The sequence below is a fragment of the Rutidosis leptorrhynchoides genome, chromosome 11, assembly GCF_046630445.1.
Source record: "Rutidosis leptorrhynchoides isolate AG116_Rl617_1_P2 chromosome 11, CSIRO_AGI_Rlap_v1, whole genome shotgun sequence".
NCBI lineage: Eukaryota > Viridiplantae > Streptophyta > Magnoliopsida > Asterales > Asteraceae > Rutidosis > Rutidosis leptorrhynchoides.
Genome location: NC_092343.1, coordinates 366664426 through 366736514, shown reverse-complemented (window position 1 = coordinate 366736514; position 72089 = coordinate 366664426). Strand labels below are relative to the sequence as shown.

The 72089-nt window shown below is 34.5% G+C and overlaps 1 protein-coding gene and 2 long non-coding RNA genes across 3 annotated transcripts; 1 reads left to right on the top strand and 2 right to left on the bottom strand.

Moving 5' to 3' along the window:
- Positions 1–25170: 25170 nt before the first annotated feature.
- On the bottom strand, positions 25171–29075 carry LOC139877780 (uncharacterized). The gene is made up of 4 exons (XR_011768773.1): positions 28784–29075; positions 28204–28277; positions 27732–27869; positions 25171–25239 (listed from the first exon to the last, which is right to left on the bottom strand). It is a non-coding gene; the product is annotated as an uncharacterized lncRNA (long non-coding RNA).
- A 7670-nt stretch (positions 29076–36745) lies between these two features.
- On the bottom strand, positions 36746–38045 carry LOC139877782 (E3 ubiquitin-protein ligase PUB23-like). Its single transcript, XM_071865204.1, has one exon. The coding sequence runs from the start codon at positions 38040–38042 to the stop codon at positions 36795–36797; it is 1248 nt and encodes a 415-aa protein (XP_071721305.1). The 5' UTR covers positions 38043–38045; the 3' UTR covers positions 36746–36794.
- Positions 38046–58679: 20634 nt separating this feature from the next.
- LOC139876799 (uncharacterized) lies at positions 58680–59640 on the top strand. Its single transcript, XR_011768301.1, has 3 exons — positions 58680–58773; positions 59246–59393; positions 59510–59640. It is a non-coding gene; the product is annotated as an uncharacterized lncRNA (long non-coding RNA).
- The last annotated feature ends 12449 nt before the right edge of the window (positions 59641–72089 follow it).

Sequence of the window (72089 nt, the reverse complement as noted above, 5' to 3'; positions counted from 1 at the left end):
TATATATATATATATAAAAAACCGTCGGCAGAGAAACTCCAAGGGTGTGAGCTGTAATTTCTATCTCCGCGACTCGCGGAGTTTGAAGGGGTTTTTGCCGCGAGTCGCGGAGCCCCAATTTTCAACTCTGGCTATAAAGCAAACCGAATTCTGATCAAATTTCATATCTTATTTCATCTCTCTCTCAATATATACGTAATATATATATATAATTTATATTTTAATTTTAATTTTAATTTTAAATCCTAATAATAAGGGTATGTTAGCGAATGTTGTAAGGGTGTAAGTCGAAATTCTGTCCGTGTAACGCTACGCTATTTTTAATCATTGTAAGTTATGTTCAACCTTTTTACATTAATGTCTCGTAGCTAAGTTATTATTATGCTTATTTAAAACGAAGTAATCATGATGTTGGGCTAATTACTAAAATTGGGTAATTGGGCTTTGTACCATAATTGGGGTTTGGACAAAAGAACGACACTTGTGGAAATTAGACTATGGGCTATTAATGGGCTTTATATTTGTTTAACTAAATGAAAGTTTGTTAATGTTAATATAAAGATTTACAATTGGGCGTCCCTATAAATTACCATATACACTCGATCGGACACGATGGGCGGGGTATTTATATGTACGAATAATCGTTCATTTAACCGGACACGGGAATGGATTAATAGCCACTAGAATAATTAAAACAGGGGTGAAATTACATTCAAGGGTAATTGGTGTAATTGTTAACAAAGTAGTAAAACCTTGGTTTACACGCAGTCGATAACCTGGTGTATTCATTAAACAAAGTATTAAAACCTTGTTACAATTCGAATCCCCAATTAGTTGGAATATTTAACTTCGGGTATAATAATAATTTGATGAGGACACTCGCAATTTATATTTATGACTGATGGACTGTTATGGACAAAAACCAGACGGACATATTGAATAATCCAGGACAAAGGACAATTAACCCATGGGCATAAAACTAAAATCAACACGTCAAACATCATGATTACGGAAGTTTAAATAAGCATAATTCTTTCATTTCGTATTTAATTTCCTTTATTTTATATTTAATTGCACTTCTAATTATCGCACTTTTATTTATTTTATTTTATCGCACTTTTAATTATCGTACTTTTTAATTATCGCAATTTTATTTTATCGCATTTTTATTATTCGCAAATTCATTATCGTTATTTACTTTACGCTTTAATTTAAGTCTTGTATTTATTTTATATTTTACATTAGGTTTTAACTGCGACTAAAGTTTTAAAATCGACAAACCGGTCATTAAACGGTAAAAACCCCCCTTTATAATAATAATATTACTTATATATATATTTGTATTTTTATAAAAGTAAACTAATATAGCGTTGAGCTTTGTTTAAAGATTTCCCTGTGGAACGAACCGGACTTACTAAAAACTACACTACTGTACGATTAGGTACACTGCCTATAAGTGTTGTAGCAAGGTTTAAGTATATCCATTCTATAAATAAATAAATATCTTGTGTAAAATTGTATCGTATTTAATAGTATTTCCTGCTAAAATTTAATAGTATTTTATACCCCTCTGCTTTGACATCAGTTCCTATTGGAATTACTCTATGGTGGCATTTTGATTGGCGAACGAAGGGCGTAAGACTTGGTGCAACCAAGCATTCCTTAGTGTTGGGAAATATTTCTACCAAGCCATGGGTATGGGCTTTGGTGTTCAGTTGTTAGCACGTGTTTGCTTCCGTGTTGAAGTAGTGGAACCATGAGGTTCAACGGGCGGATAAAACCCTTAAAGGTCGAGTGTTTGATCTCGATATATGTTGGTAATGGAGTCTACGCGACGCTGTGTTAGGTGCCTCTTTCATACCTACTAGCATGGTATTTGACTCCGATGGTAGTGCGGTTACTTTGTGTTTAGGGTACCGGTAAGAAACCCTTAGGTACATGAGTGACTAGGTGGAAATTGGATAAGCCATAGCAATTGGAAGATTGCGAGAGGAAAGTTGTGCAACTTGTAGTGACTTCTGTTAGAAGTGTTTAAGGATTGGTTAAAATCCTTGCATGCTCAAGGTTGGAGCAAGATGTGGTGATGGGTCGTGTGAACCCAATTGTGGTAAAGTCTACCTTTGGTAGCATGGTACGGTTGTACAAAAGGCGGTTATGAAACGTAGTTCCGAGTGGGGGAGTTACACTCCCACACAAAGAAGTTTTAATGTAAGGTTTCGGATTTGAATTATCACCGAGGTGGTAATGTGGTGAATCTCGATGAGAGATAATGGGCGTATTTGGCGAGCAAGGTGAAATCCCTCGGTTAAGGGATGTGTGTGTCGAATTCTCTTCTAGAGAATTATTGTTTGTGCCTATATGCGATATTGGTGGTTCTTGCTCGATTGTGATAGCGATGTTCGCGTATGCGTGTACGTTTCGTTTGTGTTGAATGACTAGTGTGATCCGTTAGGGTTCACTATAGTGTAGCAGTGTGCGATGTTGCATTACTCGTTGTATGAGGCCAAAAGTGCGTAAGTGATTGGTGGGTTATTGCTATGGTTCGGTCCGCTAACTTCATCATGGGTTTAGTGTTATATCGGTATGGTATAACGTTATCGGGAAATTCGAGTACCGATGGGGAATGGGAGTACCATTCTTGCATGTGGTTGGGACGTGAATATCGGGTTGTTCGTATTCACAATATTTCGGGTGGTACGATTGTCCTTGTTGGTTGGACTCATAGTTTAAGGTAGTGAATGTCAGGTAGTTCGGATTCACTAAGGCACGGGTTGTACGGCCATCCTCGGTTACACTATGGGGTGGAAGTAGTGAATATCGGTTTTGCGCGTATTCACGATGACTCGGGTTGTGCGGTCATTTCGTTGTGGGAAATATGGATTGGGTTGGTGAATTTCGGGTTGTTGCGAATTCACTAAGGTTCGGGTTGTTTCGACCATCCTCCATATGTGTTTAGGCTCGGGTTGTTTCGGCCATGTTGTGTTGTGATCTATTGGTTGTTTTATACACCAATGGTGGGGCCGTAAGGCCATGTTGTGTTGTGATCTATTGGTTGTTTTATACACCAATGGTGGGGTCGTAAGGACCATGTTGTGTTGTGAACTATTGGTTGTTTATACACCAATGGTGGGGTCGCGAGGACCATGTTGTGCGATTAGTGATACGATAGCCGTGTTTCGCTCACATGTTGTTACGGGTGTGACGACAGCCAATTTTATATACCTTGGGTTTAGCGTTGCCATATTCGTTTGGGACGCTAGCGGTTTATGATGTTACGATAGTTGCGTATTGGTCGTATTGCGCACTACAAGGGAGGTTAAGTGGTAAGTGTTATCCGTAAGGATTCGCCCTGATTCGGTCTTCATCGGTTTGGTTGTTGACCTTAGGTTGGGACTTGGTTGTCTTAGCATTGTACTTGGTAAGGATACGCTAAGGGATTGATATTTCGGTACGAGATTGGTTGAGTTCTCTCAATGTGAGGAATTAAGTAAGTTTTGGTGCTCGGACTTGTGGATTTGATAAACCGCGGTTGACGGTATTGTGTTTAATGTGATTCGTTGGGGAGAATTATCTAGAGGAAATGGATGAAATGCATGATGTTTCCGTGTATGCTAAACGCTAGTAGTAGTTTTCGGATGTTGTGTGCATTGCATGTCTCGAAATGCGTGCACGTGTGTAATTGGTAAATGGTTTAATCTTAGAGTTCATGATAATTGTGGTAGAAGTCGGTTTGGAACGTATGTTTGAGGACCGTAGAGTGTGGGTTCGTTTGGTTTCGTGACGAGGATCACGAGGACGTTATCGATTCTAAGTGGGGGAGAGTTGTAAGACACAAATATTTATGGTACATAGCTTAAGAATGGTGTACGTATAGTGGGTGGGGCGTGGTGTAAAATTAAAAGCTCAGAATCTGCCCAGACATGTGTGCGCGCCGCGCACACTTAAGGGAGCGCGCCGCGCACGTGGCCTGTGACAGAATTCCTGTCTTTTCTATTTTTGAGTTTAATGAGGGGCTTTTTGGTCTTTTCACTTGAGGCCGAATTTGAGGCCTTATCAGCTGGATTAGATCCAACTTTGGATCATTTTGACATCCAGCAAACACTCTCAACTATCTAGAGAGAGAGGGAGAGTTCTAGTGAGAGAATTGGGGTTTTGGAGAAGAAGAAGCTTGGTTTGATCAAAAGCTCAAGTGTTAAAGTTGTTCACCTCGTTCCTAGCTACGTTTTGGTTATTGTGGTAAGTTCTAACTCCGAATTTCATTGTTTGATTTTGATATTCAAAGTTAGGGTTTGAACCTAAATTGTAGAGAAACCCATTTAAACTCTTGAGGTGAGTTCTTTGATACTAGTAATCGGGTTTATTGTTGTTGTTGGTGGGTTTTGGGTTGGAAACCGACTTAGCCATGATTTAGGACTTGTATTTGGGTTTAATCACTAGGTTTAGTGATTATGGAAGTGTTGAAACCCATTTTAGTGTATTTGAAAGACTAATTTTGAATTGAGTCAAAATTAGGGTTTATGGGTGATTTTGAGGATGATAAGTGTTTAACACTTGCGTTTGGGTTTAATTTGTGTATTAGGACCATTTTCACTCGTGTTAGTGATTATTGGTTAGTTTGGTCGCGGTTTGTGCTTGGAAGTGCAATTGGTTGAAAATACACTAAGTGTCGTTTTGAGTTGGTTTGTAAATCCACTCTAAGTGTGTTACTTGTATTGTGATATTGGAATAGGTACTTTCCATCGGCGAGTTGCGAATTATCCGATTGCATTCATCAAAAAGACAAGGTGAGTGTTAATATCCTATATGCATATGTATGTGTAGGATGGGTGCGGGTCGGGTGAAGTGGTTCTCGGTTATAGAGCTCACTTCGCATATAGATGGATTTTTATGGACTTGTGTAATAGGTCCAATTGGCACGGTTGTGCGTTTTGGTTGACCACCGTTGGCGAGTTGCACACTTGTGTGTACGCTATCACATGGATTGTGATTTGGAGTTATAACCCCTACGGCGTGGGTTGTGGTGTGGGAAATGAATATCGGTTTGCACGTATTCATAATATTTTGGGTAGTGAATCTCGGGTAGCGCGGATTCATGATGACTCGGGTTGTTCGGTCATCTTGTTGATGATGTAGTGAATCTCGGGTTGTGCGAATTCACTAAGGCTCGGGTAGTTCGGCCAACCTCGGTTGTTGAATTGGTGAAGAAGTGAATATCGGGTTGTGCGAATTCACTAAGGCTCGGGTTATTCGGCCAACTTTCGTATGTTTGAGGATAAGGGGTTAACCTTGTAGTTTTGGCTACCATATTTATATGCTTATGTACTATTATTGTTGTAACTAATCTTGTGGTTTGGCTTGGTGGTACGTTAGGTATAACATTGCTTAGTTATGCTTGAATTGCGGTATGTGATTACTATTTGTGTGTTGGCGATGCGCATTTATTTTATGCATATATATGTATGTAGTAGTATATTCTCACTCACTAAGCATTAGCTTACCCTCTCGTTTGTGAAGACCCGTTCTAATCCATCCGGACGAAGTCCATATCGATAATAAATGATTCCCAACAGTTGATTACATCGCGAGGTACTTGACCTCTATATGATACATTTTACAAACATTGCATTCGTTTTGAAAAGACAATCTTTCCTTACATATGAAGTTGACAGACATGCATACCATTTCATAATATATCCAACTATAATTGACTTAATAATGATCTTGATGAACTCAACGACTCGAATGCAACGTCTTTTGAAATATGTCATGAATGACTCCAAGTAATATCTTTAAAATGATCAAATGCATAGCGGAAGATTTCTTTCGTACCTGAGAATAAACATGCTTTCAAGTGTCAACCAAAAGGTTGGTGAGTTCATTAGTTTATCATAAATAACCATTTCATCATTTTAATAGACCACAAGATTTCATATTTTCATTTCTCATAAATATACGTCCCATGCATAGAGACAAAAATATCATTCATACGGATTGAACACCTGGTAACCGACATTCACAATATGCATATTAGAATATCCCCATCATTCCGGGATCCTCCTTCGGACATGATATAAATTTCGAAGTACTAAAGCATCCGGTACTTTGCATGGGGCTTGTTGGGCCCGATAGATCTATCTTTAGAGTTCGCGTCAATTAGGGTGTCTGTTCCCTAATTCTTAGATTACCAGACTTAATAAAAAGGGGCATATTCGACTTCGATAATTCAACCATAGAATGTAGTTTTGATTACTTGTGTCTATATCGTAAAACATTTAAAAAGCAGCGCATGTATTCTCAGTCCCAAAAATATATATAAAAAGGGAATAATGAAAACTCACCAAATGTATTTTGTAGTAAAAATACATAGAACGACATTGAACAAGTATAGGGTTGGCCTCGGATTCACGAACCTATATCATTTGTATATATATTAAAATGTATAATCGTATTCGAACAAGTTTATATATCATATCTTAATTCATACATTATATATTTACTTTGTGTATATATTCAAAATGATTTATATTATTATAGTTATATATAGGTATACCTGTTTAGTGTTATAGTAAAAATGCCTAAATTGTTATATATGATTATTCTTAAAATAATTTGTTAATATAGTTAATATATACTTATAATAATATTTTTTAAAACTTTTATTTTTATCTTCATAATACTTTTAATAATAAGAATGATAATAACAATAATAGTAATAGTAGTACTAACTATGATATCTATAAAAAAATACTTTTACTAATAATGATATTAATAATAATAATCATAATAATAATAATGATACTTGAGTTATATACATATATTTTTATTTTTATCTTTGTCACTTATAACTTAATTAAAAATTTTAGTCATTTTTAATATAATAGTCGTTTTCATAAAACTTATCTTTTGTTATACTTATTTTTATTTCATACAATAGATTTTGTCATACTTTTGTTATATTTACTTTCATATAGTCAAAAAGATAAATTCCAAATGCTTCAATAATTAATTCATAATCATAATCATAGTCAAAATAATAATGTTTAAGGATAATACTAGTAATGATAATAATATTAGTGATAATATTAGTTATATTTTTAATCTTAGTATATCATATCAATCATAATTTATAATAACAATAACAATATCAATATCAACAACAACAACAACAACAACAACAACAACAACAACAACAACAACAACAACAACAATAATAATAATAATAATAATAATAATAATAATAATAATAATAATAATAATAATAATAATAATAATAATAATAAGGCTACCTTTAATGATAAGCTTTCCAAAAAGAAGATACCCCAAGCAGACTCGAACCCATGACCTCTAATTCACCCGCCAATCACTCAAACCAGTTGAACTAACATGCTTCTGTTTTAATTCGTATCTTATATGTATTTATCCTACACTGGTCCGTTTCTTTTTCTTCTTCCATAATAAATTGACCTCAACCTTTACAGTTCAATCGAAGGAGTCCTAGGCCTAACAGACAAACGGATCTCAGCCCATCAGAGACTAAATGATTTTTGGCCCAATAACTAACTCAAATCCCACGGCCCAAGTAATAACGTAACAGCCCAACCAGCTTTTGTAAAAAAAAATATATATATACATTCGACCAGTTTCGAACCTGCGACCTCTCTTTACACCAACACAACCCTTAGCCGTTACTCCATCAGTTTCTTTCTGTTTTCATCAGGGAAAATAAGATATATAACCTAGATCTTAACTGTTTCTTCTTCTTCATTGATTCATCATCATCATTCGATCAGGCATCATCATCATTAACTATCATCTTCAACATAACATAAACATCATCGTTATCATCATCATTCTTAACTTCATCACAGCTCATCGTCATAACCTAATTACCCTTAATTTCGTTATTTTCATCATCATCAACATTATAACACGGTTATCTTCATCATCTTTATCATAACCGTAACCATCCTCATCATCATACATCGCCACCATCATGATTATCATTATACATCACGTTATCTAAATATCATTCTTCATTACCACGAATTTATCATCTTCATTCTCGTTAAACATTTCCCTCGTTTGTTGAGTCACGAAAAAGTACAGCAGCAGCAGCCATTGTTGCGGTATTATTCGAGCAGCAACAAAAAAAATTAATAAAGTAACTGATGGTTCACGATGGTTTGGTTTTAATGATGGAGGTGTCGGTTAATCGTAACACATAAAAAGAAAGGTGATGTTTACATGGTTGTAGTGAGGGAAAATAAGATATAGTGAGAGAGAGAGAAAGAATAGTAACAGTTTAGTGTTGCTTTGATCTTCTTCATGTGATAAATCAAATAAAAAAAAACATAAATTACATGGTTTCGATGGTTGGCATTCGGTTATGACCAAAATAGAATAAAAAAATGAGAGAAAGAAAAGAGTGGAAGAAATACTTAGAGGTGATGATGGTGGTACGGTGGTGGAAGGTGGCGGTTGTGTGGTGATAGAAAGTGATGCAAGGTGGTGGTTGTAACACGGTTTCACGAAGGAGAAGTCAAGAAAGAATGAAGTGGGTTTCCATGGTTGAAGATGGTCTAGCAGTGTTTATCACCTAACTAAAGTATGTGTATGACTATAAATTTCATATCCTAACTAATATCTAAATGTTGTGAATATAATAGCTGTAAAGTAAACACAGTACTTATTAATTATTTCTACGGATATGTTCCATCAATAGAATTTTATAATAATATTAATAATCAATTGAAAGATGTTAAAGAACTTTTTAAGACACACTAGTATGATTGATATCTCAAGTTCACGGATCAAATTATTATCACTCTCCCAACAGTTTTTCCCGGACTGTGTATCGTGCGAAATCAGTGGCGAATAAAAGTGTTCAGAAAAAAAATCCTATATTTTTAAATTAACTATATTTATTTATTTTGGTCATTATGGTATAAAATTCAATCCTTAATTTGTTAGATAAAAATTACATCAAATGTCTCTCTCATTTATGGGTAAAATATAAAAAAATGTTAAAATTCAATAATTAGATCCTAAATATACTTTTAATAATCCTATAACTTATATAACTCATTTTTGGATCACCTTTTATTTTAAAATTACATAAGTTCGAATTTAACTTGTTTAATATCAATCGAAACATCAAACGAGTATTACAAGCATTTAATATTTATTTTTAATATACTTTATTTATATATAGAGATATATTTTAAATAATAATTATTATAATATCCTATTTTTTTATTTTATTAATTTTTAATAACAACAACATATAATACTTCAAATTATATTTTGAATTATTATTTATATATACATACACGCATATCTATTTACAATTTATTGTTCGTGAATCGTCGGGAATGGACAAAGGTCAAATGAATCAATGTAAATAGTTTAAAAATTTTAAGACTCAATATTACAGATTTTTGCTTATCGTGTCGAGTTCATATTAAAGATTAAGTTTAAATTTGTTCGGAAATTTCCGGGTTGTCACAGTACTTACCCGTTAAAGAAATTTCGTCCCGAAATTTGAGTGTGGTGGTCATGGTTAACAATAAGAATGTCTTTATGACGAATATGAATTGAAAATTTGAATTTTATCACCATTGAATAATAAGGATAAAATAATTCGAATATTCGAAGAGTATGAGTGAAGCTATTACAAAAGATTGAAATGAGAAAGACAAGTTTCATCATAACTTTTGACTAGTCATGGTTGAATTTAGAAGATAAGATGTATCTTAACTTTTGACATGGAGGGTTGAATTCCGGAATTGAAGGAATTTAAAGAAAATCTTCGAAATTTAAAAGATTTGATTCTTCGGCGAAAAAGGAAATGAAGATCTCTACAAATAATTACGGTGATCTGCCTCGATTACTCTGTCCGATATTTCCATTATAAATTAAGCTCTTCCGTTCCATTATTATCACCATTCTTATACTTTCTTTCTTAGTTCATACATCCAAAAGATTTTGAAAATGCTTAATCCAGTTCTAATCCTTGATATTTTTTTTTTTATCATTTCTGTCATTCTTCTTTTCAATCTTCCACCAGAAGAATCTGTTTACTTCTACTATTGCCTTGGGGTGATACTATTCTTAATTATACCGTGTCTTTATATTGCTATTCGTATTAATATCCACGGTTTGTAGCCTCCGTGTTGTTATTGGGCTTTATATTTTCTCTTATATATTGGAGCTCTTTGCCTTTTTATTATCTTCTCGATCTTTTGTAAAGCGAGTAACGGTCCAGAATTCTTAAGTATGGAACTTCGAATGAACTTAATGTTCTAAACAAGAAAGAATGAAATGGCACGATTTGATTTGTCAAATTACCAGAATCACTGAGAATAGAACTATCAAGAATATATTTTCTTGATATGTTCAGAAGTTAAGCAGAATGAAAGAGTTATGTAACATGGCACATGATGACGGTATGGTCAGTGAATCATCATGTTCCATTTAGAAACTCAGCATGACTTACTTTAATATAATCACGTTGATCAAGTGTCATTATATTATACTAACTCATGCATCAATTTCCAACATTACTTCAATAACATTCATATTTTAAGCTCGACAGTTTACAGAATATAGAAACTAACAGTTTCTATATGATGTAATACTGATAGCACGAAGAGATTAATGATTTCAGATAAGAATAGTTATAAAAATATCTCCAGAAATATGGAGGATATTTATAAAGAAAGATACGATAATATCTCGGAATATCTAAGATCAGAGGATGATAGAAACTATTGTCTGCAAAGGTTGAGAGTAAGGAGCAAGATATTCACTAAAGACCTTAGCAGACATTGAATCATTTGGATTCTTTGAAGTCAAACTTATTCTTTGTGATTTGTCCACGGCTTTCTTCATAGTTTCGCATAATCTGCTTTTCGGTACTAAATTTTCTATTGAATGTTTCCAATATAGTGATACACAGGAAGCACGAAGAGGTATATAATTTTGGACGAGAATATTTATGAAAATATCCTCAGAAATATCGAAGATATTGATGATGATATTTTGGAATTTCTAAGTTCGATGGTTGATGGAGAAAGATTTTTCGCAAGATTTTAACATGACTTCGGAGCAAGATATTCTCTAAAGATTTCAACGGATCCAGAATTATCTGGATTCTTTGAATATAGGGTATGGTCCTTGTATTTATCCTTGGTCTCCTTCGTGGTTAGCTCAATCCGTTTTCCAGTTCCAACTTTTCTGAGCTTTTCCAACATTCTATTCTTCATCATCAAACTTCCGATGATTAGGGTCGTTTACAGTTTTTGTTGCTTCATTCAACTTTTCAAAATTCAGAGTATTGGTTCACAGACTGGGTGCTTTTTAGAATTTCAGAATGGAAGATCATTATTCTAAGAGATAAATGTTATACATATAACTGTTGATGTAGATATACTGTGAGTTTTCAAAGTACTGCTTGCCGATTCTTCTACATTTACTGCTACCACATCTGAATCATTGGTTATCGATCTGAGGTGATTTCAAGAGAATTGTGTTTTTAGATGATTAAACGCTGACGGTAATATGGTGGAATATAAAAGGTTCCCCGGTAACAATAAAAGAGCATACATATAAATCAAGGTGATAATAAGGTTGTTTCGAACGAAAAGTCGAAGTTGATTTGCTGGAGCTGTGGCAAAATTTTCTACTTTGAAAGGAATTACCAAGTTGTTTTGGGTAATAATAACATTAAAGGAATTAGCACAACTATGTGTTAAACGTTTACTCAGTTTCCGAGAATCTTTCAGATGCATAACTAAATGTATCAATCTTTTCCCCCGTAGATGAAGTGCGGTTGATTCATCCTATCGATTGAGGTGTTTTCAAGAATCATGAAACGTTTGAACGCAGATTGTAATTATGATGATACGAATGAGGTTTAAAATGAAATCAAGTGGCAAACTTGAAGAATTGTTTAGTTTCATATGTTATAATCAATATTTTAATTCATTTTAATTGTCCAGTGTTGGTAGTCCACAGTTGATAGTCCACAGTAACAGTCCAGTAATTCATATATAGTTTAATATATAATATTCGAATTAATTAATAAATATCGTGACCCGTGTACATGTCTCAGACTCGATCACAACTCAAAGTATATATATTATTTAAGAATCAACCTCAACCCTGTATAGAGAACTCGATCATTACTGCATATAGAGTGTCTATGGTGATTCCAAATAATATATATAGATGCGTCGATATGATATGTCAAAACCTTGTATACGTGTCCCGATATTTAAAGTGCGTAAAATAAATAACAGAAATTAAATGACGATAAATAAAATGCGAGAATGTAAATTGCGATAATTGAATTGCGATAAATAAAGTGTAATCAGTTAACTGGGAACAATTAGCTAGGAACAGTTAGCGTGAATTCTTAACAAAATTTCTCATAGTTAATTTGTTTGTTTCTAACAAATTTTATTTTCTCCAATGTTTTCTTCATTATGCCACTTGTTGGATTCTGATAGGTCAAAATTCAAGTTTAAAATTGAATGAAAATGGTTATTCCGCGGTGAACGGATACGGATACCGGTGGATGTAAGTAGGATAGTGAATAACTGTTGAATTAGATTCGAAGAATATACAGTGTAACTTATTAATGTGAAATCTAAATATTCCTCGGGTATTACCTACCCGTTAAAATATTTTCACCATTAACAATTTGTACAAAAGAATTTTTAATTACAATCTTTATGAAAACATACTTAAATATATATTTTCTTCAGATTGTAATTATAGATTTAATGAGTTAATATAGTATTAATCTCATTTGACTTACCGTTAGAACTAAGATACATAATCTATAAAACATTAGAGATTACATAATTGCCATGTTGAACGAAGATAAAATAGATAGAACGATACGTAGAACGATGATTATGCTCGTGGTACAGAATGTGATATTGAGGCAAAGATTGTTGATGATACAGATGATGTTACTGATGGTACTGTTAGTGTCGGTGATGTTGCTGGAGCTGGTAAGTTTTGCACCTTGTTCTCCATTTTGATTACTAGAGCGCGAAGTTCGTTGACTTCTTATATTATTCCAGGATGATTGTCGGTCGAAACGAGCGGATGAATAAGGTTTAGAATCTGAGTTATGATATAGTCGTGGCGAGATATTCGGGAAATGAGGGTGAAAATGGTGTTACGAACAAGTTCGCCGGTAAGTGCTTCAGGTTCTTCGCAAAAAGGTGATTTCAGTTAGTGGAAGGGATCGCCTTCTGCGCGTCTCCATTGATTAAGTCGACTACGAATCCATCAGTTGCATTGGGGATGGAAGATTGGTTGATTCATTCTGGTGACGTTGCTTCTGGAGCTTAGATGACTATCCATTCGGAATAACTGTCGGGATAACTATCGGAATAGTTTTCGAAATCCGAGGGACTCGAACTAGTTGAGGGATTCATCTCGTACGATCAGATGAAGGATTTTTGATAAGAAATAGATTATAGGATATAGATTAGTATCCTGCAATACATGATTTACATATGCATATTTAATACTAAAATCCCATAAGTTACGGAGGAATCTACGGAAGCTGTCAGGCAAAGGTAATTATAACAGATACGCTATGATATGAATTTTGTCTATACACTATTCATGCAGTCAATGCAATAAGATGTGTCTAGACTAAGAGTAATAAGCATGTAATTTACTAAGGATGATAAGCAAATGATTTCCGACAAAAATGATAAGCAAAACTTTTGACATGCAGACACGGTCGAAGTCCAGACTCACTAATGTATCCTAACGACTTATCAGTTAGACACACTAATGCAGACCCAGTTCACTAAGACCACCGCTCTATACCAACTGAAAGGACCCGTCCTAATCCATCCGGACGAAGTCCATATCAATTATAAATGATTTCCAACAGTTGATTACATCGCGAGGTACTTGACCTCTATATGATACATTTTACAAACATTGCATTCGTTTTAAAAAGACAATCTTTCCTTACATATGAAGTTGACAGACATGCATACCATTTCATAATATATCCAACTATAATTGACTTAATAATGATCTTGATGAACTCAACGACTCGAATGCAACGTCTTTTGAAATATGTCATGAATGACTCCAAGTAATATCTTTAAAATGATCAAATGCACAGCGGAAGATTTCTTTCGTACCTGAGAATAAACATGCTTTCAAGTGTCAACCAAAAGGTTGGTGAGTTCATTAGTTTATCATAAATAACCATTTCATCATTTTAATAGACCACAAGATTTCATATTTTCATTTCTCATAAATATACGTCCCATGCATAGAGACAAAAATATCATTCATACGGATTGAACACCTGGTAACCGACATTCACAATATGCATATTAGAATATCCACATCATTCCGGGATCCTCCTTCGGACATGATATAAATTTCGAAGTACTAAAGCATCCGGTACTTTGGATGGGGCTTGTTGGGCCCGATAGATCTATCTTTAGAGTTCGCGTCAATTAGGGTGTCTGTTCCCTAATTCTTAGATTACCAGACTTAATAAAAAGGGGCATATTCGACTTCGATAATTCAACCATAGAATGTAGTTTTGATTACTTGTGTCTATATCGTAAAACATTTATAAAAGCAGCGCATGTATTCTCAGTCCCAAAAATATATATAAAAAGGGAGTAATGAAAACTCACCAAATGTATTTTGTAGTAAAAATACATAGAACGACATTGAACAAGTATAGGGTTGGCCTCGGATTCACGAACCTATATCATTTGTATATATATTAAAATGTATAATCGTATTCGAACAAGTTTATATATCATATCTTAATTCATACATTATATATTTACTTTGTGTATATATTCAAAATGATTTATATTATTATAGTTATATATAGGTATACCTGTTTAGTGTTATAGTAAAAATGCCTAAATTGTTATATATGATTATTCTTAAAATATTTTGTTAATATAGTTAATATATACTTATAATAATATTTTTAAAACTTTTATTTTTATCTTCATAATACTTTTAATAATAAGAATGATAATAACAATAATAGTAATAGTAGTACTAACTATGATATCTATAAAAAAATACTTTTACTAATAATGATATTAATAATAATAATCATAATAATAATAATGATACTTGAGTTATATACATATATTTTTATTTTTATCTTTGTCACTTATAACTTAATTAAAATTTTTAGTCATTTTTAATATAATAGTCGTTTTCATAAAACTTATCTTTTGTTATACTTATTTTTATTTCATACAATAGATTTTGTCATACTTTTGTTATATTTACTTTCATATAGTCAAAAAGATAAATTCCAAATGCTTCAATAATTAATTCATAATCATAATCATAGTCAAAATAATAATGTTTAAGGATAATACTAGTAATGATAATAATATTAGTGATAATATTAGTTATATTTTTAATCTTAGTATATCATATCAATCATAATTTATAATAACAATAACAATATCAATATCAACAACAACAACAACAACAACAACAACAACAACAACAACAACAACAACAACAACAACAACAACAACAATAATAATAATAATAATAATAATAATAATAATAATAATAATAATAATAATAATAATAATAATAATAATAATAATAATAATAATAATAATAATAATAATAATAATAATAAGGCTACCTTTAATGATAAGCTTTCCAAAAAGAAGATACCCCAAGCAAGACTCGAACCCATGACCTCTAATTCACCCGCCAATCACTCAAACCAGTTGAACTAACATGCTTCTGTTTTAATTCGTATCTTATATGTATTTATCCTACACGGGTCCGTTTCTTTTTCTTCTTCCACAATAAACTGACCTCAACCTTTACAGTTCAATCGAAGGAGTCCTAGGCCTAACAGACAAACGGATCTCAGCCCATCAGAGACTAAACGATTTGTGGCCCAATAACTAACTCAAATCCCACGGCCTAAGTAATAACGTAACAGCCCAACCAGCTTTTGTAAAAAAAAATATATATATATACATTCGACCAGTTTCGAACCTGCGACCTCTCTTTACACCAACACAACCCTTAGCTGTTACTCCATCAGTTTCTTTCTGTTTTCATCAGGGAAAATAAGATATATAACCTAGATCTTAACTGTTTCTTCTTCTTCATTGATTCATCATCATCATTCGATCAGGCATCATCATCATTAACTATCATCTTCAACATAACATAAACATCATCGTTATCATCATCATTCTTAACTTCATCACAGCTCATCATCATAACCTAATTACCCTTAATTTCGTTATTTTCATCATCATCAACATTATAACACGATTATCTTCATCATCTTTATCATAACCGTAACCATCCTCATCATCATACATCGCCACCATCATGATTATCATTATACATCACGTTATCTAAATATCATTCTTCATTACCACGAATTTATCATCTTCATTCTCGTTAAACATTTCCCTCGTTTGTTGAGTCACGAAAAAGTACAGCAGCAGCAGCCATTGTTGCGGTATTATTCGAGCAGCAACAAAAAACATTAATAAAGTAACTGATGGTTCACGATGGTTTGGTTTTAATGATGGAGGTGTCGGTTAATCGTAACACATAAAAAGAAAGGTGATGTTTACATGGTTGTAGTGAGGGAAAATAAGATATAGTGAGAGAGAGAAAAAGAATAGTAACAGTTTAGTGTTGCTTTGATCTTCTTCATGTGATAAATCAAATAAAAAAAAACATAAATTACATGGTTTCGATGGTTGGCATTCGGTTATGACCAAAATAGAATAAAAAAAAACGAGAGAAAGAAAAGAGTGGAAGAAATACTTAGAGGTGATGATGGTGGTACGGTGGTGGAAGGTGGCAGTTGTGTGGTGATAGAAAGTGATGCAAGGTGGTGGTTGTAACACGGTTTCACGAAGGAGAAGTCAAGAAAGAATGAAGTGGGTTTCCATGGTTGAAGATGGTCTAGCAGTGTTTATCACCTAACTAAAGTATGTGTATGACTATAAATTTCATATCCTAACTAATATCTAAATGTTGTGAATATAATAGCTGTAAAGTAAACACAGTACTTATTAATTATTTCTACGGATATGTTCCATCAATAGAATTTTATAATAATATTAATAATCAATTGAAAGATGTTAAAGAACTTTTTAAGACACACTAGTATGATTGATATCTCAAGTTCACGGATCAAATTATTATCACTCTCCCAACAGTTTTTCCCGGACTGTGTATCGTGCGAAATCAGTGGCGAATAAAAGTGTTCAGAAAAAAAATCCTATATTTTTAAATTAACTATATTTATTTATTTTGGTCATTATGGTATAAAATTCAATCCTTAATTTGTTAGATAAAAATTACATCAAATGTCTCTCTCATTTATGGGTAAAATATAAAAAAATGTTAAAATTCAATAATTAGATCCTAAATATACTTTTAATAATCCTATAACTTATATAACTCATTTTTGGATCACCTTTTATTTTAAAATTACATAAGTTCTAATTTAACTTGTTTAATATCAATCGAAACATCAAACGAGTATTACAAGCATTTAATATTTATTTTTAATATACTTTATTTATATATAGAGATATATTTTAAATAATAATTATTATAATATCCTATTTTTTTATTTTATTAATTTTTAATAACAACAACATATAATACTTCAAATTATATTTCGAATTATTATTTATATATACATACACACATATCTATTTACAATTTATTGTTCGTGAATCGTCGGGAATGGACAAAGGTCAAATGAATCAATGTAAATAGTTCAAAAATTTTAAGACTCAATATTACAGATTTTTGCTTATCGTGTCGAGTTCATATTAAAGATTAAGTTTAAATTTGTTCGGAAATTTCCGGGTCGTCACATCGTTGTTGAATTTTTTTTATAGGTTCGCGTGTTGGCGGCTCGGGTAAGCGTGGGGATTAGAAGGTCATGCGTTTGGATTTGATTAGGATTGGGTAGTGTATCCCCAATCGCCATGCTCGGTCTTTATTTTGTGATAAAATCATGTGGTCGAAAACTTGTATTTTGTACGAAAGTCATAAAACGGGCGATGTGGACCCGGTGTCGTAAAACTCATTTTATTATTGGAACGTGTGAGTTTTAACTAGTATTAATCATTGTGTAAACCGTTTCGTCTAAAAATTTCGGGAAGTCGAAGATCATTAAACGAAAAATGGAAAATCTGGACAGAACTGAATTTGCCTTGTGCGCGCCGCGCACCCTAACTGTGTAAAAAAAAAAATATTCCGCGTGTTCGATTGTATAATGGGTTGGGTTGTTACATAATAATAATAATAATAATATAATTAATAATATAATACGGGGTAATATAGATAAATATGTGTGTGTGTGAATTAAGCCAGAACTCGATCGAATTTATAGGAGTTTGCTGAAATCCCACCCCATGCGATCGCATGGGCTTTGTGGGTGAATGCCATGCGATCGCATGACCAGCTGTCAGGCACCCACATTGTTTTGTTTTCTTGTTTGTCGACATATTTTTATAATATAAATATAATATATTTAATTTATATAATTAATTATATATTATATTAAATTCACGTGCATAGTTGACTTGAAATTTTCGTTCCGACGACTCGTACGTTGTCACTCGACTTATGACCCAATTCCGGTTTCTCGAACGCATTTTCGTACGCTTGGAAAACTAACACGTTACGTTATGCGACGTGTACCTTTATTAATAATTCGACCCAATCATCGATAGACTATATTACTCAAATTATAATCTTTATATTTAAGTGTTGTAGTCATTTGCTTCTATAAATCAAGATCTCGATATTCATTAACGTGATAATATTAATTAAAATCCAAAACATTTTTGTATCTAATTAAAATCATATATATATATATATATATATATATATATATATATATATATATATATATATATATATATATATATATATATATATATATATATATATTAAAAATAAAAATTGTACATTTATATATAGTTGAAATATTTATAATATTTAGTTTTTCAAAAACAATTATATTTCGAAATATAAATTAGATCGTTTACGTAATAGAAAATATTATATCATATAACGTTTTCAATATTATCTTATCAAAAGACACGAGGCAATCATTGTGTTGAAAGTTAATCTCTACAAACCTTTGTCCAGTTATCGTTAATTGACCTATTTGTTCTTACTTGTAAATCACTTTACTATTTTTCCGAATATTGTTAAAATGGAAAGATTTCTCAAATCAAAGTGGACCTCTCAACAAAAACCTGTAATCATAACACAATGTAACTTGATAATTCAATCATTTGATATTATTCGTCATCAAATACGATCATGTAAAGTATTATACCTAATACTTTGTTAACGTTTTCAAGTTATGATGCACATAAATGTTCGTGAATCGTCGAGCATAGTCAAATGGGTAATTGAATATATGAACATAGTTCCAAAATTTTCGAGACTCAACATTACAGACTTTGCTTATCTTATCGAAATCATATAAAGATTAAGTTTAAATTTGGTCAAAAATTTCCGGTCGTCACAACTTATGTAGCACAATGGCTACATTTGCATCTCCTATTTTAAGCCTCAACTGAAAGATCGAAGCATACAAGTAGTAAACCAATAGATGCATTATGGCACTAATTAAAATCTACAATTGAATAACGTGATATTACTTCATGCACTTTTATAGGATGGACGATTAACGGCAAGTTTTAACATAAGACCTATCGATTAGTGAATTAAGAACTAAACATACTAAGCACACTCTCCGGTTACTATATCATCAAGCTCTCTTCAATTCCCCTATAACTCACTGTCCAGTTACTTGTATAAGCAATTAACAATTTAGTAACCAAAATGAAAGCATTTCCATTTTGCAACCTTAATACAATTAGTTACCTCTACCGTATTTTATGAGTTGGTACCAAGAGTGAAGTAACAAACAAGCATATATATGCCAGGTCGAAAAAGACGCGAGACATGGTTGAGACGGTCAGGACCATAAATGTCTAGACAAGACGGTCCACACGGGGGTCGAGACGGACGTTAATTGACGTTGACTTTTATGTATGTATATATATATATATATATATATATATATATATATATATATATATATATATATATATATATATATATATATATTTTAAAGACAAAAAACCTTCGTTGACAAGTTTTTACCTATAATCGCTATTAGCGTTAATATAATACAAAAAGTAACACTAAACTACATCAATTTGACCTACTTTTGACTGAGAACTTTTGACTTTTAACCGGTGTTGACCCGACTTTCCTGCATTTGACCCGACTTTTGACCGTTGTCCAACATATTAGAAGACGGGACGGGATCGAGACGAGCTAGTTACCAAAATACCGAAACGGGCGTCACAACGAACTCAATGGACGGCGTTTACAATGGTGTATATATGTTAATGTTTCAAGAAATGCGTTGGTCCTATCTTCTCCTTCACTGCATAATTTAATCATACATAAAATCGATTCAGTTCAAAGTCTGAGCAAACAAGACATACTCCGTAATATAACTATGTAAAAAATAGTGATTTTAATTAATTTGATTATGATGATGATGAGTAGGACTGATGTTACCCGAATCTTCATTGCCGGAAAATTTGGGGGAATTTTAGTGATTTTAATTAATTTGATTTAAGGCAAAAGCTAACTTATACGAGTATTATTATTTGTTTTTCTCTTATAAAAAAACGAATATAATCAAGTCCTTTTCTCGAAAAAGAAAGAAACCAAACAAATATACAAGCAACAAGGTGCAAGGCTGAAGACAATAAAACTAAACCAAAAACGAACTAAACAAACCAATCATGAGCCCAAGCACTAACTACCTAAAACCAACCAATACATCTACAAAACACTAGACGATCCAAAGGTACAAATAAACATAACTGAACCGCCAACCATTACCGCAAACCATTACCGCCACCGGATTACTCGACAATCGATTAACCCTTACCTGATGTAGCTCGATTTAGAGCCCGAACCAACAACCATATTGACAACGACCAAATTGAAAGACTACGTAAGCACATTCGACGAACCAACACCAAAAGAGGGTGCCAGAAGAAGGAAGAAACAAACCTCGCCTAGCAAACCCTTCGAAAAAGTCAACATTCTCCTCCCCGCCACTTTGGTCTTTAACCGTCTTCTCACAAAATAGATTTAGCATCGCTTAGCAATTGTCTAAGTCATCATCATTATCTTGCTAACCAAAAGTAGCATCCTTACTCTTCATCAACCAACACAGCATCCGAAACACCAAAAGCAACATCATCTACCACACCATCCGAAACCACATTCGATAGTCCATTCTAATTAACATCATCTTGTACCAAGATATATCGATTAAGTGTTGACGTCCAATTCAAGGAAAAACCATCATTAATCATACAGTTCAAAATAATGGGGTCATTCGTTAACCCAAACATTAGTTTTTAGGCACACATTCGAATCCACCAAAGCAACCTCTAATAACTCATGAATGTGCTTGACGGACCGAGTTTCGATAAACACAAATAAAGAACCAGCATTTTTAATTCGAAGTCGAGAAATTGTCAACCGAAACACCGTCTCCGAAATGATTGGCTATAACCACTACAAGAAAAACGATTTTTCCGGACAGGACCTTTCCGGACGACTAAAGTCGTCCGCAAAAAGCCACAAGCCGACAAAATTTATTGCCATTTCTGTTTTCTTTTTCCTGATTGTTTGACCAGAGTTTCCCGGACGACCCCAATGTCGTCCGGAAAGATGGGATCTAATTATTGTACCCTAAAAAATTGGCTCCAAAAGAGAATAGTTTTCGCGGGCTTTTTTCTCCGGACGACAAATCGTCTGGGAAACCTTTGGGGGACGATTTATCGTCTGGAAATACATTTTGGGACGACCGTTCGATTTGCCTACTTATACCTCATCCTCAACACATATTGAACACATATCTAACACACATCCAACACTTAAACTGCACTATCACACTTCCAAACTCAAAATGGTGACCCTTTCGCCGATGATTGTCTCAATCGAAGTGTATTACGGAAGTGATTTCCGTAATGAAATGAAAGTTATGATTATACGCGTGGTTCAAAAGCTACGTTCAAAAACATTGACGTTCGCGACGTTGGTTTAGATGAGCTTTTAACCTTTTTGAAAGAAAATGTTCCGTTCGAACACACGGACGTCTTGTTTTATGAAGATGACTGTGTTCCGGAATTGTCCGCCACATATCTCCGTACCGACGATCAGTGGAACGGTATAAAAGAAACCCTAAGTTGGCGTTCTGATCGCATTTCTCTTTATTTGGTTTTGGAAGACGAAAACACTTTTTTAACTTTCCGTTAAGTTAGTTAGTTAACTTGGGTGGATTTGTATCGTTTGTATTTCTGTATCGTTTGTATTTGTATCGTTTGTATTTGTGTCTCGTTTGTATTTGTATCGGTTGTATTAGTTCTGTTGAATGAAATTGTTATGCTGTTGTCATTTGTTTTGAATGAAAACGTATTGTAAGTAGATAAATCAGTTATTATATATAAAGAGATATTTAAGTAGACAAACGAATTTTTTTGAATTAAACACAACAAACGACAAACATTAAATTGTGACCACATTTTGACCTTGCGAACATTTGTTTTTTTCAGTCATGAAGTCGTGACCTTGTTCTTGCAAACACTTTGTGACCTTGCGATTACCATCCACCGACCAACACACAAACCTTCTAATTAGGGCCTAAATCATCCACATCACTCTAGCGTAAACGACCAAACCCTAATAAACCTCTAAATCTACTCATAAAACAAATAGACCCTAATACCATGCAACAAATCACTGAAACACTGAACTAATAAACCACCAAGAAACCATCAAGGAACTACTGAATCGCCGCCAAAACACTAGGGAACCCAAAAATATGGCATTTGAGACCGACTACCAAAAAAAAAAAAAAAAAAAAAAAAAAAAAAAAAAAAAAAAAAAGGAAAGGAAACAATGATCGATACCAAAGTAAAGCATAGAGCGCCAATCACTATAAACTATTATCCCTAGTACGAACCTACAAAACTCAACGGAGAATACCATCTGATGATGGTAAATTCTTGAACTGTTGGACGCTAGCGAAATCTAGAATGTTCGATATTAAACACTTTTTTGTCTTTATAATTAGCTTGATATCCCCACACATGTCCAATGAATCAAGTATTCATAGGCCTTTTATTTAACCGTCTTATTTTATTTTTCCTAATTAACTATGAGCAATTATACTTGAGTTGATGTTACAGGTTAATCAAAGATATAATTATAATATATAGAGTTACAGTTATAATCAGATATTTGGGGTCCTAATAAACTCAAAAGAGGTTTCAGATACTATTATCATATCCTGAGGTGACCATGAAAATAATGAGTGTTCATGGGGTAACTGTCGGGAAGTTGGACAAAAATAAATGTATGCATATAAGACTAAGGGGGAGTCCCTCTATCACTAATTAGTTTTAGAAAAGGATGATCTCTTAGACTTATATGTTGTGCATGTTGTTAAACTATACGATTTATCAATTCTGTCATGGTATCAGAGCTAAGGTGAACGGTTTGTTCTACAGCGAGTCCGAGTATGCATATAAGACTAGGGGGAGTCCTTCTATCACTAATTGGTTTTAGAAAAGGATGATCTCTTAAACTTATATGTTGTGCATGTTGTTAAACTATACGATTTATCAATTCTGTCAGTAACTCAATCAAGCCTCGTACATATGATTAAAATTACTCCTTTACAAGATACTTGAACATCAAAATCTTACCTGATCAAGTATACATAGTTACTGTTATTTAGGCCTATTCCAACACTCGTGTTATGGCAAAATTTTCATCCAACACGTCACCCAACACATGCAGCGTGGTGGTAGTTCAATTTTCCGGTGTGCTGAGCAGTGGCACGGAGAGTGCCTTTTGGTTGGTTGGCATATTCTAATTTAAATAAAAATTTTATATAAATATATTTATATTTATATATTTATATTTACATACCAAGAATTGCATAAACAAATTGAATAGAAAATTTTGATTACCTGTAATCGAAAGAATGCGACGGCTGTAAACAATTTGTGGTTTTGGGTGGACATATGAAAGAGATGGGTGTGACACCTAGTGAAATATGGTTGGTTATTCAACTTTGCAATTTTGAATCATTTTATTTTGGGCTTCTTAATCCATAGTGTTGATTCAAAAGGCCTTTATAGCATTTTTTTTTTTTTTTTTACTTTTAAAATTTTAGTCTTATCTTAAATCTTAAATCTTAATTATATTACTATATTATATTTTTGTATTTTAATTACTTAAATTTAATTTAACTAATTAAATCAAATAAAAATTAAAATAAATTATACAATAAAAAAATGAAAGAAAATTAAAAAAATTCACCCCACTCTCAACACGTCACTCACGTTACTCATTAATTTACAGCTTATCAACACCTGTCACATTAGTATCAAGCACTCCAGCTCATCTTTCAACCCACCTAATTTTTCCATCACCATTATAAGTAGTTTAATAACCCGTGATTTCACGGGTTTGTAAAAAAACAGAGGCATAATCAAACTTTTTCATGAGCAAAATTTCATAGTCTTCATCCAACATCAAACATGAGCATAATAACATAGTTTCTTTATAAACCTGAAAGAAAAGATATGAATAGCATAAGAAGTGAAAGAGATGTATGTATAGAATATTTTTTTCATGAGAGCTATGTATGTTACCAATCAAATTACTAACCCTATTTATGGATTAAGTCTTCTTTCAAAATTTAGTAGAAAATATGATCAATAAATATAACTTGAATAATGGACTCATTTGTAGTGGTATAAGTGAATAACCATAACCATACAAATAATTAAAAATGAAGAAACTCAAATAAGAAAGTTAATAAATAATCATATAACTAAAAACGTATTGTGAACACAAACTATATATACTATCATTTATCATTTGTATAGCATTGTAATCACAAACTAAAGAACTTATATACATCATATTCAACAGATGGTTCTAAATCAAACAACTTTGTGAACCATATAGCATTACAAAACTAAGCTCAAAATCTCAAACCTGGTTGTAAACGATTGAAACCTCGGCTAAATTTACACCTTATTCAATAAAACTGAAGGGTTAATGTCATCTCACCTAGATAAGAAAGAAAAATTATGATGTCAAACTATTGGTATTAAATATAATGTTGCCCAATTTATTTAATCTATTTAAGATATGTTCTTTCGAAATATGTTATAAATGATGCCATAATAATATACTCCGTAACTGTTGGGAAATTACGGTCTCACTAATTCCCACCACCCAGCCCAACAATAATAGTAAAGAAATAAAAACAATACACAACACAAGATTTAACGTGGAAACTCCAAAACAGGAGAAAAACCACCGGCCCCCAAAGAGAGAAATACACTATATCACAAATTGTTACAATGATATAGACGACTCTCTTAAGCCAACTACACTCTCCAAAAATATTTAACTAATACAACTCTCAAACAAGGGTAAGAAAGAAAGAAATAATCAAATACTTAAAGTGTATTGATTGGTGCGATTTGGAATGAAGACTTAGCCCCTCTTATATAACCAAGTCACTCACCCCTCACATCTTCCTCCCACCAATGTGGGATAAACATATCTTCTACTAGCCAAAATAAACCAACAAATCTCCACCTTTTGGATAGAAGAAGATAACCATGCTTCCACATTGCAAGGATAACCGATGTAGACGCTTCCTCGACGACAACTTCAAGATCCTCATCTTCATGCCGTTGACATTATCTCCCAAGAGACAAAACTTGCATCTTCATCGAACATTGTCTAAACCGACAATCATTGTCATCACAGACAATCATAACTCTTAACAAGAATTATCATACTCCACCATTAAGAGTATAGCACTTAGAATATCACATTCCAAGCATTTCACCTCGGCACATGTTGTTGAACAACCAGCTGAAACTTTATGGTGCAACTTCCCTGTTTGGCTTTCCCGAAAGTCCCATCAGCTACAACATCAGTTTCCACCACACAGCCTGCATCAACGCCAAACCAATGCCCATGTGTAATTGTGGAACCGCTAACGAACATCCCTTTCCACGGTGGCGCGGACACACCATGAGGATGACGTGACTTCAGAGGAATTCGTCACTCTCCGTAACAACGGAGACAATGTTAGCATCTTTGGAGCCATTTGCCGGATTAGCTCCACCGAGATAATTAACCCTTACATGCCCAGTCTTCCCGCACTTCCAGCATGTCAGATTCTTTCTAGAGTTTCTCTTCTGCCTATCCGAACACAACAGTACCGTAGCTTCTGATGACGAGACTCCGTTACCTTCCAATCTTTTCTCCTCGGATAGGAGCTTGCTAGTAACATCTTCAAACTTCAACGTTTCTTTCCCATACATTAGAATAGGTTTCATGTGCTCATAGGACGATGATAAAGATAATATCAACCTTAAAGCTTTATCTTCATCATCCGTTTTAACTCCAATAGCCTCCAGTTCCGAAACAATACCGTTAAGAATACTTAGATGATCTGAAATCTTTGAACCTCCATCCATACGCAGAGTATGAAATTGTTCTTTAAGACACAACCGATTTGAGATGCCCTTGCCCTGGTACAACTGCTCTAGTTTAACCCAAAGCTCATTTGCCGTTGATAACCCGTGCACATTTGCAAGCACGTTCTTTGCAAGACACAAACGAATCGCACTTGCCGCCCTCAAATCCATATCATCCCATTCTTCTTCATCGAACTTACTGCTAGAATCACTGCCAGGAACAAGGGTGAGTTTACCCTTCAAAGCCTTGTGTAAACCGGACTGAATCAACACATCTTTGACTTGAACCTGCCATAAGCCAAAATTGATCCTCCCATCAAATTTCTCTACATCAAACCTCATTGGACTGAACTTCGACATCGTATCCGTATCCTATAAACAACACTTTCTCTGATTTTGCTCACGTTTCGAATAGCCAAAAGATGTAGCAGGTAGCCAGGACCCTTTAAATCGGAAATCCACAACTCGCCACTAACAAATCCAACTATTACTACGAATCAGAAAAATATTGTCTAACCAGATACCCTATACGATCAATAGAACTCGTTTCTGATGTGGACGATCCACTCCCGTGGCAACCACAGAGCATACTCCGACTCCTATAACCGAGACCCCCGTCAAACCTGACGCTCTGATACCAGTTGTTGGGAAATTACGGTCTCACTAATTCCCACCACCCAGCCCAACAATAATAGTAAAGAAATAAAAACAATACACAACACAAGATTTAACGTGGAAACTCCAAAACAGGAGAAAAACCACCGGCCCCCAAAGAGAGAAATACACTATATCACAAATTGTTACAATGATATAGACGACTCTCTTAAGCCAACTACACTCTCCAAAAATATTTAACTAATACAACTCTCAAACAAGGGTAAGAAAGAAAGAAATAATCAAATACTTAAAGTGTATTGATTGGTGCGATTTGGAATGAAGACTTAGCCCCTCTTATATAACCAAGTCACTCACCCCTCACATCTTCCTCCCACCAATGTGGGATAAACATATCTTCTACTAGCCAAAATAAACCAACAGTAACAGAATGTAAGTGTAACTTACCTAGAATAGAAAGTAATCATCTCCCAATTTGCATTCTTTAACAAACCATCATGTCTAATTTATGAAGACAATGATCAAACCTTGAAATACACAGAAACATATCTAGAAACACCTCAATCCATTTTTGACTGACCACATCTGCAATTCAAACTATTTATCAACATATGATGTTTAGAAATATTCACCTTGTTACTCCCCAAAAAAAGTCACTGAAAGTTGAGCATTTTATCAATAGCATATCAAACAAACAAAACACAACATGCATTTGGTTCATAAACTTCTTGCAAAATGGAAGTTCAACCAACATATGTGTAGATTGGTTCCAAAGCACGGTTAAGTAGTCCCCTAATACCCAAATACCCATCAACATTATTAATAGTCAACACTACAATCTTAAGCAGTCCACAAATACCCAAATAACGATCACAAATACCATACTTATAAAGATGCAAATGATAGATATAATATATACCTCAACAATCCAAATAAAGGAATCAAGCTCCTATTCTGGCCGTTCTTTTGCTCGTCTCACGAAATCATCAAATCCTAAAAAAAAATTTAGCAGATGGGTTTAATATAAAAAGATTCAATGGGTCTAATATGTACCTTCTAAAACAGATGGGTTTAATATGTACCTTCTAAAAGTACTATATGATAAATACTTGAAGATAATGTTTCTTGCTTTTTAAGAATTGCAAAGATTCAATGGGTTTAATAGAAAAAGCTTCTCACGTAATATGTATGAATATGATGAATTCAGATCAAGTTCTATAAAAATATACTCGTAATGTGTATGAAATGCATATACATAACAATTAAAGAATAGGTTACGAAAAATCAGTTGTGGAAAAGTAGAACTACATTCATAAACCAAACATAATTTTTTTTTTTTTTTTTTTTTTTTTTTTGACAACCGAAAAAGTAGAACAAAATATATCCATAGTAGACAACGCACATCCAATGACATCCAAGTCTTATAACATATTCATTATTGACTGATATTAGATTAAATAACATGTATTATACTTTAAACATATTATAAGAGAGCTTACCAACTGGTATATCTAGAGCATCAAACTATTGGAGAGAATGACTGTAACAAAGAAAGTGAAAATGCTGAAACGGTGATTTTGCTACTGTTATCATTTCAAAAACGCTGCACGGCTTAACATTATCCATTCGAATCCCAAGCTATAACTTCCTGAAACTGACCACAATAATCACAATTATCAATGAACACACAAGAGAAACAAAAGTTTAAAGGAGACATATTATTCTAATATCGGTACATTCGAATAACAGGAAGTAACAACTCAATTATACAGCTTTTGCACCCCATGCTAAAATAACCAATGATTAAGTATTAAAACATAATCATGCTAAAAATAGAACCCATTCAACTATTTTCAAATGCAAACCAAGCGACCCATATTATCAACGGTAGAAAAGTACTACTATATAAACAATATTTAACTAATAAGCATATATTTAATTTCTCTAATAAATTAGTAACAAAAAATACCATAACTAACAAAATTGAACACAAAACCTTAGTTCTTGAAGTAACTTATATAGCGGAATTCGAATGCATGAACATTATTTCAAGCAAATAACAGGAAGTAAACAGTTTTACATTGATATGTGCAATAATAAATTACAGTAACTTTCTAGTACATATCAAATGAGATGTTCAAGCACAAAAATACATGACCGAATTGTAATACATACCTCATGATGCACTTGGTTTCTATAGTTCATCTTTCAAGGGATTCAGAATATTGGGCGAACTTTTGAGTTACGAATAGACATTTTCAAAGTATTCTGATAAATTTTACTTACCTTCAATACACAAATTCATATACGTCATTTCATCAAACACCTTGTGGGCATCAAAATAACAAATGTTACTTGTCACTCGATATAATGTGACTGAAAATAGCAAAATCATATGCTAATAAAATCAACATATCTAATTTGTAGCAAGCGTATACAAATGCCATGTGAATGTGGTGACTTCTTATAAGCCAAAATAACACAGAAAAGAAATAATAAGAAATTGATATATTATGTCGACCTGAATGATAGAGAAAGAATCAACAACGTTAAACATCCTTCAAACTTTTGAGATTCTTAGCCTTCCTCCAATTTCAAATTCACAGTTAATAACAAAACTAAAAACCCTTGGATCTTTTTCCTGTACTACACATAAGAATAATCAAAGAAAAAAACACAATGTAAGCAAACCATTTCAATATAATTTTAGGAAGCATCCTTATAATCAAACTTGAAGAGCAAAGCCCCATTTAAAGTAAAAGCAAAAAAAGAGTACTACCTCCGTCTCCGTCATCCTTCCACCTCCGTCGGAAGATAGTGGTATTGGTAATAAAATCTTCAATTGTAGCAGCTAAAAGGCGCATGTAAAGAATGATAACAGGAAGATGAATACTCGACTAACAATATGGATTTTCGGTTAACAGCAATTTGGAATTGAAAGACGCATGAAGGGCTCCGCAATTTGGAATTGTAGCAGGTAAAGGATGAATGTAATTGAAGGTTACATTTATTAGAATTGAATTAAATTTTTTAGGGTTTTGATCTGCACAATAGTTTGAGGGTATATGTACAATCGATTTTCAAGGGTTTTGAGAGCATGCGTATATTTTTCTTCCCAGGGTAATTTTATATTTAAATTTTTTATTATATAAATTTTATGTTAATGACATATGATCTAAAATTTTTTCTTTTTCATATTAATTTTTTTTATAAATAGAAATTCTTTATTTATGACATCAGTTTTAATAAATACTATAGATAGGCCTTAGGATGGCCTTCCATTAAAATAGCCTAAAATATTAAATTTTACAATTTATTAATCATAGGAAGATGTCATTAGTTTTCACACTTGTAACTTGTAACTTGTAACTTTGTAAATTACAAAAAGTGAGGTTCGTGTAAACTAGCCCATTTGCCTGATCACTTTTTTCTCTCTCTCTTTCGGGTTCGAGTTTCTATTCACTTTACGAGCAGAGTAATTTCAAAACGACAACTTATTTTACAAGTTCTCTGGAGTCGTGCATGGTAAATCAACCCATTTGCCTAATCAACTTCATGGTCAAATAACGTTATTATCACCTTAGTTGGGAGATTTATTATTTAATGTTTAGTTTATTTATTTTTAAATTTAATTAATATTATAACCAAGTCCTAATCTAATCTTCTTGCATATAACCAATCGGCCCGGTCTTAATTAATCCTTTTCTTTTTAACAAAGCTGAGTCTTAATTGGACCCACTTTCAACACCGGCGAAGACCAACATGTCGGTAGCTCAAGATGGGCTGGTCCTATTTACTCTTGGCTTGGACCACTTCTTCACATTCACTTCACATAATATAATATCTTTTGTTCAAAGTTTTTTCTTTTTATAAAGGAAAGGTGCTCAAATTATATATCATTCACTTGAAGGTAATTTGTTTAAATAAATTTAGGATTCATCAGGTTTTCAATTAGACGTTATAGAAACCACAAGTGATCAAAGTTCTTTAATAAAATGTTATATAAAGATATTTCAAGGGGTGTTTGACTTATTAGAGCAAGGGGAGTGACACCCCGTGACAGACCCAGAGACGTCGTCGCCCACTCCCCCTGCACATCGCACCCCTCCGTTTCGGTTAGGTTAGTCACCCTGGTGACGAGCTTGCAATGGTTGTTTATAAAAAAAAATTATAAACAAATATTAACGATACAATATTCGGTTGTTGAGTGATTTTTCTTTTTTTTTTTCTTTTTTTTAACCCCCACTTTATTATCCATATATACCATTCACCTTCACACTTTAAAAACACACTTCAAAATACACTTTAAAACACACCTCAAAACACACTTCAAACTTAAAAAAAGAAAATGGATTCTTGCATTGTTTCAATGAATGTTTATTACGGTGGAGAATTGAGTGGGGATTGAAAAATGTATTACGACCCGAAATGTAAGTCGTTCGGGTCCTTCGACGTTAGTTTGTGGGACACAACGCGTTTGTTCAGCTACTTACGGGAGCATGTCGACTTCGAGACCTCGGATTTTATGTACATTGTTTCAGAAACCGAGACTTTGAGTTTCTCACGATCGAAAAAGAATGGGAACGAATTGTCGGGAACCCAAAACTCAAGCCTGAGCCTATCGACTTGTATAGTATCCACATATGGTCCCGACAATTCATCCGCCGCTCACATCCTCACTATCCGCACAACGAGAGAGACGGGGGATACAATAGTCCAAGCCCGTGAAGGACTCGATCGGACGGTTTATTTTTAGGTAATTTCGGTTTTTTTTTGTTTTTTTTTTTAGGAATCGTAATGTTTTTATTTTTTATTTTTAGGATTCGTAATGTTTTTATTCTTTATTTTTAGGAATCGTAATGTTTTATTATTTTTTTTTATTTTTAGGAATTGTAACGTTTTTATTTTATTCTTAGGAAATGAATTTTTTTATTTTAATGAAAGTTATTTCTATTTATCTTAATTTTTATAATTATAATAATTTATATTATATGTAAAATCATTAAGATGATAATAAAAACAAAAACTGACATACCCCAAGTGACCTAGGTTACTACTCTCCACTTTTTCTGACTCGGCAAGTCACGTCTGACATGTCAAGTGACATAGGTCTCCACTCTCATTACTCTTAGGTTTACTAAATAATTAGTTATGTTTAGCAAATCAAAAATAAAATTTAATTAAGTACCATTGAAAAGTTATGTAACACTTTCTTGCAACAAAACATGATAATCAGTTTTTCTTTTCTATTAGTTACTCCTTAAGTTATCAATTACTCTGTAATACGAGTATAATACATCAAACATCTAAAAGTTGATTAATTTTTTTATTATTAAATTATCAAAATGCATAATCATATTCAAACACCAATAATATACAATTAACATGTTTCAGTATAGTTGATAAATAATTATAATTATCTAAAACACATAATTAAATTTTAAAAATATGCAAATTCAAACACCCCTATCTCAACAATTAATTAATTATATATATATATATATATATATATATATATATATATATATATATATATATATATATATATATATATATATATATATTGAGTGTGTATTATTTGTGATACTTTTATATAGTATTTTTGTTGCATTGTATATCTATATGTGTGTATTATTTGTGATAATTTTATGTAGTATTTTTGTTGTATTGTATCAATGTTTCTCAATTTTTTGAATAATTGTACGTTTGTGGCTCTTAAGGAAAAGATATATAAACAAACAATTTGGTAGTTGGTGAGTTTGGAACACCAAAGTGCTATAAGTAATGTGTATTCAAAATTAGTGCATGATGCGTAAGTTTTATATAAAGACTTTTGGATTTAAATTATAAACACTAAATATCCCATGTTCCAAAATGTCAGTCATGACAAATCGGCCATTGACAATTGGCAACTGGCAATCTAGTTTTTTTTTTTTTTTTTTTTTTTTTTTTTTTTTTTTTTTGAAAAGCAAGTAAAACTTTCATTGATAAATGGAATATTTACAAAGCCCTATAAACTATACATTATGATGTGTCATAAATATGGATAAAAAAGAAAAAAATGAACCTCGAATCATAAAAACATGAACGATGAGACACTAAACCCCGCAGCACTTGAGTGAATTCGAGCTGAGCTGGAGCGGCCAGACAGTACCGCTGATGCGATGACAAAGTTGACCACTACAGCCCATTTAACCAAGTGAATAGTGTGATCTACGACATGACTTCATGACCGGTTTCGAGACCGTACGAGAGCTTTGTATCCAATTAGCCGATGCCCGTGCTATGAGTGTTCAAGGATGTGTAGAACGAGGGATTGATGAGCCACTGATGCCATTCGATTGTTGATTTCTTTGATCTTTTAGATATCCATGAAAATGATTGTGTTTGGATCTCGGAAAGTATAGTGGCAGGACACCAATCTTTCTTACTAAATACTTTGGCATTTCGGTATTTCCATAATATGTAAATTGTGGTCCATTTTGTTGCTTGCCAAATGTATTTACCAGAGGATGATGTGGTGAATGTTTGATCCGCTGAAGTAATGTCTTGGAGGTTGGAAAGCGAGTTTGTGGAAAGATTCCACCAAGATAAGATTGCGTTCCAGATCGTTTGGGTTGAAGTGCATTGGAGTAGAATATGTTCTATGGTTTCGACATGTGAGTTACAGAGTGGGCAAAGAACGGTATCGAGATCAATGTTTCGCTTATCTAATTCTACTCTAGTCGGGATTCTACCAAGTAAGATCCTCCAAATGAAGATGTTAATCTTTTGTGGTATGAGTTTGTTTCTGGGCGTATTGAAGGTGTTGGAAGGTATTTCGAGTTTGAGGTTGTCTAAAATGGTTGAGAGGGATTTTGTAGTGAAGAATCCGGAATTATCTAAGTTCCATATCCAAGTATCGGGTTTTTCAGAAAGGTTAATGGAAGAAAGCAGGTTGTTTAGTTCCGATAGTTCATTAAGTGTTCGTCCGTATGGTTCACGAGACCAATTCCAAGTTCCGAAAGTGAGCGAATTGGTGGAAGAAATGCGTTCCGATACTAATGCATTTTTATTTGATTCAAGCATGTAGAGTCTTCTGAATTGGTTGCTAAGAGCTTCTGTTCCGAACCATTTTTCCAGCCAAAATTTGGTGTTGTTGCCATTCCCTATTCTTTTTGTTATTGAGGTGGTGAAATTTGCTCCAAGATTGTCAGCAATTTTTCCGACCTTGATGATTTCATTCCATATTGTGGTACCTGAAACATTTCTAGAGAAGACATTAGTATTAACCCCCCCTCCCTCCCCGTAAATGCTCGATATGACTTTGGTCCACAGTGCGTTTTTTTCATTATAAAATCGCCACCACCATTTACATAGTAGGGAAATATTTTTGCAGAAAAGAGACCCGATGTTCAACCCGCCTTTGTCGTAAGGTAAGAGGATGTGTTCCCATTTAATCCAGTTTATTTTATTTTCTGTGTCCGAACCTCCCCAAAAAAATTTTCTTCTTTTTGATTCAAGTACGTTGATTATTTTTACGGGTGCATGGAATAAGGAAAAGTAGTATAAAGGTATACTGGATAAGACGGATTTAGTTTATATAGACCCTATTGAATGGTACATTACACCATATATTTATCTATTTATGGTGACACTCACGTGAAGTGGGTGATGTCACTGATAAAGAGTGAATCAGATGTTTTTTCTGAGTTATGTCCGTGACGTGTTAATCATGTGGGTTTTAATGGGGAATGTTGTTGGGGCCGTTTGTGAGTGGCAACGTATAATTGAAGGTTTAGTTAAAAAAACCATGAAAATGGTATAAAAAGAGTTAAAAAATTAAAAGAGCAAAACGCTTCTTCCTTGTCCCTTTTTCATTGACAAACGTCAAAATCTTTTTAACCACAAACGCTTGACTACAAATGTTTGTGGGGTGTTTGGGGGTGCCACATCAAAGAGAGAGAGGAAGACAAACGCTCCTACGTACCTTTTGTTTAGCTTTGTTATACAAGATTAATAAATAATGTAAATTCTAAATAAATTTACTTTAACAACAGAAAGGATTAGAAGTTACAAGGAACTACAGCAAAAAGTAAGTTACAAAGAAAAAGTAAGTTACAAAGAGAGACACAACCAATCAATCTACTTAGAGTGTTGTCAAAAACATTACAATTTTTCAATAGAGCTTGAAGTAAATAAAATAGCCTTTTTTAGTGGGTTGATAAATCCACTAATGTTTTATATGTTCATTTGCGGTAGTTTTTGTACAGTACAACAATTAATACACAAATATGAGTGAATCTATAAAAAATTTATATGAGTGAATCTATAAAAAATTTAAGTAAAAAATATCTATCACCTTTTCTTAATCTCCACATCCATTAAACGGTTGCTGCTATGATTGCAAACATTCGAGACATATTGAGCTTGAGAACCGACCATGAATCAAATCAAGAAGATTGCTTCAACCAAATGATTAATTACGATACTGTTTTTAACGTACTCCGTATATTTTTGATCATAAATTCATAAGTAGTGGCCGAGCGTGAACATAGGTATTACACGGTCGAAAATTTATACTTCGTATATATGATTTTATACATTTTTCGATCATAGTATTAATCCATATTGTTGTAGATCATTTAAAGTCATTTTTTAATATAACGACGCTAATTTAGTTTAAATTTGAGTTTAGATGAAAAACAATCGAGGTATACGAAAAAGAAAGTAACTTGTTGATAAATGCATATTGTGCGAACCTTCACCATTTTGTTCATTCATACATTTTTCACACGGACTCTGATTTAGTTGATTTAAAAGCTTTAACGTTCGAACTCGGAGTGTTATAAAATCCATTACTTACACAAAATTGAGTGAGGGCAGTTGCCCCTCTCTACCTTTGTTAAAAATCCGCTCCTGATCATAAATAATTTTTCATTAATCAAGGACACACGTCATGCTTAATTTGTGATTCACTCCGAATAAGAAGTGTTGTCTTTAATGTTTTTATGTGATTCATATTCGTGGTTTTGCATATGTTACGGAGTCTCTCCGTTTCAAATCTATTATTCTGTTTTAACTTTGGATGTATTTTTCTTCAAACTTTGACTTTACATATTTTTGTTTATACTATATATTATTCAATGAAGTTTATATCAATGAATTAGTTTTTGAATATTTTTAACAAGATAACGTCAATTAAGTATTATGTAACACATAAAAAAATAATTTAAAATCAAAGTTGGAAAGAAAAACCTCTAAACTCAAAATAGGTGGTACAAAAGGAATATTTACTTTGAATTATTAATTATTGTAATTGTCTTAAATTGCATTTTAATTCAATAAAACAATTTACTCTTTATCAAACATTCACAACGAACTCAACTATATTTTTAACTTTAGTAACAAAATTGTAGTCTTAATCACAAAACGGAGGTTTAATTTTCTCAAAAATATCTACTACAAAAATGGTATAGCACAAAGTAGTCTTTTTTAAGACCACAAAACTTTTACAAAACTTCATAAAACCTAAGATGGATATGCAGAAATCAAATGAAAAGGCACACAACTTGAATTCTTCCAAACCCTAGAATGCATTTTCAATATCTCCCATGCATATTCTTTCATCTTCCTTCCACAATTCACTTGCAACACCAAACATAATTTTCCCACCACTCCCACCTCCAATAATTCTTGCACAACACTCCGATCACCCGAAAATTTCGCAACCATATATAATATCTTCATCGCTCTTTCACTCGCAACCGACGAAACCCTAAAAATCTTCTTCGAAATTATGGCTAATCCACCTTCATGTTTCAACAATTCTGCCCGTCCTTCCGCGCATTGACAAATTTGTTCCACTACAAATATAATCATTTCGGACACTCGTGTATTCGTACAATCCAAAAGAACATCGATCAATGCCGAAACCATACCGGATTCGGCCGCTTTGATCCGATTCCGGCCCCACCGAAATACATTGATAAGTAATTTCAATGCTGCCTTTGTTGCCTTTTGTGAGATTTGATCAATTAAAATTTGCACAAGTTGTATGAAAAACTTAGGGTTTAGTGACGTCACGTGTACGGGCTCAGCCACGTCAAACATTGATTTAAGTAACATAACGGCGTAAGCACGTGACTCGATACTAACGGCGCGTTGCATCACGCGCGTCAACGTCTCCACGAAATTACCAGTTTTTTCAAATGAAGATTTAAGACCCGTTTGTGATAACTTCAGGTGGTAAAGAATACTTAACGCTTCATCAGCTCCGGTGACATCCGTTGACGATGACGTCATCTTTATATCATGTTCATAAACGTTACTCAAGATGGATGTTAAGTAATCAACTGCTCCAACTGATTCCACTAACCGTTTATTCTTTTCGTTCTCCGAAACGATCGTTTTCAATTTGTTTAAACTCTTCGTTTGCAGATGTGGACACTTTGAATCTTTAAGAAGTTTAATGATTTCGGTTTTGGAGATTTGTGGTTTTGGGGTTGGGAACCTTTCGATACCGAATGAGGCGTTGATTGTGCACCAAGATTGGATTAATCGACGAAGTGTGTGGTTTGGTGTGAGTTCGATGTCTACAACGACTTGTTTTGTAACGGGACATACGTCGTTTTTCTTAGAAAACAACCATTGTTCGATGCTATCTCGATCGTATGTGATCCCCGTGGAGAGCGTCACGGGGTCTTTCATGATCTCGAGTGAAATCGGGCACATGAAAAAGTTAGGAACTTCGATTTCGGTGCGAATATTATCACCCATTATTGAATTACAAGACTTTGAAAAAATTTGAAAGTACAAAGTATTGATAAATGAATGAAGGATAGATGATTGTATGTGATGGTAGTTATATAGAGAACCTATATTTGGCTAAATATTAGGTTTGACTTAGAATGATGTTAATTTGTAAGAGTGGTAGAGACGACTTGTTATATATATGGTGGTTATCAATTATTTAAGTCTAACGGGAGTATTAAATTTTAGGAAAAAGTCAAAACGCTTATTATGTTTGACTTTTCAAATACATTACATTTAAGGAAATGAAAGACCGGCAAAAGTGTATTTAGCTTTTGTAGTGTGAAATGATCAGACTTCTAAAATGAAATGTTCATTTTTGCCCCTTGAACTTTCAATACAATCATTTTCATATTTCATATATCATATTTCATATTTTATATTTCATATGAGATATGAGATTCATATTCATATTTCATTATTATTATTATTATTATTATTATTATTATTATTATTATTATTCCACCTTCTATTTCTCATTGGTTTTGCCCCCGCTCCCCATTTGTCCACAAACCACTGTTCACGTTTTTTTCCCTCCCCCATGTTCCCCCTCCTTTTCCCCCTTCATATTATTACGCGCCAAAAAAAAAAAAAAAAAAAAAACACTGCCTTCTGTTCAACCATCTCTTCTCCCTCACCTCCTCCTCCCTTACCTTCTCCTATATACCTTCTCCCTTACCTTCTTGATCTAATATCCTCTTTCTCTCATCATAAACAAAAACAATAAACCCAATCAAAAACTCTGGTAGCGATCTAGAGGCGAAACTATCGGCCCTCCCTCCAGGTTAATCACCATCAACAAAACACTCATCTATTCTCTCCCTTTTATCTATTTTCAGCGGTAATAATTCTAGATTTTTTGATTTATGGTTTAAACTGGTTTTTAATTGTTAATTTTATAGATGTTTTTGCCTAATATTTTGTGTTTCAATGCAGTGTTCTACGATTATGATTCATCCTTTTCCCACGTACGCTCATCCTGTTGACGATTCATCTTCTACACTTAGCTTTCGTGATCTTGATGATGTATTCTTACATGTAGTCTCTTTGGTTTAAGTATTATACAACTCACCAACTTTTGTGTTAATGTTTCTATGAGAGACGAGTAACTTGGGAAATTGATTGTTGACTTTTGTTGGAAGCTTCGACGAGCCCAACACACCACTATAGAGGATCTAGACTATACTAGACTCACTACACCAACACTTTGACGTTGGTTAGCCTTTAATTTTATAAATCCTTAGTGCACAATGTACTTAGGCGACAGTGTCGACCATATATCTTTAGGCGGTATAACCGACCATGTATTACTTAGGCGGCAGAGCCGACCATATAATAAGAACAACAAAAGTGCACTAAGAACTTAAACACAAACTAAGGCTTGATCGGGAAACTTAACAAAAACACTTATATTAAATTACAATTACAATATTACTTACAAGCTTTATCTTCTCAACTTTCGCTAACTCACACTCTTCTTCTCTTCTTCACAACTCACTTCTTATTTCACTCTCACAACTTCACACAACACAAATGAAATCTCCTCCCATATTTATACTACTCCATGGAACATTCTAGAACCTAGATATTTCCATGGATATATAAATATCTAGATATTTCTACAACCTACAAATATCTAGATTTTTCTTTTACATTTCAATTTCTAGATTTTTCTCTCATATTCTAATATCTAGATATTTTCTTATACATATTAATATCTAGATATTTTACCCATATACATTTACTAATTCCATATTATTCTAAATTTGCATTGTATTTTAACACTCCCCCTCAATGCAAATTTTCTTCCAACGATGTCTTGCAGACCATTTCAAGTGCTTCTCTGAATTTTGTAAACTTCGGTTTACTTAGGCTCTTGGTGAATATATCTGCTACCTGTTCATCTGTCTTTGTTGGCACCATCTTGATCTCCCCTTCAAGGACCTTCTCGCGAACATAGTGATAGTGTACTTCTATATGTTTTGTTCTTGCGTGAAAGACTGGATTCTCTGCTAGACGTATAGCTGATAGGTTATCGCAGAAAAGCTCTACTTGATAGTCTGTTGATTGATGAAGATCTTCCATTAGTTGTTTCAACCATGTAATTTCTTGTGTTGCTGACGATGCCGATCGATATTCTGCTTCAGTGCTTGACAAGGATACTGTCGGTTGTCTCTTGCTGCACCATGATATTACTCCCGATCCAAGACTAAACATTTATCCAGTTGTTGACCGTCGTGTATCATAGTCTCCAGCGTAATCGGCGTCACAATATCCAGTCACGTGACATTCTTTTGTTTTCTTGTACAAAATGCCAAAGTTAATAGTGTCTTTAACATACCTTAAGATGCGTCGTACAACATCAAGGTGAGGCTTCTTCGGATTGCTCATGTATCGACTAACCACTCCAACTGCATAAGATATGTCTGGCCGGCTTAGTGTGAGATAAATAAGACTTCCGACCATCTTTCGATACATGGTAACATCTTGAAGACTTTTTCCTTCATCTGCTCATAGTTTTGTATTCGGATCCATCGGAGTTGAGATAGGTTTGCAATTAAGCATTCCGTACTTTTGTAAAAGATCTCGCGCATATTTCTGTTGTCCCAGAAATAATCCTTCTCTTTTCTGCTCTATTTCGAGTCCAAGAAAATGTTTGAGTTCTCCAAGCTCCTTCATATGAAATCTGATAGACAGATTCTCTCTTGTTCTTTGGATCTCCTCATAGTGATCTCCCGTGATGATTAAGTCATCCACATATACTAGCACTATGGCTAGTTTTCCTTGATCTTGTTTCACAAATAAAATAGAATCTGAAGGAGCAACTGTGAAACCACTTTGTACTAAGAACTCGCCAATCTTCCCGTACCAAGCTCTTGGAGCCTGCTTCAAGCCGTATAGCGCTTTCTTTAATTTGCAGACATGGTCAGGATGGGACTTGTTCTCAAAGCCTCTTGGTTGCTCCATATAAATTTCTTTGTCAAGTTCTCCATGTAAGAAAGCGTTCTTGACATCCATCTGCCACAGCTTCCAAGATTTGCTAGCGGCTAAAGCTAGTAGAGCTCGAATTGTTGTGATCTTCGCCAATGGACTAAACGTTTCTTCATAATCTAGCCCATATTGTTGAGAAAAACCTCTAGCAACAAGTCGAGCTTTATACCTTTCAACGGAGCCATCTGATAGAGTCTTCACCTTGTAAACCCATTTACAAGATATTGGTTTTACATCTTTTGGCTTTGGAACTAAACTCCATGTCTGGTTTTCTTTTAGTGCAATAATTTCTTCTTCCATCGCTTTCTGCTGAAATGTCCCGTTCTTATTGATTAAAAATGTTCCATATTAATTGATTTCGTTGCGAGGTTTTGACCTCTATATGAGACGTTTTTCAAAGACTGCATTCATTTTTAAAACAAACCATAACCTTTATTTCATAAATAAAGGTTTAAAAAGCTTTACGTAGATTATCAAATAATGATAATCTAAAATATCCTGTTTACACACGACCATTACATAATGGTTTACAATACAAATACGTTATATCGAAATCAGTTTCTTGAATGCAGTTTTTACACAATATCATACAAACATGGACTCCAAATCTTGTCCTTATCTTAGTATGCAACATCGGAAGCTCTTAATATTCACCTGAGAATAAACATGCTTTAAACGTCAACAAAAATGTTGGTGAGTTATAGGTTTAACCTATATATATCAAATCGTAACAATAGACCACAAGATTTCATATTTCAATACACATCCCATACATAGAGATAAAAATCATTCATATGGTGAACACCTGGTAACCGACATTAACAAGATGCATATATAAGAATATCCCCATCATTCCGGGACACCCTTCGGATATGATATAAATTTCGAAGTATTAAAGCATCCGGTACTTTGGATGGGGTTTGTTAGGCCCAATAGATCTATCTTTAGGATTCGTGTCAATTAGGGTGTCTGTTCCCTAATTCTTAGATTACCAGACTTAATAAAAAGGGGCATATTCGATTTCGATAATTCAACCATAGAATGTAGTTTCACGTACTTGTGTCTATTTTGTAAATCATTTATAAAACCTGCATGTATTCTCATCCCAAAAATATTAGATTTTAAAAGTAGGACTATAACTCACTTTCACAGATTTTTACTTCGTCGGGAAGTAAGACTTGGCCACTGGTTGATTCACGAACCTATAACAATATATACATATATATCAAAGTATGTTCAAAATATATTTACAACACTTTTAATATATTTTGATGTTTTAAGTTTATTAAGTCAGCTGTCCTCGTTAGTAACCTACAACTAGTTGTCCACAGTTAGATGTACAGAAATAAATCGATAAATATTATCTTGAATCAATCCACGACCCAGTGTATACGTATCTCAGTATTGATCACAACTCAAACTATATATATTTTGGAATCAACCTCAACCCTGTATAGCTAACTCCAACATTCACATATAGAGTGTCTATGGTTGTTCCGAAATATATATAGATGTGTCGACATGATAGGTCGAAACATTGTATACGTGTCTATGGTATCTCAAGATTACATAAAATACAATACAAGTTGATTAAGTTATGGTTGGAATAGATTTGTTACCAATTTTCACGTAGCTAAAATGAGAAAAATTATCCAATCTTGTTTTACCCATAACTTCTTCATTTTAAATCCGTTTTGAGTGAATCAAATTGCTATGGTTTCATATTGAACTCTATTTTATGAATCTAAACAGAAAAGTATAGGTTTATAGTCGGAAAAATAAGTTACAAGTCGTTTTTGTAAAAGTAGTCATTTCAGTCGAAAGAACGACGTCTAGATGACCATTTTAGAAAACATACTTCCACTTTGAGTTTAACCATAATTTTTGGATATAGTTTCATGTTCATAATAAAACTCATTTTCTCAGAATAACAACTTTTAAATCAAAGCTTATCATAGTTTTTAATTAACTAACCCAAAACAGCCCGCGGTGTTACTACGACGGCGTAAATCCGATTTTACGGTGTTTTTCGTGTTTTCAGGTTTTAAATCATTAAGTTAGCATATCATATAGATATAGAACATGTGTTTAGTTGATTTTAAAAGTCAAGTTAGAAGGATTAACTTTTGTTTGCAAACAAGTTTAGAATTAACTAAACTATGTTCTAGTGATTACAAGTTTAAACCTTCGAATAAGATAGCTTTATACGTATGAATCGAATGATGTTATGAACATCATTACTACCTTAATTTCCTTGGATAAACCTACTGGAAAATATAAAAATGGATCTAGCTTCAACGGATCCTTGGATGGCTCGAAGTTCTTGAAGCATAATCATGACACGAAAACAAGTTCAAGTAAGATCATCACTTGAAATAAGATTGTTATAGTTATAGAAATTGAACCAAAGTTTGAATATGATTATTACCTTGTATTAGAATTATAACCTACTGTAAGAAACAAAGATTTCTTGAGGTTGGATGATCACCTTACAAGATTGGAAGTGAGCTAGCAAACTTGAAAGTATTCTTGATTTTATGTAACTAGAACTTGTAGAATATATGAAGAACACTTAGAACTTGAAGATAGAACTTGAGAGAGATCAATTAGATGAAGAAAATTGAAGAATGAAAGTGTTTTTAGGTGTTTTTGGTCGTTGGTGTATGGATTAGATATAAAGGATATGTAATTTTGTTTTCATGTAAATAAGTCATGAATGATTACTCATATTTTTGTAATTTTATGAGATATTTCATGCTAGTTGCCAAATGATGGTTCCCACATGTGTTAGGTGACTCACATGGGCTGCTAAGAGCTGATCATTGGAGTGTATATACCAATAGTACATACATCTAAAAGCTGTGTATTGTACGAGTACGAATACGGGTGCATACGAGTAGAATTGTTGATGAAACTGAACGAGGATGTAATGGTAAGCATTTTTGTTAAGTAGAAGTATTTTGATAAGTGTCTTGAAGTCTTTCAAAAGTGTATGAATACATATTAAAACACTACATGTATATACATTTTAACTGAGTCGTTAAGTCATCGTTAGTCGTTACATGTAAATGTTGTTTTGAAACCTTTAGGTTAACGATCTTGTTGAATGTTGTTAACCCATTGTTTATTATAACAAATGAGATATTAAATTGTTATATTATCATGATATTATGATATATAATATATCTCAGTATGATGTATATACAGTTAAATGTCGTTACAACGATAATCGTTACATATATGTCTCGTTTCGAAATCATTAAGTTAGTAGTCTTATTTTTACATATGTATTTCATTGTTAATACACTTAATAATATATTTAGTTATCATTTAACATAATTAACCAAGTGTATCAATATCTTAATATGATTCATATGTACCTAGTAAGACGTTGTTATAACGATAATCGTTATATATATCGTTTTCGAGTTTCTTAAATTAATAGTCTCATTTTTATGTATATAACTCATTGTTAAAATACCTAATGAGATACATACTTATAATAAAAACATGTTAACTATATATATAACCATATATATGTCATCGTATAGTTTTTACAAGTTTTAACGTTCGTGAATCACCGGTCAACTTGGGTGGTCAATTGTCTATATGAAACATATTTCAATTAATCAAGTCTTAACAAGTTTGATTGCTTAACATGTTGGAAACATTTAATCATGTAAATATCAATCTCAATTAATATATATAAACATGGAAAAGTTCGGGTCACTACAGTACCTACCCGTTAAATAAATTTCGTCCCGAAATTTTAAGCTGTTGAAGGTGTTGACGAATCTTCTGGAAATAGATGCGGGTATTTCTTCTTCATCTGATCTTCACGCTCTCAGGTGAACTCGGGTCCTCTACGAGCATTCCATCGAACCTTAACAATTGGTATCTTGTTTTGCTTAAGTCTTTTAACCTCACGATCCATTATTTTGACGGGTTCTTCGATGAATTGAAGTTTTTCGTTGATTTGGATTTCATCTAACAGAATAGTGAGATCTTCTTTAGCAAAACATTTCTTCAAATTTGAGACGTGGAAAGTGTTATGTACAGCCGCGAGTTGTTGAGGTAACTCAAGTCTGTAAGCTACTGGTCCGACACGATCAATAATCTTGAATGGTCCAATATACCTTGGATTTAATTTCCCTCGTTTACCAAATCGAACAACGCCTTTCCAAGGTGCAACTTTAAGCATGACCATCTCTCCAATTTCAAATTCTATATCTTTTCTTTTAATGTCAGCGTAGCTCTTTGTCGACTTTGGGCGGTTTTCAACCGTTGTTGAATTTGGATGATCTTCTCGGTAGTTTCTTGTATAATCTCCGGACCCGTAATCTGTCTATCCCCCACTTCACTCCAACAAATCGGAGACCTGCACTTTCTACCATAAAGTACTTCAAACGGCGCCATCTCAATGCTTGAATGGTAGCTGTTGTTGTAGGAAAATTCTGCTAACGGTAGATGTCGATCCCAACTGTTTCCGAAATCAATAACACATGCTCGTAGCATGTCTTCAAGCGTTTGTATCGTTCTTTCGCTCTGCCCATCAGTTTGTGGATGATAGGCAGTACTCATGTCTAGACGAGTTCCTAATGCTTGCTGTAATGTCTGCCAGAATCTTGAAATAAATCTGCCATCCCTATCAGAGATAATAGAGATTGGTATTCCATGTCTGGAGACGACTTCCTTCAAATACAGTCGTGCTAACTTCTCCATCTTGTCATCTTCTCTTATTGGCAGGAAGTGTGCTGATTTGGTGAGACGATCAACTATTACCCAAATAGTATCAAAACCACTTGCAGTCCTTGGCAATTTAGTGATGAAATCCATGGTAATGTTTTCCCATTTCCATTCCGGGATTTCGGGTTGTTGAAGTAGACCTGATGGTTTCTGATGCTCAGCTTTGACCTTAGAACACGTCAAACATTCTCCTACGTATTTAGCAACATCGGCTTTCATACCCGGCCACCAAAAATGTTTCTTGAGATCCTTGTACATCTTCCCCGTTCCAGGATGTATTGAGTATCTGGTTTTATGAGCTTCTCTAAGTACCATTTCTCTCATATCTCCAAATTTTGGTACCCAAATCCTTTCAGCCCTATACCGGGTTCCGTCTTCCCGAATATTAAGATGCTTCTCCGATCCTTTGGGTATTTCATCCTTTAAATTTCCCTCTTTTAAAACTCCTTGTTGCGCCTCCTTTATTTGAGTAGTAAGGTTATTATGAATCATTATATTCATAGATTTTACTCGAATGGGTTCTCTGTCCTTCCTGCTCAAGGCATCGGCTACCACATTTGCCTTCCCCGGGTGGTAACGAATCTCAAAGTCGTAATCATTCAATAATTCAATCCACCTACGCTGCCTCATATTCAGTTGTTTCTGATTAAATATGTGTTGAAGACTTTTGTGGTCGGTATATATAATACTTTTGACCCCATATAAGTAGTGCCTCCAAGTCTTTAATGCAAAAACAACCGCGCCTAATTCCAAATCATGCGTCGTATAATTTTGTTCGTGAATCTTCAATTGTCTAGACGCATAAGCAATCACCTTCGTTCGTTGCATTAATACACAACCGAGACCTTGCTTTGATGCATCACAATAAATCACAAAATCATCATTCCCTTCAGGCAATGACAATATAGGTGCCGTAGTTAGCTTTTTCTTCAATAACTGAAACGCTTTCTCTTGTTCATCATTCCATTCAAATTTCTTCCCTTTATGCGTTAATGCAGTCAAGGGTTTTGCTATTCTGGAAAAGTCTTGGATGAACCTTCTGTAGTAACCAGCTAGTCCTAAAAACTGGCGTATGTGTTTCGGAGTTTTCGGGGTTTCCCACTTTTCAACAGTTTCTATCTTTGCCGGATCCACCTTAATACCTTCTTTGTTCACTATGTGACCGAGGAATTGAACTTCTTCCAACCAAAATGCACACTTTGAAAACTTAGCGTACAATTCTTCCTTCCTCAATACTTCTAACACCTTTCTCAAATGTTCACCGTGTTCTTGGTCATTCTTTGAGTAAATAAGTATGTCATCAATGAAAACAATGACAAACTTGTCAAGGTATGGTCCACACACTCGGTTCATAAGGTCCATGAACACAGCTGGTGCATTAGTTAAACCAAACGGCATGACCATAAACTCGTAATGACCGTAACGTGTTCTGAAAGCAGTCTTTGGAATATCATCTTCTTTCACCCTCATTTGATGATACCCGGAACGTAAGTCAATCTTTGAATAAACAGACGAGCCTTGTAGTTGATCAAATAAGTCATCGATTCTCGGTAGTGGGTAGCGGTTCTTGATGGTAAGTTTGTTCAACTCTCGGTAGTCGATACACAACCTGAATGTACCATCTTTCTTCTTGACAAACAAAACAGGAGCTCCCCACGGTGATGTGCTTGGTCGAGTGAAACCACGCTCTAAAAGTTCTTGTAATTGGCTTTGTAGTTCTTTCATCTCGCTGGGTGCGAGTCTGTAAGGAGCACGAGCTATTGGTTCAGCTCCTGGTACAAGATCTATTTGAAATTCAACGGATCGATGTGGGGGTAATCCCGGTAATTCTTTCGGAAATACATCAGGAAATTCTTTTGCGACGGGAACATCATTGATGCTCTTTTCTTCAGTTTGTACTTTCTCGACGTGTGCTAGAACAGCATAGCAACCTTTTCTTATTAGTTTTTGTGCCTTCAAATTACTAATAAGATGTAGCTTCGTGTTGCCCTTTTCTCCGTACACCATTAAGGGTTTTCCTTTTTCTCGTATAATGCGAATTGCATTATTGTAACAAACGATCTCCGCTTTCACTTCTTTCAACCAGTCCATACCGATTATCACATCAAAACTCCCTAACTCTACTGGTATCAAATCAATCTTAAATGTTTCGCTAACCAGTTTAATTTCTCGATTCCGACATATATTATCTGCTGAAATTAATTTACCATTTGCTAATTCGAGTAAAAATTTACTATCCAAAGGCATCAATGGACAACTTAATTTAGCACAAAAATCTCTACTCATATAACTTCTATCCGCACCCGAATCAAATAAAACGTAAGCAGATTTATTGTCAATAAGAAACGTACCCGTAACAAGCTCCGGGTCTTCCTGTGCCTCTGCCGCATTAATATTGAAAACTCTTCCACGGCCTTGTCCATTCGTGTTCTCCTGGTTCGGGCAATTTCTAATAATGTGGCCCGGTTTTCCACATTTATAACAAAATACATTGGCATAACTTGCTCCGACACTACTTGCTCTGCCATTACTCGTTCCGACACCATTTGTTCCTTTCGTTCTATTAACCCCTGGTCCATAGACCTCACACTTCGCCGCGCTATGACCATTTCTTTTACACTTGTTGCAAAATTTGGTGCAGAACCCCGAGTGATTCTTTTCACACCTTTGGCATAGCTGCTTCTGATTGTTGTTGTTGTTGCGGTTATTATTGTTGTTGGGATGATTGTTGTAGTTGCTGTTGTTGTTGTTGTTGTTGTTGTTGGGCCGTTTGTTGTAGTTGCGATTGATGTTGCGATTGTTGGGATAATTGTTGCGATTATTGTTGTAATTGCTGTTGTTGTTGTATTGGTGATTCTTATCACCGTTTTCCTCCCACTTTCTTTTGACTTGCTTCACATTGGCCTCTTCAGCAGTCTGTTCTTTAATTCTTTCTTCAATCTGGTTCACTAGTTTGTGATCCATTCTACATGCCTGTTGTATGGAGGCGGGCTCGTGTGAACTTATATCTTCTTGGATTCTTTCCGGTAATCCTTTCACAAACGCGTCGATCTTCTCTTCCTCATCTTCGAATGCTCCCGGACACAATAGGCACAATTCTGTGAATCGTCTTTCGTACGTAGTAATATCAAATCCTTGGGTTCGTAACCCTCTAAGTTCTGTCTTGAGCTTATTGACCTCGGTTCTGGGACGGTACTTCTCGTTCATCAAGTGCTTGAATGCTGACCACGGTAGTGCGTACGCATCGTCTTGTCCCACTTGCTCTAGATAGGTATTCCACCATGTTAACGCAGAACCTGTGAAGGTATGCGTAGCGTACTTCACTTTGTCCTCTTCAGTACACTTACTTATGGCAAACACCGATTCAACCTTCTCGGTCCACCGTTTCAATCCGATCGGTCCTTCGGTTCCATCAAATTCCAAAGGTTTGCAGGCAGTGAATTCTTTGTAGGTGCATCCTAAACGATTTCCTGTACTGCTAGATCCAAGGTTATTGTTGGTATGTAGCGCAGCCTGTACTGCGGCTATGTTTGAAGCTAGAAAAGTACGGAATTCCTCTTCATTCATATTCACGGTGTGTCGAGTAGTCGGTGCCATTTCCTTCAAAATAGTTAAATGGAACAAGTTAATCATACAGAATATTAAGAGTAGTTAATAGTATTTCGTAGCATAATATGAACTCATTTATAAAAGCTTTTTCTTCATATTAGCGTTTTATAAGTTTAAATTCGGGTAGTACCTACCCGTTAAGTTCATACTTAGTAGCTAATATACAATTCAACTACTACAATTCTATATGAAAAACTGATTATAATAATATTTCGCGTTCAAACTTTTATACAATATTTTACAAACTTACAATACCGCTTATTTTACATAAAGCATGAAATATAGCACACAATAACTTTGATACAAGATAGTTGTGAAGATAATTCTAGCTAGTACACAAGTCGTTCAGCAAAGGCAATAAAGACACGTAATTCATACGTCCAGAAACAAGTCATGCGTTCTGGTTTTACTAGGACTACTTCCCATCCTTGGTCTTGTGCAACATAACCGTTATGGCCGTTGATAAGACAGCGTGTTGTAGCTTCGTCAAAGGGACGAGGGTTACGTAATGTCCAACAGTCCCGTAATAATCTAAAAACCTCATTTCTTACCCCAATTACCGACTCCGTCACTTGTGGAAACGTTTTGTTTAATAGTTGTAGCCCGATGTTCTTGTTCTCACTTTGGTGAGAAGCGAACATTACTAATCCGTAAGCATAACATGCTTCTTTATGTTGCATGTTAGCCGCTTTTTCTAAATCACGAAGTCCAATATTCGGATATATTGAGTCAAAATAATTTCTTAACCCGTTGCGTAAAATAGCATTTGGGTTCCCCGCAATATATGCGTCAAAGTAAACACATCGTAACTTATGGGTTTCCCAATGTGATATCCCCCATCTTTCAAACGAAAGTCTCTTATAAACCAAGACATTCTTGGAACGTTATTCGAATGTCTTACAAACTGATCTCGCCTTAAATAGTTGTGCCGAGGAATTCTGGCCGACTCTAGACAAGATTTCATCAATCATGTCTCCGGGTAGGTCTCTTAAAATATTGGGTTGTCTATCCATTTTGTGTTTTTAAACTGTAAAATAGACAAGAGTTAGATTCATAAAAAAATACTTATTAATACAAGCAATTTTTACATATATCATAAAGCATACGAACACTATATTACATATATTACACCACACGAATACAACTATCTTATTCCGACTCGCTCGTTTCTTCTTCTTCGGTTTTGGTTCGTTTTGCCAAGTTTCTAGGGATATATGATGTTCCCCTAATACGAGCCGTCGTGATCCACATTGGTTTAGAAAAACCTGGTGGTTTAGAGGTTCCCGGGTCATTGTTACAACTTAAGGACTTCGGGGGTTGACGATACATATAAAGTTCATCGGGGTTGGAATTAGATTTCTCTATTTTTATGCACTTTCCCTTATTATTTTCTTTTGCCTTTTTAAATTCAGTTGGGGTAATTTCTATAACATCATCGGAATTCTCGTCGGAATCCGATTCATCGGAGAATTAGTAATCCTCCCAATATTTTGCTTCCTTGGCGGAAACACCATTGACCATAATTAACCTTGGTCGGTTGGTTGAGGATTTTCTTTTACTTAACCGTTTTATTATTTCCCCCACCGGTTCTATTTCTTCATCCGGTTCCGATTCTTCTTCCGGTTCCGATTCTTCTTCCGGTTCCGACTCTTCTTCCGGTTCCTCTTCGGGAACTTGTGAATCAGTCCACAAATCATTCCAATTTACATTTGACTCTTCATTATTATTAGGTGAGTCAATGGGACTTGTTCTAGAGGTAGACATCTATCACATAATATCAAACGCGTTAAGAGATTAATATATCACATAATATTCACATGTTAAAAATATATAGTTTCCAACAAAATTTGTTAAGCAATCATTTTTCAAGTAAACACGGTCGAAGTCCAGACTCACTAATGCATCCTAACAAACTCAATAAGACACACTAATGCAAAATTCTGGTTCTCTAAGACCAACGCTCGAATACCAACTGAAATGTCCCGTTCTTATTGATTAAAAACGTTCCATATTAATTGATTTCGTTGCGAGGTTTTGACCTCTATATGAGACGTTTTTCAAAGACTGCATTCATTTTTAAAACAAACCATAACCTTTATTTCATAAATAAAGGTTTAAAAAGCTTTACGTAGATTATCAAATAATGATAATCTAAAATATCCTGTTTACACACGACCATTACATAATGGTTTACAATACAAATACGTTATATCGAAATCAGTTTCTTGAATGCAGTTTTTACACAATATCATACAAACATGGACTCCAAATCTTGTCCTTATCTTAGTATGCAACAGCGGAAGCTCTTAATATTCACCTGAGAATAAACATGCTTTAAACGTCAACAAAAATGTTGGTGAGTTATAGGTTTAACCTATATATATCAAATTGTAACAATAGACCACAAGATTTCATATTTCAATACACATCCCATACATAGAGATAAAAATCATTCATATGGTGAACACCTGGTAACCGACATTAACAAGATGCATATATAAGAATATCCCCATCATTCCGGGACACCCTTCGGATATGATATAAATTTCGAAGTACTAAAGCATCCGGTACTTTGGATGGGGTTTGTTAGGCCCAATAGATCTATCTTTAGGATTCGTGTCAATTAGGGTGTCTGTTCCCTAATTCTTAGATTACCAGACTTAATAAAAAGGGGCATATTCGATTTCGATAATTCAACCATAGAATGTAGTTTCACGTACTTGTGTCTATTTTGTAAATCATTTATAAAACCTGCATGTATTCTCATCCCAAAAATATTAGATTTTAAAAGTGGGACTATAACTCACTTTCACAGATTTTTACTTCGTCGGGAAGTAAGACTTGGCCACTGGTTGATTCACGAACCTATAACAATATATACATATATATCAAAGTATGTTCAAAATATATTTACAACACTTTTAATATATTTTGATGTTTTAAGTTTATTAAGTCAGCTGTCCTCGTTAGTAACCTACAACTAGTTGTCCACAGTTAGATGTACAGAAATAAATCGATAAATATTATCTTGAATCAATCCACGACCCAGTGTATACGTATCTCAGTATTGATCACAACTCAAACTATATATATTTTGGAATCAACCTCAACCCTGTATAGCTAACTCCAACATTCACATATAGAGTGTCTATGGTTGTTCCGAAATATATATAGATGTGTCGACATGATAGGTCGAAACATTGTATACGTGTCTATGGTATCTCAAGATTACATAAAATACAATACAAGTTGATTAAGTTATGGTTGGAATAGATTTGTTACCAATTTTCACGTAGATAAAATGAGAAAAATTATCCAATCTTGTTTTACCCATAACTTCTTCATTTTAAATCCGTTTTGAGTGAATCAAATTGCTATGGTTTCATATTGAACTCTATTTTATGAATCTAAACAGAAAAGTATAGGTTTATAGTCGGAAAAATAAGTTACAAGTCGTTTTTGTAAAAGTAGTCATTTCAGTCGAAAGAACGACGTCTAGATGACCATTTTAGAAAACATACTTCCACTTTGAGTTTAACCATAATTTTTGGATATAGTTTCATGTTCATAATAAAACTCATTTTCTCAGAATAACAACTTTTAAATCAAAGTTTATCATAGTTTTTAATTAACTAACCCAAAACAGCCCGCGGTGTTACTACGACGGCGTAAATCTGGTTTTACGGTGTTTTTCGTGTTTTCAGGTTTTAAATCATTAAGTTAGCATATCATATAGATATAGAACATGTGTTTAGTTGATTTTAAAAGTCAAGTTAGAAGGATTAACTTTTGTTTGCAAACAAGTTTAGAATTAACTAAACTATGTTCTAGTGATTACAAGTTTAAACCTTCGAATAAGATAGCTTTATACGTATGAATCGAATGATGTTATGAACATCATTACTACCTTAATTTCCTTGGATAAACCTACTGGAAAAGAGAAAAATGGATCTAGCTTCAACGGATCCTTGGATGGCTCGAAGTTCTTGAAGCAGAATCATGACACGAAAACAAGTTCAAGTAAGATCATCACTTGAAATAAGATTGTTATAGTTATAGAAATTGAACCAAAGTTTGAATATGATTATTACCTTGTATTAGAATTATAACCTACTGTAAGAAACAAAGATTTCTTGAGGTTGGATGATCACCTTACAAGATTGGAAGTGAGCTAGCAAACTTGAAAGTATTCTTGATTTTATGTAACTAGAACTTGTAGAATATATGAAGAACACTTAGAACTTGAAGATAGAACTTGAGAGAGATCAATTAGATGAAGAAAATTGAAGAATGAAAGTGTTTTTAGGTGTTTTTGGTCGTTGGTGTATGGATTAGATATAAAGGATATGTAATTTTGTTTTCATGTAAATAAGTCATGAATGATTACTCATATTTTTGTAATTTTATGAGATATTTCATGCTAGTTGCCAAATGATGGTTCCCACATGTGTTAGGTGACTCACATGGGCTGCTAAGAGCTGATCATTGGAGTGTATATACCAATAGTACATACATCTAAAAGCTGTGTATTGTACGAGTACGAATACGGGTGCATACGAGTAGAATTGTTGATGAAACTGAACGAGGATGTAATGGTAAGCATTTTTGTTAAGTAGAAGTATTTTGATAAGTGTCTTGAAGTCTTTCAAAAGTGTATGAATACATATTAAAACACTACATGTATATACATTTTAACTGAGTCGTTAAGTCATCGTTAGTCGTTACATGTAAATGTTGTTTTGAAACCTTTAGGTTAACGATCTTGTTGAATGTTGTTAACCCATTGTTTATTATAACAAATGAGATATTAAATTGTTATATTATCATGATATTATGATATATAATATATCTCAGTATGATGTATATACAGTTAAATGTCGTTACAACGATAATCGTTACATATATGTCTCGTTTCGAAATCATTAAGTTAGTAGTCTTATTTTTACATATGTATTTCATTGTTAATACACTTAATAATATATTTACTTATCATTTAACATAATTAACCAAGTGTATCAATATCTTAATATGATTCATATGTACCTATTAAGACGTTGTTATAACGATAATCGTTATATATATTGTTTTCGAGTTTCTTAAATTAATAGTCTCATTTTTATGTATATAACTCATTGTTAAAATACCTAATGAGATACATACTTATAATAAAAACATGTTAACTATATATATAACCATATATATGTCATCGTATAGTTTTTACAAGTTTTAACGTTCGTGAATCACCGGTCAACTTGGGTGGTCAATTGTCTATATGAAACATATTTCAATTAATCAAGTCTTAACAAGTTTGATTGCTTAACATGTTGGAAACATTTAATCATGTAAATATCAATCTCAATTAATATATATAAACATGGAAAAGTTCGGGTCACTACAGTTGCCATTCTTGACTTTGTGCTGCTTCTTCATAAGTAGAAGGCTCAATAGGTATTGATTCATCCACATGAGCAGCATTGGCATACCTTGGATTAGGTTGCCTCGGTCTTGTTGATCTCCGTAATTCTTGCACATTCTCCTAGGCATCCATTTTGCTTGGACGAACCTCTTCGGATGTAGATTGATGTACCCCAGTTTTTCATGGACTCATTTCCTTAGAGTACGATCCATCTCCTTCTTTAATTGGATCCGATATGTGCTCTTTATGTTCTTCTTTCTCTTCTGGAACTTCTTCTAATCCATGAGATTCTGGAAGCTCTATCTTTTGAGGTGACCACCATGAAGAAGCTTCATCAAATACCACATTTCTTGAAGTATGACACTTTACAGTATTTGGATCACAACATTTCCATCCTTTTCTTGATTCATCATAACCGACAAAAATGCACTGAATTGCCTTCTTATCAAATTTGCTTCGTAGATGATCTGGTACGAAGACGTAACATACACATCCAAAAACCTTGAGATGGTTGACGGTTGGCTTGATCTTCCATAATCTTTCATATGGCGAAATATATCCCAACTTTGTTTGTGGGAGTCTGCTAATCACGTACGACACCGTCCTCATACATTCGGCCCAAAATCTACCTGGTACATTCTTACCATGAAGCATACTTCGACAAGTTTCGGCAAGGTGGCGATTCTTGCGTTCCGCCACTCCATTCTGCTGTGGAGTATTGGGGCAAGTTAATTGCCTTCTGATCTTGTGCTTCTCAAGATAGATATTAAACTCGGTTGATAAATATTCTCCTCCATTATCTGTACGTAAGCACCGAATCTTATAATTGAGCTCACTTTCTATCTTCTTCTTGAACTCTTTAAACTTCAGAAAAATCTCTGACTTCTCCTTCATGAAGTAAACCCACACATACCTTGAGAAGTCATCAATGAATGTCACCATATACTTCATACCTCCAAGTGATGTTTGTTTCACTGGGCCGAAGACATTTGAGTGTATGAGCTCTAGTGGTGCCTTGGACTGATGCTCTGACTCCTTGAATGGCAATTGATGAGCTTTGCCAAATTGACATCCAGCACATATTGTATCTGTTCGGATATCAATTTGAGGAAGTCCATTTACTATGCGTTTCACCATCATCTCCTTTAACTTATTGTATCCCACATGCCCAAGACGTTCATGCCACAGATCAGCCGTCTCATTCTTTCGAGTCTTATCCACATAAGCTGTTTCAGTAGATAATACATAGACCGATTCTATTCTTCTTCCATGCATAACTGGATTGCCAACCACCTTTACTCTCTTGAATACGGACACATCTTCTGGTCCAAAGAGCACATAGTTCCCTTCTGCTGTCAATTGTGGTACTGACAGTAAATTCTTCTTTAGGTCAGGGACAAGATACACCTTCTCGAGTTGGAGCTTATGAGAGTCGCCTTCACTTGGAATTATTGTCTTTCCAATGTGAGAAATAGACAACCTTGAATTGTCGGCTGTCAACATGACTCTCTTTCCTTTGTAATCCTCCATTTCTTGCAGCTTCGTCTCATCATTGGTCATATGATTTGAGCACCCAGAATCAATGATCCAATCATCTTTGTAGTTTATTTTTGACTTTAAGGTTGCTGCAAGAGCTTGATCATCCATGTCAGCTTCAACGGAGAGTCCTGCTTCTGCATCCCATGTTTCCTCATTAATGGTTGCTTCGAATGTGACCTCTTTCTTCTCATCTCTTGCGGCGGCCACATTTCCTTCGAAAGTTCGCCTTTTGGGGAATCTACATTCTCGAGCAAAATGACCCTTCTTGCCACAATTGAAGCATTCACCATTCTTTCTCTTATCATTTTCTCCATGTTGTTGGCGATGATCTCTTCTTCCTTGTTGAGCTCCCCGAGCTCCCCCTGAAGCGTTGCCTTTTGACTTTGGGTGACTCTTCCATCCATATGTTTGACTTTCTTTAATCGCCTCTTGTCTTTGAGATGTTGCTTTCTTCTTATTGGTGAAAAGTGCATCTTCTCCGTCTTTTATGGTTACTTCATTCATCTGCTTGGCTAATGCCTCTTGATTAGCCAATAGATTCTCCAGCTCTATTAATGATGGTTGAGTAGGCCATCCTCTCACAGCGGCTATAAATCCATTATACTCGGATCTTAAGCCGTGGATGATAATTCTCTTCATCCTTGCATCACTCACTTTCTCTTCAGGAGCAAGTTGAGATATCTCACGACAAATAGATTTCACCTTGGTGAAATACTGAGAAATAGACAGACTTCCTTGTGAGATACCCGCGAGCTCATTTTCCAAGAGCTGGAGGCGTGCTTCATTCTTCTTTGAAAACAATTTTTCAAAAGTTTCCCAAGCTGCCTTTGGTGTTTTCTCGTCACGGATGTGCTCCAATAGATCCTCCTCGATTGTAGTCTTCAATAGAAATAAAGCCTTCCCGGCCTTGATGTTCCATTTTCTCAAGGCTTCGGCATTTTCTTTCGGTGGAGGCGTTGTGTCACTGCCAGCAACTATTTCCCATAAATCCTGTCCTTGTAGGTAGGATTCTATGCAAGTCCGCCAATAACCATAGTTGTGGTTATTGAGACTCTTGATTCCACTGCTCGTACTTGCAAGATCTGTCATCATGACGTCCAACGTCCAATAAGCTTGGTCCCTGACCGATGAGCTTTCACAGTTCCTAACTATGCTCCGACAGAATCTCCCTTAGAGCCTTGGTGAAAACAAGTCGATGTAAACGTCCAACGTTTACCGATTTCCTCCACTAGAAATGGTCTCGAACGACCCGCTCTGATACCAATTGTTGGAAGCTTCGACGAGCCCAACACACCACTATAGAGGATCTAGACTATACTAGACTCACTACACCAACACTTTGACGTTGGTTAGCCTTTAATTTTATAAATCCTTAGTGCACAATGTACTTAGGCGACAGTGTCGACCATATATCTTTAGGCGGTATAACCGACCATGTATTACTTAGGCGGCAGAGCCGACCATATAATAAGAACAACAAAAGTGCACTAAGAACTTAAACATAAACTAAGGCTTGATCGGGAAACTTAACAAAAACACTTATATTAAATTACAATTACAATATTACTTACAAGCTTTATCTTCTCTACTTTCGCTAACTCACACTCTTCTTCTCTTCTTCACAACTCACTTCTTATTTCACTCTCACAACTTCACACAACACAAATGAAATCTCCTCCCATATTTATACTACTCCATGGAACATTCTAGAACCTAGATATTTCCATGGATATATAAATATCTAGATATTTCTACAACCTACAAATATCTAGATTTTTCTTTTACATTTCAATTTCTAGATTTTTCTCTCATATTCTAATATCTAGATATTTTCTTATACATATTAATATCTAGATATTTTACCCATATACATTTACTAATTCCATATTATTCTAAATTTGCATTGTATTTTAACAACTTTGTGGTCAAACTTAGAAGTTTTCAGATGTAGATATTGATGCGGATATTGTTACTACTTAACACAACCCAGATTTATTTGTGCTTTTAATGTTTTGATAGTTTAATGGTGTTATTGAAGATTTTGTTAACAACAAGGTTAAGTTTTAGGGTACTGATTGGTGTATTGACTTCAAAAGTCAAACTGTGCATTATTGAAGAACTAATTAGATTAGCCAATTTGCTATTTGCTATCTTTAATGAAAGTACTGAGGTATTTGTTACTTATTATGTACTTTCTTGCTATTGTGTGGGCTTATAAGTTGATTGTAATTAAGTAGCATTGGCATAACTTCATTTTTCGATTTCAAGATTCTGATGTTTCTCTTATTTTGTGTGTTTTATATAGTCTCGAGCAAGAATATGGCTTGGAGAGGTATTACACACAAAATTTGATGAGCAGCTAAGCATATGTGATCTACTTTCTAACGACGAGCTGCTGTAGGTTTTGATTTTTTTTAGACAGTATTTGAATTAATTTTACCCTTATTTTTTTGTTGTATAAATATATTAGGAGTTCAAGTTTTCTGAGATGTAAATTGATGAAGTCAAAGTTTCAGGATTGCGTTGTTTTCTCGACATTTATCTGAAGGGGTGTTTGGTTTTGTGTTTTTAACATGATTTCCGAGACATAAAACGGAATATTCGAGTAATATTAGGAATGGTTTACCCTTCTCCTTCAAAGTTAGTTTTGTTGTAACACAATTAAACACCATTTTAACTTTACCTTGAACATCTTAGAAAGTTGCACTATAAAGTTGTGTGCAGTCTGTTTACTATAGTATTTCCTGGTGTATCACATTAAGTAACCATTAGAGAACATTATGAATATCTTAGTATGCAAACCATTAGAGAACATATGAAGTGGTAAAGAGATTCTTTATAAGTGTAGTTTATATTTATGACTTCACAGATTTGAAGTTTCAAAAGCTTTATGGAATATGTTTTTGGTTAAATATATGGAGCTCAACAATTTCAAAGCGCGTAAGCTTATACCGATTGATACAAGAAAGAGCAGTTGGAGATATAGGCCTTACTCGAACGTTGATTCATTTTTGAAAGCAAGTACCTGAAAACATGATTTTTTATGATTATGCTAACATTTATAGTTTTCAGTGATTTAAATGCATTCTAAGTAAATTAAAAATAACTGTAACTTTGTTTTCCTTTTTCGCAGGTATGCAAAGTTTTGGGATTGAGTGGTGTTGATCTTTTTCCCCGTCAGATGTTGTAGAGAAGAAAGACACTAGGAAAGTGTGCATATGTATACGCTCTTTATCAAAGAAAGCTAGGTCTTGGCATTTAAATGTGAGTAACATTACATTTTCTTTCCGGTGCTATTTCACCTTTTTACTCTCATTAATATTACTCCTATAAGGGTCTATATAGAGATCTTTTTTTTTTTTTTCATTTTTTTAGGTGTTGCTCTATTTCGAATTCATAATGGTAAAGAATCAATTTTTCTTTGTTTTGTTTAAAAAAAATTGGCTGTTGTGTAGAAAATAGGGCGTGTGGCGAAACCATCGTCAACACCATCAATGTTGTTAGAAAATGTGAATGTCGCATGCTCGCAAGTTGATTGTGGGATCTTGAAGAAAGGTGGTGCATGTTATATGCCTGATAATTTGATAAGTTATGCCTCAATAGCCATGAATATTTACTATCAGTGCAAAGGACGAAACCCATGGAATTGTCATTTTGGTAGCTCTAGTCTTATTACTTTAACTGACCCAAGTAATCAAAATTTATTCTTGAATGTGCCCATTAAAAATTTAAACCATAGTTTAGTTTTTGTTGGTATCTTTAACCAACCCATTAAACATTTGATAATAAAGTTTACTAGTTTAGTTTTTTTTATTAGAAGTTGAACCCCTTTAAACCTTTCAAGTATTCAAAGTCACTAAAATTGAAGTCAAGTGTCACTATTTTGCAGGTTACCACTACTACATTTCGGCTCATTTAGAGCCCTTCATTTAGACGTGTTCACTACATAACACGTCTAATTTATCAAACGGAACACGTCTAATTAAGGTTTTTTTTTTTTTAAAAACACGGAACACGTCTAAATAATAGTAGCAACACGTCTAATTAGAAACCTGCAACACGTCTAATTAAGTAAAACACCTCTAATTGGTAACCACGTCTAATAACTTTTATCAGGAACACCTCTAATTGACAACACGTCTAACAAGTATTTCAAGGAACACGTCTAATAAATTTTACCAGGAACACGTCTGAACGAAAAAACAACACGTCTAATTGGAAACACGTCTAATAAGTTTTGCGAGGAACACGTCTAAATGACGAGCACGTCTAATAAGTTACAAAAAAACACGTCTAATTAATTTGCAACAAATGCCTTTTTAACTGAAACACGTATAAATAAGTTTAATAAGTTAACGGGTTATATAAGTTGACGAGCTCCGTTTAATCAAGCTAACCCTTACAGTTATGTTAACATAAGTTAACAGAACACGTCTAATTAAACTTTTTAACCTTCCCTCATCTTAATTATTATCGTTATCTTTATCATTATTATTATAGTTTATAATAATTTCCCTAACATACATAGACTCTTCGTCGGTGGGTCGTCTCGCTTGTCTTAAAAACGTCGTTTTACTGCGTTCACATAATGTACAGAGGAATACATAGCGCTATGGAACCAAAAAAGAAAATCCTCTTTCAGATATTTTTAAAAAAAAAAAAAATTTATATCCGCATGTATGTATGGGATTGGCTCGAGTATATATGGGTTGTAGTTTTCCAACACGTTTCACAACCTAATCCCCTTTTTCTTTTTATTATGGAGTATCAGATCTAAAATATCAAAACCTAATTTGTTTGTCCATCTTCTTCCTTCATATCCACCGTCACCCTTCACCGTCGGAATCCGCTGTTACCCTTAAGAACCGGAATGATATCGTTAACCTCCACTCTTCAGCGTCCAATTGACCCCCAAAACCGTCACAGTGATCGACATGATTTCGTACAGGAAACCATTTCATACCTGATTTCGTTTGGTGCTATGGGACCGGAAACAAACTACATACATATATGTATAAATACTCCACTCACCTCGATTACAAGAAAGGCAACTCCCGCTTGAGCTCCTGATCGTCCAAATGTGAATCACCTAGATAATTCACAAACAAGTAAGCTAAACACTCTAGCTTATGCCCAAACACACTATAAGTGCAAATTTTGACCCGTTTGCACATACCTCCATTTGACTAAGTCAAATCTTGCCCAAAACACCTATAATCACAATCAGCTAGTGATTATGTTCTAACACCATATTTTACACAATGTTTCATCATCAAAACACTTACTTGCATCATTATGACACAAAACCCATTTTGACCTAATCCCAAGTCAAAACACCCATTTGCAAGTTTACACCTCTAATCACTTATACCCTAAGTTAACTAGTGATTTTAACACCCGAACATGATGATCAACTAATCAATTTCACTAACCAACATAAACCAACCAACAATGGTCATTAACACCATTTACTACCTCAAACACCCAATTATCAACTAGTGGGTTTACTCAAGAACACCCATTTCAAAACCCCAAATATGAACACTAATCATACTATGAAAATTCGGAGTTAGAACTTACCAATACTACCACAATGTAGCCGTGAACGTGATGAACAACTTTAACACTTGCGACTTCGATCGATTCAAGCTTCTTCTTCCCCAAATGAAGCTTTCTCTCTCTAAACTCTTTTCTCACTCTAGGGTTGAGGTTGAAGATGAAAGAATGAAGATAAGATTGAGGACTTGATTGAGTCCACCAATCTGCCTTTTGTGGCCTGAAACCGTCCATACGCGAAAAGACTAAACTACCCTTCATTTAACTCAAAAATAGAAAACTGGAACTCGCAGGGACAGTGCGCGGCGCGCACCATCACCCCTGCGCGGCGCGCACGAAGGGCTGAACAGTCTGCCAGCTTTTAAATCATGCCACGCTTCACCCAATTTACGTACACTATAAATACATTATGCACAATAAATATTTGGGTCTTACAACTCTCCCCCACTTAGATTGGATCGCGTCCTCGCGATCTAAACCTCATCGCGAACAAAGATGGTACACCTTCCTCAACTTTTCGAGTTCTCACACAACCTTGGCCCCTTTGGTACCGCCATTGCATTCCATAAGTCCCACTTCTTTGGAACGTAACGTTCTATCCACACAACGATCCTCCATGATCTCTTGGCACACTCTAACTTACAACTCAAAGTATCCTCGCCAACCGTCAACTAGTTTGGGTCATCCGCACCACGTACACGGTGATGGAATTTCCCACAACATTTCGGTAACTCCAACCGACTCGCAACCCCACAATTCTCAAAACTCGTCCACCATTACACGGTGAACATCAATACGATCGCCCATGAAAAATGATCTTCACACCTTTCGCAAGTACAAATCCTCGATACTCTAAGGAACTCACTCTCGAACGTGCTCTATACTAACATATCTCTACACGAGATAGTCAAAATCAACACTCTACGTCCCTAGTTCGCTCACCAAACGGGACGACTTCCGACAAATTGCTCAAACACGCCTACCAAAACGAGGAACTATCGTACCCTCCGGGTACTTATTCTCCCACTTAGGGTTTTAACCCCACACTATCACCGTCAAGATGATAATACCTTGCAGAATTTCAACATTCCACAACACACATGACCGGTATCAACTTTGGTCATACTCAAAAGTCTTCTGCGGACTTACTACAAGGTACTCGAACCTCGCCCTTTCGAATCGGTTAAACGTCAACGCCCGCTAATCATCACAATAAACCATTATCGTACCTTCGGGTTTTCTCATCGGTACCCAAGTACAAAGTAATCACACCACCGGAATGAAGCATTCCACTAGCAGGTATACGGAGGCACCAAACGCAGTGTTATGCAACTCCCAATACTACCACCGAGTCTCAATAGCTCGACCCTCACGGGGTCCATCCTCGGTGTCATACGTCCCTTGACTACTCGAGGTCACACAAATCCAACGAACCTTACTGCTCACGCCCACAAATTTCTAGTGACACCCGCTAGTCACTATCCACCTAGGCCGCATAACTAGCCTATTTACCTTTTAACTCATCCCTAAGGAGACGCTTGGAACACCAAGACTTACACCCTAACTCGCACCGTCTCAACCGTTAATACGGTTACTTACACAATCACAGATAGTCAACAACCGTGACTCTACTCGCACACATACATGGTCAACGTGAACGCCTCTCGAACGGCATACCCTTACTACGCTAACCCTTATGGAGAGCAATACAAGTAACCCTCCAATCAAATCACGGTTACACCCGACTTGGTTAAGCCTCCAACACCAAAACGATTAACCCGACCTGGTTAGTCAAATACGCCCGGTCAACCTACCTCGGCCAACCCTAACATCTAAGTGATTAACCCGACCTGGTTTGTCAAACGCACTCGGTCAACCCAACTTGTTCAAACCCCTAACGACAATTGATTAACCCAACTTGGTTAGTCAAATGCCCTTGGTCATCCCGACTAGGTAAAACCCCCAACAACAATGGATTAACCCAACTTGGTTAGTCAAACTCTCTTGGTCAACCCGCCCTGGTCAACACCTAACGTCTAATTGATTAACCCGTCCTGGTTAGTCAAACGACCCTAACAACAAATGATTAACCCGATTTGGTTAAGTCACTCACTTGGTTAACCTGACTCAGTGAACAGCTATCATTTAATTGATTAACCCGACCCGGTTAGTCAAATTCACTCGGTCAACCCGTTCTGGTCAACGCCTAACATCTAATTGATTAACCCGACCCGGTTAGTCAAATTCACCCGGTTAACCCGACCTGGTTAGTCAAACCGCAATGGGCTAACTCGACCTAGCTAGCCACTACATCACATGGATAAACCTACTTATTACCCAAGAGTCACCCACATAAAGATAGTACTAAAATCGAATAGTACCTGAATCAAGCGTCGTTAGACCTTCGCGCTCCGTCACTATTCCACTCGGGACACTTCGACTTCCGGTGTCCCTCCTTCCGGCACTTAAAATATGTGACCTTACCCGACGGACAATCACGAGACTTATGTCCCATTTGCCCACAATTATAACACGCGAATTTAGAACCACCCGTGCCACTCATCTTTACGCTTTCGACAACTTCGGTAGCACTCTTACTTTTCTTGTTCGAAAACATCGTTGCTTCGAACTTCCGCTTACTAACATCGGAAACACTTGTCTTCGGGGCCTCCGGTTCGAAACCTGGAGCCAACTCAAATAATTCTTCAAAAGACTTAGCCATTCCTCGACTAATCTTACCCTTCAACTCATCGCTTAAAGTACGATAGAAATCTTGCATCAACATTCGGTCATCACCGACATACTCCGGACAAAAACGAGTTTTTGACAAGAAAGTAGACTTGAGAGTAACCAAGTCCATCGAACCTTGTCGCAAATCGCGCAACTCATCCCGGATTTTATTAAGGTCGGGTTGAGTTCGGTATTCATCAAAGAACTCCTTTTTAAACTCCTCCCACTACAAGTTCATACATTGTTCTTCACCATACAATTGAATCTTGTCATCCCACCACATCTTGGCTTCTTCACGTAACATACTAGAACCGTATCTCGTTTTCTTCTCGGGAGGACATTCACTAGTACGGAAAGCCCCCTTGATGTCGGAAACTCAACATGTACTCTTCAACGGATCCCTCACCCCATTAAACATAGGAGGTTGAGCATCCTTAAAATTTTTGTAATGGAAGTCTCGCCTTCTATTTCCCCCATTACCATCACCCCCTTCACCACTAGGATGGATGTTTCTAGCCTCGAGTGCCTCTTCGATCGCGGCATTCATTCGTTCATTGATTAACTCGGTTACTATCCCATCTACCGAGTCTTGGAAGACCTTTCTAACATCCTCGAGAAACTCCGCTTTTTGACGTTTAAAGATGTATCAACCTTAGTCGTGAACTCGGAGTCTTCGCCTTGTTCATCGTTATCATGTCCGTTTCTCGTCTTCATTCTAAGAAATGAACTCGGTTAGGAATGCAACACGAATAATTTACATACACCGCCAAGATCTATATTCACAATCATATAAATATGTCACCGTTCGTACACCCCATCTAGTTCAATAATTATTGTACATCACTTGGTTGACTTGGCTTGCAACCGTAATAGTCGCGAAGCATTATTACGCTCGCATGCCACGCCGAGCTCATAAATACAACAACCATCTCTTTAGATGTTCAATACAAAACAACATGGTCAGTAGCAACATAATCAACACATAGCTAAAACCCGAACCGACCCGTAATCCTACAAGTCCCGCATAATAGCACACACAAAAGTCTAAGTCTAGGCGCCTATCTCAAGTCACCTAAATCCCTTAGACCATGCTCTGATACCACTTGTAACGACCCAACCCGTTATCCAACCGAATACGCAGAAAATGTTTTTTTTTATTTACAGTTAGGGTGCGCGACGCGCAGCCCTTGATGTGCGCGACGTGCACAAGGCCTGACAGCCCGCTGTCCAAAGTTTCCAATTTTCGTTTAAAGATTACCCACTTCCCGACACTTTTAGACGAAACGATTTTCACAACACATTATAATAAGTAAAACTAACACGATTCAATAATAAAACAAGTTTTACGACATCGGGCCCACGTCGGCCGTTTTACGAAATACATACAAAATACGAGTTTCGACCATACGAGTTTAGTTTCCAAACAAAACTATGAGCATGATGTTTGGGGATAAACTACCCAATCCTAGGTCGAATCCAAAAGTAATCCATGCAAGCATCAAAAGGGGAAATCGTCTAAATCCCGAGCATACCCTTGCCAAATCCGCTTCCGTACCTAAAAATGTAAACAACGAGAGGGTAAGCTAATGCTTAGTGAATGCAATACTTATACATATACATATATAGTTTACCTATGCGCATCCACTTACAAATACCATGCAAACAAACGTATAAACGAGCTAGCATCACCAAACATACAACTAGCAACAACGTTAGTATATAAATCACCGCAAATAAAAAGCACCCGTAATAAGGCATGAACATGCTAACCATTCTCCGCTTTGGTACTACCGACTTGTAGTCGACCAATAATGTCGAGTCTCACTCGTATGATGTCACCGTCCTGTGACTCATCATAAGGTGTCACCGACTTGTGAATCACCAAAGGGTGTCACCGACTTGCGAACCAACCACTAATACGTATGGATCACCGACTCGTGAACGCCATGTGGCATCACCGACTTGTGAAGCACCACTAAGTGCCACCGACCTGTGAAGCACTATAGAGTGTCACCGAATTGTGAAACTCGCCTCTACAAAAGGGGTCACCGACTTGTGAGCCACCATGAGGTGTCACCGACTCGTGAATCATCGTTAGGTGTCACCGACTTGTGCAACACCTATCGAGATACTACCGACCAGTAGTTCTCCTCACCTATACTAACAATAAGTCACCGGCCCGTGACATAACACCAATACTCACGATGTGGCACCGAAGACCCACATCGCGTACGAGTAAATAAACTACATACATACATGTATAAATACTCCACTCACCTCGATTACAAGAAAGGCAACTCCCGCTTGAGCTCATAATCGTCCAAATGTGAATCACCTAGATAATTCACAAACAAGTAAGCTAAAAACTCTAGCTTATGCCCAAAAACACTATAAGTGCAAATTTCGACCCGTTTGCAAATACCTCCATTTGACTAAGTCAAATCTTGCCCAAAACACCCATAATCACAATCAACTAGTGATAATGTTCTAACACCATATTTTACACAATGTTTCATCATCAAAACACTTACTTGCATCATTATGACACAAAACTCATTTTGACCTAATCCCAAGTCAAAACACCCATTTGCAAGTTTACACCTCTAATCACTTATAACCTAAGTTAATGATGTGTGCGAGGCGTACTAGGAAATAGTTATATTTTTACTGCGAAAAACTATTAAATACGATACAATTTTACACAAGTGATTTATTTATTTATAGAGTGGATATACCTAAACCTTGCTACAACACTTATATGCAGTGTACCTAATCGTACAGTAGTGTAGTTTTTAGTAAGTCCGGTTCGTTCCACAGGGAGACTTAGCCAAGTTTAACGCTATATTTTTAAAACTATAATTGTAAAAATACAAAAATATATATAAGTAGTATTATTATTATTATAAAAGGGGGTTTTTACCATTTAATGACCGGTTTGTCGATTTTAAAACTTTAGTCGCAGTTAAAACCTAATGTAAAATATTAAAAATAAATATAACTTAAATTAAAGCGTAAATTAAATAACGATAATGAAATTGCGATAAATAAAAGTGCGATAAATAAAAGTGCAATAATAAAAAAAGTACGATAATTAAAAGTGCAATTAAATACAATGACAATAAATAAAAGTGCGATAATTAAAAGTGCAATTAAATATGAAATAAAGGAATTATGCTTATTTAAACTTTCGTAATCATGATGTTCGACGCGTTGTTTTTAGTTTATTCCCATGGGTTTATTGTCCTTTGTCCTGGATTATTTGATATGTCCATACGGATTTGCCCATAATAGTCCATCAGTCATAATCATAAAGTGCGAAAGTCTTCGTCAAATTATTCTTATTCCCAAAGTCAAATATTCCAACTAATTGGGGATTCGAATTGTAACAAGGTCTTAATACTTTGTTTAATGAATACACCAGGTTATCGACTGCGTGTAAACCAAGGTTTTAATACTTTGTTAACAATTACACCAATTACCCTTGAATGTAATCCACCCTTGTTTCAACAAGTCTATTAACTATTAATCCAGTTCCGTGTCCGGTAAAATGAACAATTATTGGTATTTATAGTTATCCCGCCCACCGTGCCCAGTCAAGCGTATGTGGTTATATATAAATACGTCAAATTATAAGTCTATATATTAAATTAACGAGGTATCATTTAGTTAATATAAAACCCATTAATAGCCCATAGTCTAATTTCTACAAGTGTCGTTCTTTTATCCAAACCCCAATTATGGTCCAAAGCCCAATTACCCAATTTTACTATTTAGCCCAACATCACGATTACTTCGGCATTAAATAAGCATAATAATAGCTTAGCTACGAGACATTAATTTAAAAAGGTTGAACATAACTTACAATGATTAATAATAGCATGGCGTTACACGGACAGAATTTTGACTTACACCCTTACAACATTCGCTAACATACCCTTATTATTAGAATTTAAAATTAAAATTAAAATTAAAATATAATATATATATATATATATATATATATATATATATATATATATATATATATATATATATATATATATATGCTAGTGAGAGATAGATGGAAAGGATGTTTTAAGATCGCTCAAAACTGCGAAATTTATAGGCATGTGGCCACAAAAAGTGGCCCATGCGATCGCATGGAAATCCTTCTTCAAAGCCATGCGATCGCATGGCCAGCTGGGACAGCTCAACTGTGATGACCCGGAAATTTCCGATCAAATTTAAACCTAATCTTTATATGATTTCGACACGATAAGAAAAGTCTGTAATGTTAAGTCTTAAATATTTCTTTAAATTGTTGTCATCAAATCATTTGACCTTTGACTACTCTCGACGATTCACGAACAAATATTTGTAAATATATATATATATATATATATATATATATATATATATATATATATATATATATAAATATATGTATGTATATATATATGTATATATATATATATGTATGTATATATATATGTATATATATATATGTATATATATATATGTATATATATATATGTATATGTATATATATATATATATATATATATATATATATATATATATATATATATATATATATATATATATATATATATATATATTTTAAGTTAAAAAATATAGGATTTTTATAAATTAAATTTATTTGTAACTATTTAAGCAACTGAGCGCAATATATTATCCATATTAAAACTGTCGATAAAGATACAAATTCATGGCTGCTAAATGAATTCACACGTGTTGATTTTTATTATTATATTATATTATAATTATTATTATATTTTCAATCGCTTTAATGTCTCCAAGATTTGAATAGCTACAATATGATATAATATCATAAACGTCACTACCACCTTTTATTAATTTGTTTACCCTGCTTGGCTTTATCACCAAAACGATACCATTAGAAATCAAATTCCCACCATGCACATCATTGATCAAATGGACTTGACTTTCACATGTAACAATTGAATCGATTAACACAGGGAGACTATCACTTTATTAAATATTACATACACCTTTACTTTAACACCTCCACTAGCAATTCAATTGATTGTATTTTTTTCTTTCTTGCTATTGTCGACCAAAACAAAATTCGATGGGACCGGCTGCAAACCCACCAAAATAATACCAGTCAATTTTTCTCCATCCTATTGCAAATTGATTTTTGTTTGTCTCTTTTTGGATTAATCAACAAAGGAGCCGGGATCTTGAAACCAAAATAAGCCATAATTAATTATATTAGTGTTTTCCTTGTTGTCATCTCACTGTCTAATCTATATCAATATCTAACCTATATCACAATCTAATATATATACACTCGGTACATGAATGATATAATCACACACCACCACTCGTGCTTTATTATTTCTACTTTTATTTATTTATACATTTTATTTTTTTTGTGAACCGCTAAACTTCTCTGGTTTGCTACTCGATGAAACCACCAAGACCACCTTGTCTTCCTCTATAACCCAACATTTTTAGATTGCTATTGCAGCTGGAAAACGTCACCAACCACAACTACAATTCACTTGTGCAGCTATTATATATCTATCTCAAACAAACCAAAACCCGCCTACAGTTACAGCTACTTCTGTATCCGTTTTCTATCCAAGATAAACGACCCAAGACACCATCAAATGATGGTCTTGTGCTGCCATTTTCCTGTCAAAAACCATCACCATTGATAATGCTAAAAACGAACATATATTTCATAGCATTATTCCTCAAGAAAGACAAGCTTTTAGTTGCAATTGTTCTATTTACAAGTAATATTCGTTTAAATAATAAAAGGTGAAGACAAAAGACAGATTCGACGAATTGAAGACGCAAACGACCAAAAAGCTCAAAAGTACAAAAGACAATCAAAGAGGTTCCAATTAATGATAAGAAACGTCTCGAAATTACAAGAGTACAAGATTCAAAACGCAAAGTACAAAATATAAAATTGTACGCAAGGACATTCGAAAATCCGGAACCGGGACTAGAGTCAACTCTCAACGCTCGACGCAACGGACTAAAAATTACAAGTCAACTATGCACATAAATATAATATAATATTTAAATAATTCTTATAATTATTTATATATTATAATTAATAATAAAAACCGTCGGCAAGAAAGACTCCAAACCAGAGTGAGCTGTAATTGCAAACTCCGCGACTCGCGGAGTTTGAAGGCAAAAATGCCGCGAGTCGCGGAGCCCCAAAATGAAAAACTGCCTATAAAGCCAACCGAATTCTGATCATTTTAATCATCTTTTTCTTCTTCTCTTATAATACTACGTAAAAATTTATATTTATATTTTAATTTTAATTTTAATTTTAATTATAATTCTAATAATAAGGGTATGTTAGCGAATGTTGTAAGGGTGTAAGTCGAAATTCTGTCCGTGTAACGCTACGCTATTTTTAATCATTGTAAGTTATGTTCAACCTTTTTATATTAATGTCTCGTAGCTAAGTTATTATTATGCTTATTTAATCCGAAGTAATCATGATGTTGGGCTAATTACTAAAATTGGGTAATTGGGCTTTGTACCATAATTGGGGTTTGGACAAAAGAACGACACTTGTGGAAATTAGACTATGAGCTATTAATGGGTTTTATATTAACTAAACAATACCTTGTTAATTTAATATACAAACTTATAATTCGACGTATTTATATATAACTATATACGCTTGACTGGGTACGGTGGGCGGGATATCTATAAATACCAATAATTATTCATTTTACCGGATACGAAACTGGATTAATAGTTAATAAACTTGTTGAAACAGGGGTGAATTACATTCAAGGGTAATTGGTGTAATTGTTAACAAAGTAGTAAAACCTTGGTTTACACGCAGTCGATAACCTGGTGTATTCATTAAACAAAGTATTAAAACCTTGTTACAATTCGAATCCCCAATTAGTTGGAATATTTGACTTCGGGAATAAGAATAATTTGACGAAGGCTTTCGCTCTTTATATTTATGACTGATGGACTATTATGGACAAATCCGTATGGACATATTAAATAATCCAGGATAAAGGACAATTAACCCATGGGCATAAAACTAAAATCAACACGTCAAACATCATGATTACTGAAGTTTAAATAAGCATAATTCTTTTATTTCATATTTAATTTCCTTTATTTTATATTTAATTGCACTTCTAATTATCGCATTTTTATTTATTGTTATTATATTTAATTGCACTTTTAATTATCGTACTTTTTAATTATCGCAAGTTTATTTTATCGCACTTTTATTATTCGCAATTTCATTATCGTTATTTACTTTATGCTTTAATTTAAGTCTTGTATTTATTTTTAATATTTTACATTTGGTTTTAACTGCGACTAAAGTTTTAAAATCGACAAACCGGTCATTAAACGGTAAAAATCCCCCTTTATAATAATAATATTACTTATATATATATTTG

Bases quoted from the DNA above. Each gene is read 5' to 3' on its own strand.
- LOC139877782 (XM_071865204.1), bottom strand. From the start codon at position 38,042: ATGGGTGATAATATTCGCACCGAAATCGAAGTTCCTAACTTTTTCATG.